Source organism: Amblyomma mixtum, chromosome 9 (genome assembly GCF_055824585.1).
Source record: "Amblyomma mixtum isolate Tamu chromosome 9, ASM5582458v1, whole genome shotgun sequence".
Taxonomy (NCBI): Eukaryota; Metazoa; Arthropoda; class Arachnida; order Ixodida; family Ixodidae; genus Amblyomma; species Amblyomma mixtum.
The window spans coordinates 32,781,868-32,836,413 of record NC_143020.1 but is presented as its reverse complement, the minus strand read 5'-3'; the positions used below and the strand labels follow the sequence as shown (position 1 = coordinate 32,836,413).

General features: G+C 46.7%; 3 protein-coding genes across 3 annotated transcripts; 1 reads left to right on the top strand and 2 right to left on the bottom strand.

Annotated features, from left to right (window-relative positions):
* Positions 1 to 7,993: 7,993 nt before the first annotated feature.
* On the top strand, positions 7,994 to 11,487 carry LOC149328682 (uncharacterized). The gene is made up of 5 exons (XM_089559066.1): positions 7,994 to 8,027; positions 8,328 to 8,637; positions 8,855 to 9,026; positions 10,144 to 10,243; positions 10,574 to 11,487. Exons 1-5 carry the CDS (start codon positions 7,994 to 7,996, stop codon positions 11,479 to 11,481), a joined length of 1,524 nt encoding a protein of 507 aa, XP_089415192.1. The 3' UTR covers positions 11,482 to 11,487.
* A 447-nt stretch (positions 11,488 to 11,934) lies between these two features.
* On the bottom strand, positions 11,935 to 14,359 carry LOC149328681 (uncharacterized). Its single transcript, XM_089561495.1, has 4 exons — positions 14,152 to 14,359; positions 13,955 to 14,068; positions 12,987 to 13,151; positions 11,935 to 12,908 (listed from the first exon to the last, which is right to left on the bottom strand). Exons 1-4 carry the CDS (start codon positions 14,357 to 14,359, stop codon positions 11,935 to 11,937), a joined length of 1,461 nt encoding a protein of 486 aa, XP_089417621.1.
* A 7,069-nt stretch (positions 14,360 to 21,428) lies between these two features.
* On the bottom strand, positions 21,429 to 34,601 carry LOC149328680 (uncharacterized). Its single transcript, XM_089559065.1, has 3 exons — positions 34,421 to 34,601; positions 26,184 to 26,386; positions 21,429 to 21,827 (listed from the first exon to the last, which is right to left on the bottom strand). The coding sequence occupies exons 1-3, from the start codon at positions 34,599 to 34,601 to the stop codon at positions 21,429 to 21,431; spliced, it is 783 nt and encodes a 260-aa protein (XP_089415191.1).
* Positions 34,602 to 54,546: the final 19,945 nt, after the last annotated feature.

Here is a 54,546-nt window from a genome sequence, read left to right as displayed (position 1 = left end):
CCTACCTCTCTTTGAGCGAGCCTCCTCTCCTTCCATTCCCTCCTCGAAATTATTCTCTCCCACTCCTCGTCGAGTAGGCTCGGCAAGGCAAAATCACCCCTTCCTTCTCCGGTGTAAGCCGGAGGCGTGGTGTCTGTGGAGTGCGTCACAGGGCGACGTCATGGCCCCGCCTTCAATAGAATTCTTTTCTTGGTTTTTGCATTTTCTCCGCACACTGAACGATCGAGAGGCGCGATCGGCTCGACCACCTAGACTTGTTAGCGAGCGCATCCTTTCATACATCTGTTTGTCATTCCCAGTTAACGAGCCACCTTTTCATTTTCTTTTACGCCTCCCCACCGTTTCACGAGCGGAGGGGCGGAAGTCGGTTGTGTTCGAAACACACGGCGAAGCGCGGACCCGGCAACCGCCCGTTTGCTTTTCTCCATGCGTGTTTGTGTTCTGTGTGTTTGTGTCTTTTCTCCGCTCCAAAGCATATGTCATTCATTGGAGTCAAGGCGTACGCAAGATGCACGAAAGATAAGCGGTGTGTGTGCGGAGCGGCCAAGTGGGCGAGCGAGGGAAAGGCTCTGCTGCACTACTAATTAAAACCTTGTTTTGGGGGGCTCGCATAGAAGAAAAGAAACTGAGAAGGGAGCGCGCACGCAGAGCGTCTCGTGACGTGATCACGGCGTGGGGGGAGGGGGGGGGGCGAACCAACTCCCTCCGTTTTACTATTTTTTTACTTTTTATGGCTAGGGTTCAAGGCTGCCGCCGCACGCTCCCTCCGCAGTTTTTTTTTTTGTTCCTTCATGCGGGTTTGTGGCATGAGCCAGAACAGAAGGCGCTGCGGAAAGCCTTGTGCAGACGACGCGACGCCAAGGCTACGCCCAACCTTCTCCCGTCAGTCAGAACGATGCACCAATGGAGTGCCTTTAGCGAAAGTAGCCCCCCTTGACGTCAGCGGGGTGCAGAGTAGTGGGCCGGGCCCGTTTTTGAAGGAAGGAAAGAACGAACGGGCTTTGATTTGAATTTTCGCAGCTTTTCGGGGCGCGCATGGCTCTAGTATTTTGCAGAGGTTATCTTCGATGCCTCATCTATGCAGTGGGCTTGTTTTTCAAAAATGTCCGGACCCTGGGCAGTGGCCCTTTAACATCACGACTACCCCCTTTGGGTCTGACCCTCTCGTGTAATAAATCTTGTTTCATTCGCATTGGCAACAGAAGTGGCTTACGGAAAGCAGCACCTTTTACCTTTACGGTAGACAATTCTCCAATTCTTCAAGTTGAAAGTGTGCGTGTTCTAGGTCTTCTACTTCATACATCTGGGACTGGGACTCCGTGGCTAAACGCGACCCGTAAATCGGCTCACGCTACTCTCGGTCTGATTCGACGCATAGCTATGCGCTCTGGCGAAGCGCGTTTTGATACTGCCCGTCAGCTCGTGCGCTCCATCCTTCAGCCGCGGATAGTGTACCAAGCGCAATTTCATCGCCTCACCCGATGACAGTGGGACTCCCTTGAATCAATCAATCGGGAGGCTATGCGCGCCATAACTTATCTTCCGCGTATCACACCCATACCCATTCTGCAAGAGTACGCTCAACTTAATACATTGAGTGAACTTATCGACCAGCGTGAGGCAAACAGAGCACGCAAGATGTCGCTTCAGCTTCATCGTTTACAGACTCTTCCTCCATGCTCATACTGTCAGCTCACAGACAATCGCCCCTCTGCTTCGACGCCGATATCAGCCGCCCATCTCCCTTCAGGGTGCATAATATACACCGATGCATCACACACAGCAGTGCAGGGAGTTACTGCAGTTTACAGTCCCTCACATCCTCATCTCAATTCCCGCGCTACATATAGAACGGATACTTGCTCCCCCCTGGCCTTGGAGCTTCAGGCGATACACAATGCCATTGCTTCCCTTCCACTCGTACCTACTTTCGATATTGTACACATTTACACCGACTCCCTTGCCGCCCTTAAAGGGCCACTGCCCAGGGTCCGGACATTTTTGAAAAACAAGCCCACTGCATAGATGAGGCATCGAAGATAACCTCTGCAAAATACTAGAGCCATGCGCGCCCCGAAAAGCTGCGAAAATTCCAATCAAAGCCCGCTCGTTCTTTCCTTCCTTCAAAAATGGGCCCGGCCCACTACTCTGCACCCCGCTGACGTCAAGGGGGGCTACTTTCGCTAAAGGCACTCCATTGGTGCATCGTTCTGACTGACGGGAGAAGGTTGGGCGTAGCCTTGGCGTCGCGTCGTCTGCACAAGGCTTTCCGCAGTGCCTTCTGTTCTGGCTCATGCCTACAAACCCGCATGAAGGAACAAAAAAAAAACTGCGGAGGGAGCGTGCGGCGACAGCCTTGAACCCTTGCCATAAGAAGTAAAAAATAGTAAAACTGAGGGAGTTGGTTCGCCCCCCCCCCTCCCCCCGCCGTGATCACCTCACGAGACGCTCTGCGTACGCGCTCCCTTCTCAGATTTTTTTCTTCTATGCAAGCCCCCCAAAACAAGGTTTTAATTACTAGTGCAGCAGAGCCTTTCCCTCGCTCGCCCACTTGACCGCTCCGCACACACACCGCTTATCTTTCGTGCATCTTGCGTACGCCTTGACTCCAATGAATGACATATGCTTTGGAGCGGAGAAAAGACACAAACACACAGAACACAAACACGCATGGAGAAAAGCAAATGGGCGGTTGCCGGGTCCGCGCTTCGCCGTGTGTTTCGAACACAACCGACTTCCGCCCCTCCGCTCGTGAAACGGTGGGGAGGCCTAAAAGAAAATGAAAAGGTGGCTCGTTAACTTGGAATGACAAACAGATGTATGAAAGGATGCGCTCGCTAACACGTCTAGGTGGTCGAGCCGATCGCGCTTCTCGATCGTTCAGTGTGCGGAGAAAATGCAAAAACCAAGAAAAGAATTCTTTTGAAGGCGGGGCCATGACGTCGCCCTGTGACGCACTCCACAGACACCACGCCTCCGGCTTACACCGGAGAAGGAAGGGGTGATTTTGCCTTGCCGAGCCTACTCGACGAGAAGCGGGAGAGAAAAATTTCGTGGAGGGAATGGAAGGAGAGGAGGCTCGCTCAAAGTGAGGTAGAGAGTGTCTGCTCCGCTGGGGTGGGCAGTGGCCGTCCCACTCTGACGGTGAGCGGGAACCATTTTTGGTGATATTTGTACGTCGACTGTACCTCGCTCGTTCGCTTCATAAATATGGTTCAGATATCTCCGAAAAGCTACTTTTCTCTGCTTTCAAAAGATGCATTTTGTTTAATGGTAGCTGCAAATTTGTTTCAACTGTAAAAGAAAACGCAAAGATGAAAACTGGCAGTTGAGCTCAACTTGTCTCAGGAAATGCAAAATTGTGAAAAACCTCTTGCACCTAGAGAAATATCTTTCGAGATACTTTGAGATCGGAGGCTAATCAACATATTTAAGCATTTAGAAGTACGTGTATAGATTAGTTTATTAGCCAAGCATGTTTGAAAAGCATAGAAAACAGAACAATGTAATCTGCAATAACTTTTGGGATATGCATTGCACTGCGGCGTCTTTTTGTACAGTTTGAGATCGTCTAATCGCCCTTGCATTCTGAAAATTTCATCCGTCTGCCTTCTTTAGTTTAAAAGTTATTCCTGATCAAAATTAGCGTTTTTTCGAAATAGTTAAAAACGGAATGCAAAATTGTTCAGGTAACCAGCGCGTATCAGTTTTGAGATTTTGCGTGAAGAAACTTAATACTTCGCTCTACGCGGCTAAGCATCGCCTTTACTCTACGGCTTTTGGGGAATGCGCAATGTCTAGTTGATTTTAGCTACCTTTTTTGTTCTCCTCATGAAGGACACAAGCTCTTGAAACGTTCCGCGGCTTCTTTTTTCTGGCAAATATACTCTTAAAATGTCGGTCTCTCATTCCTTTAATCAACTTGTAACAATTGCCAAGAACAAAGTCCACAGAAAACAAACAATAATAGCAATAACGGAGCGACATGCGATAAATGTAGATAAATGTAGTAAGTAGCGCCATCTACACACATGCACGTGTACTAAATAATCACAGTTCAAAAAAATAACGAGTGTGGCGCTGCTAAATATTTACAATCAGGAGGTGTTCACGAGAGGGAACGATACCTCTACGATGTTCGCACGTTTCCCTCGATTTTGCCCTATGTAGAGTGTGTCGAACTTACAAGCAGATTTCCGCCATATTGCTTTGCTGGATTGTTTTGTAGCGTAAAGCTAGTAAAGCCACACTACGCGGGTCAGAGCCGAGTTTTGCGCGAGTGTGCGCCGCCTGTTATGCGCATGCGCGAGAACTGCGTGACGTCACGAGAGGCGCAGGTCCGCCGGTGCGTCGCCTCCTCGCTGCCGGCGCCGCGTGCGCTCCTCTCCGACGCGTGACCTCGTGTTTACGACAGTTGCGCCGCGCGCTACTGCGCATGCGCGAGGAGGGTGCGCGGAGAAATGACGGTCGCGCTCAACATGTAAGCTCTGGTAAGCTAAACAGAGTCGAGCCGCTGCCAAACGGCGCAGAAGACTGGAAAATGTAAATTCTTCCGATCCCGAGGTTGTCGCCTGGCAGTTTGCCGTCGAGCAGCCAAGGCGAAACGTGCGGTCGAAACACCGGATCACTTTACGCTACGTATATCCAGGCATAGCAGAGCTAAGCCACTGCCAATTTTTTTCACCTGACGCTACGAAACGCATTCTGGGCGTCGTATTATTTTTCGAGGACAGCTTTGGCATTGCTAAAGCGACAGGAAAGGGAAGAGACAGGCTTTCGCTTCGTGCTGCCGGTTGTTCGTTGTTCCGGCTAGCGCTGTGGAGGGGAAGTTGGAGAGCGCTCGATTCGCCTGCACTCAGTGCACCAGTTCGGCAAAGTTCTGCGGCAGCGGCGGTGCGGCGGGTGTGTACCGCTAGTTCCGGCACTTTGAGCGCAGTTTCGCACTGTCTGCTTCCAAAACGGATGGTCGAGTGCAGGCCGCTAGCCTTCGCGATGCCAATGAATTGCAGCCAGCTGTTTACAGCCTACATCAGCGGCAGCCAACCTCTCGTATCTCATGAAGAAATGTGCAAACCGCACATCACAATATCATGTTGCCATGAACCAGCCTCGATCCGTTTCTTTGGAGAACTCGAGCAGCGTTCTAGCTTGTCGACGAGTGAAAGTTACTTGAGTCTCCGCCGTTTATCACAACCCGCAAACCATCATCTGCTTCCATGGCGGCTGCAGCTGCACTATTTCAGCACTAACCATGGAGCAGGTGCAGTTTTCCTGAACTAGACTCGCACTTCTTTCAAACGAATGCCGTGGTTCAGAGGGCGCCATGTTCCACCGCTGAAATGAATCCATGTGGTATATAAGTCGGGTACAACTCAAGAACGAAGCAGCACATGCCCATCAAAGGAGACCGCCCAGCCAAGCGCGTCGAGCGAACAGTTTTCTGTTCGGTCTCCACAGGTGCGCCGCGACAGCAGTGGAGACTGAAGCTGCCACGACCGTCTGTTGCCGAATATGACCCCACCTGTAACATTCAGCGCTTTTGCGAAAAAGACGCTCTCGCGCGGATCTATGCGAAAGGTGAGCAGCCCAGCCCTCTCTCCCCCCCCCTCCCCCTTTAGTGGCCAGTGCAGCTGAGACAATAAACGGGGGCACCACACCTACTAGTACCTTCGCCTTTCTCCCTGTCTTTTCCCCTGCTCCTGCTCAGGTGCTCCTAGAGACGATGGCGGATGCCGGGGCAGCAAAATCTCTTCCTTTCTTTTTGCGTTATTATTCTTTTAGCCTTATCCCGAACAAAGGACATCCACCGTCGGCGACACGGGGACAAAGCGCCGACTCCTTCGTTCTCTTTCGCAGACTTGGCTGCATGCACAGCCACACAAGTCGACGTGATTGGCTGGAGAGTTCTGTCTGAGTTGCGTGTGCCGCTTCGTTCTTTTGTTGCAACCGACTATAGTGCTGAGAAGTCCCCTTTTCGGGAACTGGCACAAAGGACCGCCCCCTCCCTTGCTGCGTGCCCCTCCTGCAGGCGGGGTAGACTAGCGCCGCAGGAAAAGGAATTCTCGGAAAATGATTACAAGCACGTTATAAGCGGTGTTTACATGACGGGTTGAGTGGAGGATTTGAGCTGAAAACCGGTTACTGGGTTCATGTAAACGAGTCGGGTCCGGGAGTCGAGGGAGCGAGTCCAGTCAACTCCGCTGCAGGGGGTGGGTTGACTCACTCGACCCCAACAGCAGATAGCACGTAAACCGGTCTGAGTCGGGTTAGTGGAAGGAGGGGTGATAAATGCGAACCTGTTATTCGCTTGCGCCGTAGCGCCTGCGAGGCAGCCGTGCATGCCGCAATCTTCCCGGCTGCCACTGCCCTTTCCCGCTGCGCCGTTCGACGCTTGGTGCCGCTGCTGTTGAACCGGTCGCGACTCGCTAAAATCGAGTTCATGTAAACATGCAGTCAAGTTGGGCTGACCTTGCTCAACTCGATCTCCTGGCTCGACCCGCTGAAGTCGGGTTCATGTAAACGAGGCTATAGTTTCCTGACAATAGACGGTGTGAAAATAGCAGCTGTTCCTACAGTTTCCAGGTACGCGCGCGTGGACACGCACACATACACACACACATACGCGGGCGCACTTTTTCAATCTTTGATCCAACCAAATCGAGGCAAATCGACGCAAGGTTAGAAAGATATACATTTCAGCACGCGATGGAAAATTCTGGAGGGAATAAGCAACCTAATGATGCAAACTGGATACAAGAAAGACGTACGTCTAAAATGAATAAGAGCACGCAGTTGAGGGTCCAAACGAGAGAGGGGAGGGGGTCGCCCTAAGTGCCTACAGAACTATCGCTTTGTAGCCGACCCCTTTTTTTTTGGCAGCATTCCTGCACCCCCCCCCCCCCCCCCCGTTCTTCTTCGTACAATGTCTATAAAATAGTCTCGAGTCCGCCTCGTGAATGGTATGCATCTGTATACTGCATTTTTGTGAGCCTTGGCAAAATTCCGTCGAAGTTGATCGGAATTGGTTGCAAGGTGCCGCCGCATGTACGACGAATATTTGCTTCTGAGGAAAACACATTCCGACACCCTGCGGTGCTAACCCTCTCAATAGCAATTTCACGTCTCTTGCGCAATGTCGATTCATCTCAAGGGTAAACAGAAATTGACAATTGCCCACTTCTCTCTGCCTTTTTCTTTACCAACCATAGTTTATAAGGTTGGACAGGCACACGCTGAGCGTTGACTAAATTGTATAGCTGTCTTTGTTATAGTTTTCTTATCATAGATGCAATATCATTTGATAAAAAAATATATTTTTTTTCAGCGCTATAGTTAGCAGGTTACACTCTAGACCAGGAGTGTTCCGACTACTACTAATATTACTATGCACCAACAGTGACGAAGTGATTGAACGCGCAAAAGACGAGGGCAGAAGGAAGGACACAAGAAAGGCACCGATTTCAACTATAAGGTTCATTGAAAAAAAAAAGCTAGAAATATATACATGGGACATAAACATAATTAATTTTCTTTCACACCTTCCTTATTTTTGGCGTCCGCTTCCTCTTTTCGCTTACTTACTAATTTGCTCTGTGCAATTATGTCTACAATTATCACTAACTCTCCCAAGTTTCCACTGTGTCGACGTTGTGCCTTTTGCGATGCGGGCTGGGCAGCATTATTTTTTTCTTTTTCTTTGCTCCCACTAATATTGGGCGCGAGGACATACCGTGGCGCCACCTCTCGGCTGCTCGCGCCTGACGCACTAAGTGGGATAACGCGCGTTGAACTGCTACTGTGTGACGCTTTCCCAGGTAGGTTGGCTGTGCGCTAATAGTTTATGTATTCATTTAATAAATGCATTTCGGTCTGGACCTGTTTAGGCTCAATTTGAGGCATCAGGCCCACTCACTCGGCAACAACAAAACACGTTACCGTGTGAGCGAGCTGCTGAAGTGGCAGCGATCGTGCAACGACCACCGTTGTTGATGCTATGGAGCGAACTGAAGGTGCCACACCAGTCAGAGGTAAGCGGTCGCTGAATATCGGTAATAAGATTTCTCTGTGACAGGTGCCGAGCGCTTTCAGGCAGCGCCGGCGGAAGCGGCGTCGTTCGACTGCTCCCTAGAACTTTGTACAGCAGTCGGGTTGGGCAGTTGGAGACGACGCGGATAAATATTTAAATTTCAGTGTTCTGCATTTCACGCCGCATGTTTGTTTATACCGCGCAGGGTAATTTTGCTGACTCTTTCCTCATGAGGTCACAGTCTGTAATGTTCTAGTTTGTGCTTATTGGCTTGCTCGGCCATTCGAAATTATCACTCCAGTTGAGGCGCGTGCGTGTTATTTTTTGTCACGCTGCAAAATCTTTTATTTCGTTTCAGTGAAACTTCCATTGTCAAGCATCAATGACTTCATTGAGAAGAAATTTGAGACCTCCCGGCTTTTGATAGAAGGGGAGGCTGTCTATGACGCAAAGCACGTAGTGGTGTGCAGCGTGAAGCTTTGCAAAGACGATGCAGTCACATTTGTTGGGCTTATCCTTCAGACCTCCGCTGTCAACAAAGACCCTCACGAGCTGGAGATAGAAATAAAAGGAAGGACAGTGACTGCTGCATCTTGCACTTGCAAAGCAGGGTATGATACTAACATTGGTTTCATGATTGGAATATAACTGTTGTAGTTTATGTTTTGCTCTGCAGGCACTTTTCTATGAATTAAACTGTACATATTACTACACAAATATTATGAAACATTGTAACATGTAAGCTGCATCTACTGCTGAAACAAGTGAGAACATTATAATATCAGATGTGTTTGGTAAAGCATGATATGCGTTCTTTATTTTTTATAGCCAGCACAAGTGCAAGCACATGGTTGCTCTGCTGCTGCACATTCATCATGCAGAGACTTTCGACTTCATGTCATCTACTGATTTGCCTCAGCAATGGGGAAAAGATCAGAAAGCCGTTGTGAAAGGAAAATATGCACCAAGGAAGATAGTGGACCTACACTGTACCAAAAAGGTAAGTCATGATGCATGTTGCATCAAAATGAAATAAGAGGAGGATAGAGTATCACAAAATATTATTATGTTAGCATATGTATTATGATTAGCAATGACTGCACTTAGACCTGTAGCAATGCTAGGTGTTTGTTGTGGTGCAAGTTTGGTTTTGGTCGAAACATACACGAAATTTGTAGCAGAAAAATAAAGCGCATAGTTTGTCATCCTTATTTTGCTCATGAACTAGGATACAGCGAGGCAGAGTACTTTCAGGTTTATGTACCTTTCATAAGAGAAGACAGTAGTTTGCTGCTGTTTCATTTGATTATGAATACAGTGGCACAGGTGTTTGCACTCGTGTACTTCTATGTGTGAATGCCTCTCCTGCAGCATACTAACTTCGATGCATGCTTCAGTTTAGTCAAAGTTACAAACCTTTTGTGACAGTGACTCTTTTGATGATTTCAAATGCTTGCTCTGTTCATAATACTGGTGTGAGATAAGTGCTGTGAACAATCACTGAGGTCAATGTTCTTTATAGTTTTTGAGTGCACTTTGCACAGAGTGCATCGAGACTAACAAGCCATAGCTGTTATCGAAGTTGTTTGTCCACCACAGCTGGAATATTTAATTTAATACAGCCAAACAATATAATAGATAGTTTTTAATTATTGCTGAGAGGATGCATGTGTTAAGCAAGGAGAAACAGCATCAAAATAAAAAAATTACTTGGAAACATTGCTTGGCATACTCGCAAAAATATTATCTGCATTTTTATGTGAAAAGTTCTCATTTCGAGCATGACTAAGACCACTACAGCCTCTTCCAATGCACCTCGAGAACTTCTGGACTACTGATCAAGTTAAGGCGCACTAAGTTTGTTGAAAGTAGCCGTGCAACAGCATCAGAGCTGTACTAAGTTCAGTTTTCAACATCATAATGAGGATTAAAAAGTGCCATGAAATGGACTGATCAAGTTAAGGCGCACTAAGTTTGTTGAAAGTAGCCGAGCAACAGCATCAGAGCTGTACTAAGTTCAGTTTTCAACATCATAATGAGGATTAAAAAGTGCCATGAAATAAAAATGCTATTAGTGTGCTCAGGAAAGTAGGCTGATTGAACCTTTTGTGTTTCAGGCTAAACGAGACAATATCAAGGTGCCTGATGGCAACATCCTGAAGAGGCTGCTTCAAGAATTGCCATACAACTGCGTAGCACTCCGCCACAGTGAAGACAGTAAGTGGATATATTTTTATAGTTTTATTTGATGTAAACTGCTTTGTGACTTAGCACCTCATTATAGCATGTCAATTGAAAGGTACCAATACCAATAATTACCAAGCTTTTTTACTGCATGTAAACAGTTTCGTATAGTGCACTGCCACTGTTTGTATTTGTTATTTGAACCAGTTGTTTAGTTACTCATAAATAAATAGTTTCAGGAAAACTTAGATGCTACAGTATGCATCTCTGTTTAGAGAGCAACACAACCAAACGCAAAAAATGCACAGAAATTTATTTTTTGTTTCAAAGCACACCAATAAATTTGTATTTCTTTCATTTCAGGAAGTCACTGTGAACTGTCCAGTAAAGGTTTAGGCAGCAAGAATGTGGATCCATCATGCACTGACAAAGCACCACTGGTACCCACACAGACAATCACATCCACTGTTGATAGTGTTACAAGTTCAAGAAGCCCAGGAAATCTCGGTGTGAAAAACCCACCAGCACTTGTTGAAGCTGTCAGGAAGGCCATTGCAGCCGGAGCACACTCAACAGAAGAAATTTACAGCCACCTCCAACAGCAATACACAAACACAGAAATTGACATGGTAAATAATTTAACAAAGACTCAAGCAAATTCTCCACACTGGCTGATGTACAGAAAAGGAATGGTGACAGCGTCAGTTGCCTATTCTGTATACACACGAGTGCACACACTCCGGACAAGGATGGGCCCACATGATGTGCGACCTCTGTTGAAAGTTTTATTGCGAGAAACCTCAGTGCAGACACCTGCAATGACAAGAGGCACTCTGCTAGAAGAAACGGCAAAGATGGCCTATTTAGCTGCAAGTCAGCATCAAAATGTAAATGTTCAACAGTGTGGACTTTTAATTTCAGACCAGCATCCATGCATTGGTGCCAGTCCAGATGGGCTAGTCACATGCGACTGCTGCACTCCAAGAGTGCTTGAAGTGAAGTGCCCCATAAGCTTAGAAAAATTTAAAGCAAAAGAATTAACAAGAGAAGGCGTAAGCTTCTGTCTGAAAAAGACCAGCAAGTACTTCTGTCAAGTGCTGGTACAGATGGGATTGGCAAGGGTGACTAGTGCTGATGTTTTTGTGTTCCAAGACAACGAAAACTTGTTGTTGTTTCCTGTAGAGTTCAACAGTTCTTTTTTCAATGATGTTGTGGAGAGGGGTGTTGACTTTTTCAAGTCCTATGTGTTGCCTTACCTTGCAACTCAATGACAACTGGTGTCTACCATTCATTCATTTTTACTGTGCCAATGGTTGGCAATAAAGAGTGTGTTCATGCATTTCAAACTTTGATGTTACTGAGACTGTGAAAACTCAACTTGCACACTTAGTTTCATGCTGTTTGCCGCATAATTATTTTTTGACAAAGAAGAAAAAAGCATGAACAGAATGAAAACACTAAAAGATTACAGGAAAACATTTCGGTCAAGAGAAGCAAGACACCTAAAGCACATATGTAAAGGAAGTAACAAACTTGAGGTAGATGATGAAAACTGGCGATAAGAACATATAAACAGAAGGGCAAACACAATGTACAACTCACTCAAGAAAATGTAGAAAAATTCCCACCACTTTGTTCAAGCAAACAAAAAAAGGAGCCGTAGGAAACACAATCCAAAGAAGAAACTGTGCTGAAACATATTGCCCATGCACTTTGGTAGTCTTTTACTGTACTAAATACTTGTCACTGCTGAAGATAGGCTTCGAGAGATTAACTATTCCCGCAATGACTTTGATAATGTCATCAATATAAGCAAAAAGCTCGGTGCCCAAGTTCCCCGTCAAAATCTTAAACACTTTCATGCGCTGAATTGCACGTTCAACATGAACCCGAGCTGCTGCGATGCTTTGATTTTTTTCAGCTTCATGCTTTGTAAGTTGGTTTCTCTTGCGTAGGAAAGGTGGACGCACCATTGTGATGTTGTGCTCAAGGCAGAGTTTGTCTATTAAGAACCCTTTATCCACCATAACGCTATCAATTGAAGGTAGAAATCTTTCTAGAATCTTGCTCTCCTTTGTTATATGGGAGTCAGATGCTCGGCCACCATAAGCTTCACTTACGTAACTAATGTGACCTCCCGGTGTCTCACAAACTAAAACCTTAGCTGTGTACACACCCATGTACCAGCTATACGTTAACAGCTGGGACTCCATATCCTTCGGCCTCTGAATCGGTATCTCCGTACAGTCTAGCACAGCTCTGACACTTGAATACTCCTTGAAGTACACCGTCAAGTTATCAACAACAGCTTCCTTGCTCGGCCAAAAGACTGCATTTTTCATTATTGCAGCCAAGACTACCACACTGGCCTTGAAGATCTCTGATGCCGTGGTGCGATGAATGCCAAAAAGCACACCAAGCAGTGCGAATGGCATGTTGTAATGAAGCTTGATGAGGGTTAATAGCACCGCATCTTCGTTTGATAAGCAAAATCGTTTTGCTTGCATCAGCATCCGGCTGTCAGTATAAATATCGCATATGTTATAGAACAGCTGGAAGCAGGGAATCCCAGTTAAGATGTTCAGATCTTTTTCTCCCTGGATGTTTGCCGTGCTCAGTGGTTGTTTTCGTGCAGCATCGAGCGTGTCGACTTGCACGCCAATCTCCTTCTTTATGGCATGAAGCTCGGCAGGGATATCTGAAGCAAATAATGTACATTTATTTTTGTAGTCAGCAAATGCAATGTATATATAGATAATCCTGCTGACAATGATACCTTGATTGCCACCTGGACCGGGATTGATATCTGCGTTGAACCCTGAGTCAGGTGCACTGTCTTCAATTTCTCCTGAGCAAGATGTACTTGCTTCAATTTCTTGTTCGCATACAGGCAACGGTACCAGCTTCTCTTTAGGGAAAATGTTGCTGAACGGCCTATCTTCTGAAAATGAAATATGAGCTTCAGATATGCGTTTCTCCCACAGTGGTACTGCAAACTTCTAGCTGCATAAAAGCAAATAATTAAAACAGTTAGCCACAGCCTTTGCTATGCAAGTAGGTATAAATTCTCCACCCTTGCTGCACGCACTGCAATATCAGCCTTAATTCCACTCTAATGAAATTCTTGACTAACAAATGAAGAAGCTTGCAGTTGATACTTAGGTGATCAGGTGAACAGCACCTGGTCTTTGTATTTTATTAACGTTGGCCGTTTAAAGCTCGGCCTCTGTTTGCATAGCACGTTTGTGGAAACAAATTTTAGCTTAGCAATGATGTACACTGATTTTCAGAACAGATGCATGCTGAAATTTAGCCAAGCCGTTTTAAAATGCGTTCGTACATGCTCGTCCCGCGCGTGCAAGTGGCACAAAATGTAAACAATGATACGAGCACCATTAGCAGATACTGGTTCTAGCACTTGTAAGAAGAGATAACATCAGCAAGCCTACGAGCGCCAAAATAACAAATGAGCTTAATCATGGAAGTTACACGCCACCGGCAAGCATTAGTTCGCTTTTATGAGTCTCGCGGCACAATGAATACATTCATTCATCAAATACACGCCAGTTCAACACCACGTTACCAGAAGCTCCCCGCACAAAGGCGCAGCAAGCAAAAAAAGTATTATTTGAGACACAAAGTAATACCTACTTGCAAACACGTAACTATGCTACGCATGCAGTGCTATGCGCGAAATTAAAACTGCGTAATCGCGCCCGACGCTGCCATGCACATTCAGCTTACCTCCGCCCTGTACCCTGTTTCGGCGACGCCGAGCAGACGGCTGGCGATCCAAAGGCCGAACAGGCAGGTTCTGGGATGGCACTGCTTCGCGTAGAAGCCAACGCCTTTTCCACCCTGTCAACAAACATCCTTCGTTGACTCCACAAGTGATACGTGCGCGGACGCAAATACGCGCCGCAACTTTGGCCGCTACTCACCGAACAGTTTAGCGCCAACTCCATAGACGAAATCTTGTTCGCTGAAATGCTTGCTGCACACACGAGAATGGACACTTGCACCTTTTCCCATTCGCAGCTTGACTAACCAAGCTTCTCGCAGCTTTCTGTCCTTCGGGTAGAAGTGGAAGCGTACGCCTGGTTCCGCCGCGTAAGTCCGGCATTGAGGCACAGAGCAGTAAGCGACCATGGCAAGAGCTTAAATAAACTGTAGCAGTACAAGCGACGACACACGATTAAAGTGCGCAATGCTGGCACTCACTAAAAACGAAAAATGCAGATGACAACACTACTTTTAGCATTTAAAACGCACAAAATTCAGGCAAGCGTCCGCTTCAGCAACAGCAAGAGGAGACCCGTGATCCCACTTGCTACGCAAAAGCGACGCTAGCGCCATTCCCTCCAGTGGTGGCGCTCGCGCCCAATATGTCACGACATTGAAAACAGGAAAGTCTGTAGTCGCGTAAAACTGAAGAACGAAAAAGCACATACCCTCAAAGGAGGCCCTCCAGATAGTAACATCGACGGTACAGCTTTCTGCGGCTATTTAGCCAAGGCTAAACAAGAGAGAGAAGGAAACGGTCCTCTGTTCCCGTTCTGGCATCCTTATCCCGAACAAGGATCACCTCACCTCTGACGCCGTTTGGACAAAGACGGTACCCTCCTTGCCCCGGCTCTCCAACTTTTTCCCTTCACCCTTCCGGAACCATAGACCGAATAAAGGAAGCCCCACTCTCTTTGGCTTTGGCGAGGGACAGGCAGAGAAAGAAGCATGCGGAACCACCCCAGCCAACACCTCCCCCCACGCACGACGGGGACTAGCAGCCGGGCTTGCCATGGTTCGTTTGTAATACTCTGAAGGCAGGCGCAGCAACAAAAGAAAGCCTTCACGCAGCACGGGTGCACGGGTCAAGAAAGGACCGGACACGTATCTCAACATCTCAACCAAAACCAGTCTCGGGTCGCTGGGGGCAAGACGGGTACAGACTTTCTCAGTGATGGATCAGTGTCGTAGCCTGGTGGCAGAATATGAACTACTCGCAAGATGGCGGCAGTAGAACCGCCACCTTAAGGCTGTCAGGCGCACATTCCAAGTTACACAATCCATTCACCAACTTTGCACAAAATACCCCTGTCCTGTGCGTATACACTGGATTCGCGGGCATGCCCAGGATCCGCATAATATTCATGTGGATGCAATGACACACCTTGACACATCCGATATCCCGCCACCTTCCCCTCTTCCCTCAGATCCGTTCCTGTCCCATGTTTTCGAGAAACAGTCTTTGCGTCAGCGAACACGCGCTCTAGTTCCTCCGTGTTCGTACCCTCTCCCCCGGAGTCTCACTCTGGAGGAGGAGGTATCTGTGCGCCGGATTCTGGCAGGAGCGGCTCTGACTCCTTCTGTGCGTCATCGGTGGCGTGACAAACGTTACGAAGTGACAGACAAGTGTCCCCATTGTGGTGCTGCGCCCGACCAGTGTGATGAAAAACACTTGCTGTGGACTTGCCCGGCTACAGCTTCCGTGAGACGACGTTTACTAAGAAAAGTTGGCCTGCGATGGGACGTTGCAGACGACTATACCAAGTGGACTCTAGATAATCGCTATATCCCGAACTTTTGCCGCTTTTTAAGCGAGGCTTGTTTGCACTCCTTTTTATAACTCTCTTTCCTTTTTCATTATGCCTGATGGCAAACAGCTCGAAAAAAAAAGACCGCAGTAGAAGAAACACCGGACGGGCGCCGTAAATACGCATTAATTGCGTATTTACGGAAGTACACTTCAAATACATTCATCATCATCATCATCATCAGCCTGACTACACCCACTGCAGGGCAAAGGCCTCTCCCATGTCTCTCCAATTAACCCTGTCCTTTGTCAGTTGCCGCCACTGTATCCCCGCAAACTTCTTAATCTCATCCGCCCACCTAACTTTCTGCCGTCCCCTGCTACGTTTGCTTTCTCTTGGAATCCACTCCGTTACCCTTAAGGACCAGCGGTTATCTTGCCTTCGCATTACATGCCCTGCCCAAGCCCATTTCTTCTTCTTGATTTCAACTAAGATGTCATTAACCCGCGTTTGTTCCCTCACCCACTCCGCCCTCTTCCGATCTCTTAACGTTACACCTATCATTTTCCTTTCCATAGCTCGCTGCGTTGTTCTTAACTTAAGCTGAACCCTCTTTGTTAGCCTCCACGTTTCTGCCCCATAGGTGAGTACCGGTAGGATACAGCTGTTGTATACTTTTCTCTTCAGGGATATTGGTAAGCTACCATTCATGATCTGAGAGAACCTGCCATATGCGCTCCACCCCATTCTTATTCTTCTAGTTATTTCCCTCTCATGATCCGGATCTGCGGTCACTACCTGCCCTAAGTAGACATATTCTCTTACTACTTCCAGCACCTCGCTACCAATTGCGAACTGCTGTTCCCTTGCTAGGCTGTTGAACATTACTTTGGTTTTCTGCATGTTAATTCTTAGCCCCACCGTTCTGCTCTGCCTGTCTAACTGGTTGATCATGCTTTGCAGTTCTTGTCCTGAGTGGCTTAGCAAGGCAATGTCATCAGCGAATCGCAAATTACTCAGGTATTCTCCATTAACTCTTATCCCCAACTCTTCCCATTCCAGTCCCCGGAATACCTCCTGTAAGCAGGCAGTGAAAAGCATTGGCGAGATCGTGTCTCCCTGCCTGACACCTTTCCGTATTGGAATTTTATTGCTGACTTTATGGAGAACTATACTAGCTGTGCAATCGTTATAAATATTTTCCAATATTTTCACATAACACTCTTCCACACCCTGATTCCGCAATGCCTGCATGACAGCTGAGGTTTCCACTGAGTCAAATGCTTTCTCGTAATCAATGAAGGCTATATATAGGGGTTGGTTATATTCTGCGCATTTCTCTGTCACCTGATTGATAGTGTGAATGTGGTCTATTGACGAGTATCCTTTACGAAAGCCTGCCTGATCATTTGGTTGACTAAAGTCCAAGGTTGTCCTGACTCTATTAGCGATTACCTTAGTAAATACCTTGTAGGCAACGGACAATAAGCTGATTGGTCTGTAATTCTTCAAGTCCTTGACGTCTCCTTTCTTATGAATTAAGATAATGTTAGCGTTCTTCCAAGCTTCTGGTACTCTCGAGGTCACAAGGCATTGCGTATACAGGGTGGCTAGTTTTTGTAGCACAATCTCTCCTCCGTCCTTCAACAAATCTGCTGTTACCTGATCCTCACCAGCTGCTTTCCCTCTTTGCATTGCTCCTAAGGCTTTCTTTACTTCCTCCTTCGTTACTGGCAGGATGTCCCATTGCTGTGCTCGACTGCCTCTCTCAGTAACTTGATGATTACATTCGCTCCTGTATAGATTTGTGTAAAATTCTTCGGCTAATTCAACTATCTTATCCATATTGCTGATGACATTGCCCTGTTTGTCTTTTAGCGCATACATCTGGTTTTTACCTATGCCCAGTTTTCTCCTCACTGATTTTAGGCTACCTCCGTTCCTTAGAGCATGCTCGATTTTCTCCATGTTAAACTTTCTTATGTCGGCTACCTTGCGCTTATTTATTAACTTCGATAGCTCTGCTAGTTCTATCCTGTCTGTGGAGTTAGAAGCCCTCATGCTTTGGCGTTTCTTAATCAGATCTTTAGTCTCCTGAGATAGCTTGCTGGTATCCTGCCGAATCATCCTACCACCTACTTCTGCGGCGCACTCTGTAACGATAGCTGTAAGATTATCATTCATTGTTTCAACATTACGGTCGTCTTCTTCAGTTAAAGCGGAAAATCTGTTTTGCAGCGACTTTCTGAATTCCTCTACCTTCCCTCTTAATGCTAACTCGTTAATAGCCTTTCGCTTCACCAGTTTCCTCCGTTCCCTCTTCAAATCTACGCTAACACGAGACCTTACCATTCTGTGGTCGCTGCAACGGACCTTACCGAGGACCTCCACATCCTCTATGATGCCAGGTTGTGCACACAGTATGAAGTCTATTTCATTTTTAGTCTCACCATTGGGGCTCTTCCACGTCCACTTCCTGTTTGCTCGTTTGCGGAAGAAGGTATTCATAATCCGTAAATTATTTCTATCTGCGAACTCTACTAATACCTCTCCCCTACTGTTCCTAGAACCTATGCCATAGTCACCTACCGCCTTGTCTCCAGCCTGTTTTTTACCTACCTTTGCATTAAAGTCGCCCATCAGTACATTGTACTGTGATTTTACTTTGGTCATTGCCGATTCCACATCCTCATAGAAGCTTTCAACTATTTGGTCATCATGGCTTGATGTAGGCGCGTAGGCCTGCACCACCTTCAATCTGTACCTCTTATTAAGCCTAATTACCATAGCTGCCACTCTCTCGTTAATACTGTAAAACTCCTCGATGTTACCAGCAATATCCTGATTAATGAGGAATCCCACACCTAGTTCTCGCCTATCTGCTAATCCACGATAGCACAGTACATGCCCACCCTTTAGTACTGTATACGCCTCATCTGTCCTCCTAACCTCACTAAGCCCTATGACATCCCATTTAATACCGGCTAATTCCTCCAATAGCACTGCTAAGCTAGCCTCACTTGATAAGGTTCTTGCGTTAAACGTTGCCAGGTTCAGTTTCCAATGGCGGCCTGTCCGGAGCCAGAGATTCTTAGCACCCTCCGCTGCGTCACAGATCTGACCGCCGCCTTGGTCAGTTGCTCCGCAGCCGCTGGGGACTGAGGGCCGAGGGTTAATTGGTTTGTTCATAGAAGGTTGTGGCCAAGTACTACACCAGGGTGGCCAAATCCTGTTCTGGTGAGGAAGTGCGTTGTCGGTTCTGGTCACCGAAATCAGGCCGCACTCCAAGCCTGGTTATGCAATTCCATCACACGCGGAGTTTTTTTTTTTTTTAATCCGGTGGAGAATTGCGCGGCACCGGGATTCGAACCCCGGTCCTCTTGCACGCGAGGCGGATGCTCTACCTCTACGCCATCGCTGCATGGCGTAGAGGTAGAGCAACATACAAATGCCATTTCCCGAAACGCGATTTCGAGCCCTCGACTGTTCAACGACTGCTAGAAGTGTGCTGCAAATACGTTTAAAAGGACTGCGCGTTTGTAAGAATTGAAGTATACTTCGGATGTATTAATTTCATTTCTACGAAAGTACACTTTTATTACATGAACAATATGCTAAAACTGCATACATCTTTTTTCACGTATTTGAAAAGTGCTCGAAGTATGCCATAAGTGAGGTATTTTTGGCATATTTTAAGAATATATTTCGAATACCAAGCATGAAATTTCAGGAACGTATTTCCTACATATTTTTAGTGCATTCATGAATACAAAATAGGTTTAAAATATAATTTAAATAGCCTACCATATATTCCAAACATATTAGTTTTCGCTAAGGATTACATGAACAAAATAATTTTTTAATAGACGGCTTGAAGTATTGTGGCTTGAAGTGGTGCATGGCGTCAACGGGAAGATCATTCGTCTTTTGCAGTCTCGACGAAGAATGAATAAAGATCCGCAGAAATATGGGCAGAAGCCGGTAAACTCAAAAGATCCCGTACCTAGTTCTATTTCTATTTTACTGTTCTATTTTACTGTTCTACTGTTCTATTTTACTGCTGAGCCGAGACCAAGACAACAAGGGAAAGAAAACTAAACTAATGAACAAATCAACAACCGAAGACGAGTTCCATTTGGTCATTAATATTTGGTAATGTCTTATACGTCATTTCCAAAAAAAAAAACGCGCTACGAAAAATTAGCCGCCTATTCCTGCCATCAAGACCGTGCCTTCACACGCTTTATGTACATGGCACGTTTTATTTATTTATTTATTTATTTATTTATTTACAATACTGCCAGTCCCATCAGGAACCATAGCAGGTGGGCGAACAAAAATGACAAACATGATAAAAATTTGAGCAGTGCACTCTGGAATTCAAAAAAAAGTGAATACAAATCAAACACAGGTGAACAGAAAGGAACAAGCAAAATAAAGGAAAAGGTAAACATTAGCAAGGAAAAAGAAAAATACATATCTAGGAGTCGGGTGGAGCATTGCCATAAGGAATTCAATTAGAGCACATGGGAACACAGCAGCGGAAAAAATAAGAGAGACTTTCTTCACGATTAATTAACAATCTAATGAAGTGATGAGAGGCGGTTGACTATGTCAGTGAAACTTCTTTATTCATTAATTGATAAGGATTCTATCCGTGACGTGAACTGAGATAATGTGGTTGCAGTTATGATTGAGGGATCAAGGCGATTCCATTCTCTGATCACGAGGGGAAAGTACGAATACATGAACGTGTCGTTATGGCATGAGTATTCTGTTATCGCGCGCGCGTGTTGATGCCTCGACGGGCGTGATTGCGAGAAAGATATGTATTTTGATACGTCTATCTTGTAGTAGTTGTGCATCAGGTGAAATAAAAATTTTAGCCGTGCTTGTTGCGCTCTTGATGATAGCGTCGCTAAACCCGAAATAGCCGCGAGGTTAGTAGGTGAATCTGTGCGCTTATATTTGTTGTGTATAAACCGCAATGCTTTACGCTGTACTTTTTCTAGTTTTGTTACAGTAGTCACTGAATGGCGGAACCAAACTGTAATAGCGTATTCTAAAACTGGTCGAACGAAAGTAGTATATGCGAGAAGCTTTGTCGATGTGGGTGCAAGGCGCAGACATCTTCGAAGAAAAATGCTTTCGTAATGCTTTCGAGGTTATGCTAGCAATGTGCGCGTTCGATCTGAGGTCATAAGTTAGTGTGATGCCTAAGTACTTATGATGGCGAACTTTCGTCAGTATTCTGCCATTAACAAAGTACGAAAAATCATAAGGTTGCCTTTTTCTTTTTACCGTCATGCAAACAGATTTAGTCGTGTTTACCGTCATTTGCCATGTTTTGCACCATTCGGTTATTTTGGTCAATGAATCGCTGAGTGAAACGTGGCCTTCGTAGCTGTTGATTGTTTTATAGATAATGCAGTCATCGGCGCAGAGTTTGATGTTAGAATCGATATTCTTGGTTATGTCGTTGATGAAAACTAAAAATAACAGTGGCCCCAACACGGATCCTTGAGGTACACCTGATATGACGGGTACTGTCGCAGATTACAGTGTAGCGTAGGCGGTGCGGTGACGTAAATATATCGTAGAATGACTTACACCAAAATTATGATTGATTCCCTGCATTAGTTTCTGCAGAAAATGTTACGTACACAAGCAAGGAGAAGAAAAGTGTTTTATTTACTCGGGTTTCCGTGCCACTCCTCAAGGTGTCGCTCAATCACACCAAGTATCTCGGCCTGGCACCTGACTAGTTTTCTGGGGCTCAGGGACTTAAGCAACGCCGTCACAGTTTTCCCGAAGTGCGTCGCAGCATCGTTGTAGTCGGCAGTATACAAGACAGGTCGCACTGCTTTAGGGTCAGGCTGGCTTCCCGTGCCCAACACGACCGGTTCCACTGGGGCGGCATCGGGCTCTCTCGGATGTTTGGGGCTGACCTCAGGCTGGGTCTGGCACACATCAGGAGAAGGCCATGTTCCGCCTGCCATTGAGCTGGTGCTGACTATGCGCGGCTGTAGGTTCTCCTCGCACGGATCTTTAGGCAGCGGGACCTCATCGAAGGATTCCGGAGGTGGCTACAGAATAGAGATAACAAGAACGCATAACGTCCTGTAAACCAAACGCAGAAAAAAAGGATGTGCAATAGGGGACATTCAAAATTCCGCAAGTGCGCTTTCCAACATAACTATGTTGCCGAAAACAAGATGGCCGACTTCGCCATAAAGAAACTACGTGGGCTACAGGACAGGCGACAAAGGTGTGGATAGAATGTAAGAAACGTATTTTGGAAGAATCAAACAAAAAAAAACTAGTCTTTCTTGCTTTGTTTCAGCTGGAAACGCATGGTCCGCCATCTTGTTTTGGGCAGCATTGTTATGCAGGAAAGCGCACTTGCGGAATTTTGAATATCCCCTATTGTGAAACCACTCAACGCCAGCGACAGACGTGCCGGTATCGTCGATATCATCAAAATGGCCCTCAACTAACTGGGTGCACTATGTATGGAGCTGAAAGTGAGTTAGGCAGAGTTGATTATCACCTTCAGCGGGGTACGTCCCCTGAAAACCAAAAATGCCGGATGATTTAGCGTTGTTAGGCCTAATGAGATTTAGGGGCGCTAGCACTTCAGTTACAGTTCGAGGCACGGTTTTCAGGGTCGCGCAGGCTAAAGACAACGATCGGCGAATTCGGAGATAGGCATGGCCTTAAAGGTGTGATGCGAAATAGTTAATGGTTAATGCCCATGTATGCCGAATTACTTGTTCTCCACTTTGCATTCACAGATGGCTGGAAGTCCTCATACCACTCGTGGCTAAGCGGTGCGGCGATTAAGCGACGCGCCACTGCCCTGCAATGGCAGGTCCTGCCACTGCTGAGCCTTTTGAGACCGAGATGGCACTTCTCGAGCAACCTCAAAGTCACGGGAAGAATCTTGGGATAGACAAACATCGGCGAAATGTCGGATGGGAGGTTTCAGAGCTAGCGCACGAAAATATGAGGTGTGTCCAACGTATCAGTAGCCCTGTCCTGGGCCCGCGGTTCCCCGCTATCCTCGCCAGTTACTCATTCTAATCTCCTTGCTAGGTACTCTCCGGTGCCGCGATGCATCGGCCTTCTCTTATGATATAGTCAGCTACCTGAGCGACAGCCATACTGCGGCGAGCACATGCTCACTTCCGTGCTGGCCCGTTCGGATCGAGGAAGTGGGACGACATCGGCTGTCGCGACACATACCGCTGCAGCATCCCCACAGACGCATTGATGGGGAACAGCCAAGAAAGTACTGATGGCATAGGCTGAGGATCGTCGACGAGAACTTGTCCGCGCTGCCTGGCCTGCGTCAAAACAACTGGGTCCATTTAGTTTATATATCCAGTCGCTTTGCGTGCCTTCAACACTTGTCGACCTCACGTCTGCAGTTATGCCACCAGCATAACTGCATGCAGGCTGATACGATAAGCAGCCCATGGGCTTAATTAGAAAAATAAACACCCAAAATTGGGTATAAATTAGTTCTGCGCTGGTAATTTGCAGCTCAACGCTATAAATTGAATTATAAACTATTTCACCATTTATGAGGGAAAGACCACGAAAAAAAACTCGCCTCACAGGTGCCTAAAATGCGTTGTAGGCTCCTAAGCATCACATTGTTTGACCTAAACATTTAAAACAGAGGTGTGGGGTAGATTCTAAATAAAGAAAAAAGGTCGTAAAAATTTAACGGAAACAATGGGACTCGGACTAGCATATTCACAGTCGTAAACGAGGAATAAATAGCCTACTCCATAGAATTTTTTCTATTCCTGCTTGGGCATCAAGCACAGCGACACTGAAAGCATGTCAGGCAGGCTTCAGCTGACGCAGATATGTTAAAATTATTTCCTTACACAAAGTCACCGAGAATGGTGATCCTCTGAAACTTTGTGCCCGACACATTTTGCAGGAGAAACTGCATACCTACTTCCGATCAAATTTTGTCTGGCAAGTCGTACATTCACATTCCATGACGCGAGAGCTAACGACTGTTCTGATAGCGTGAATACTCACCGTCTTGAAGTGGCTACAATTCGCCGCTAAATGGCTGCGCCACCACGGACTGTGTCGGGGGGCAAATCAGCAATTATCGGTTAAGAAAAAGGTTAAATGCGAGGTCTGTTAGAAAAGTATCCGACCTTTGGCTGAAGAAAAAAAAATGCCATAACTGGAGCGTTGGAAACCTAATTACCTTCAAAGTGGTCTCCTTGGGACTCAACACACTTCTCCCAGATGTGCTGCCACTGTTGGAAGCATTCCGAAAAGGCCTTTTTCGAAATGGAGTTTAGCTCAGCTGTCGTTGCAGCCATAGTGTCCTCTCTTGTCTGAAATCGCGCTCCTTTCAATGACCTCTTGATTTTGGGAAACAACCAGAAGTCGCAGGGGGCCATATCAAGAGAGTAAGAAGTCTTTTGAACTACAGGGTAAAAAGTCTTAATCAAGTGCGAAGAATGTTCAGGAGCATTGTCGTGATGGATGCGCCAATTTCCTGTTGACCACAACTCCGGTCTCTTGCGCCGCACAGCATCACGTAGGCGACGGAGGACATTCCTGTTGTACTCTTTGGTCAGTGTTTGATCCTCTGGCGTGCGTACTCGTCGTGTGCCACACAGCGAGAGTCCAAGAAAGCAGTCAGCATCACTTTGACGTTGCTGAGCATTTGGCAGGCCTTCTTCGGTTTTGGGGACGTGGAATGCTTCAACTGTGACGACTGGGATTTGGTTTCCGGGTAGTACCCGTACACCCAAGACTCGTCACCAGTGATTATGGTGTTGATGAAGTCGTGGTCACTGTTTGTGGAATCCAGCGTGTCCTGTGAGACTTCAACACGAAGTTGCTTTTGCTCCACCGTGAGCAGCTTCGACGCGAATTTCGCCGCAACTCTCTTCATGGCCAAATCTTCGGTGATAATGGAATGTGCAGAGAAACTACTGATGTCCACCTCTTCCTCAATTTCTCGGATAGTCACACGACGGTCCCGCATCACCAGGGCGTTCACTTCGGCAATGACCTGGCCATTTCGGCATGTTGATGGCCGACCGGAGCGTGGCTCGCTCTCCACCAAAGTGCGGCCATCTTTAAACCAGTTGTACTATTGCTTAATTTGTGTGCTGCTCTAAGCATCGTCACCGAAAACCGTCTAAATATTCCGAATGGTTTCCACTTGGCTGTCGCCCCGTTCCTGGCAAAATTTGATGCATTAGCGCTGCTCCTGTCGCACCGCCATTTTGCTTGCACTGAAAAACCGACGAGAGCACTGCGCACTGCCTCACTCAAATGCTGCCTTTCAGCGACTGACGCTATCGGCAGGCGGGAAAAAATTTGTGCATGCGCACGACGGTTCAAGGTCTGCTGGTGCAAGCGCGCTTGTTTCATATTCATCAGGTGTTCGCAAAAAAAATAAGGTCACATACTTTTCTAACAGACCTCGTATAGAGAGAGGGCTCTGTTGAAAAAAATAAGGGGTACTGAAGAAATCGGCACTGAGAACATACTGAATGCTTATGCAGGAAATCACCGAAGAAAATATCTACGATAATTGTAGGGGAGGCTCCTTGTCGTTCGATGCCAGGACAGGAGTTCTGCGGACTGAGACATATCGAGTGAAGTACTACGAGATGGGCACGTTGGGAGGTGCGTGTGGAGAGGAAGAGGAAACGGCTGAACACTTGATACATTTCTGTAAAGGGCTGCACTCTACAGCTGAAAGCAGTGGGGCTGATTTATTCAAAGCATTGGGGTTCAAGGACAGTGAAAGAGTAATGAATTTTAAGCGGATAGAAGTAACCAAGCGAAGGTTATCTGATTGATGGCTAAAATCAAGACAAGAGTGAAATTTCACGAGTAATGGCTAGGTGGGTTGAGCCACAGCCCGATTTAAAGGGTTCAGCCCTATCCATCTATCCATCCAATACCATCCATTATTCCAATCCCATCCATTCAATCCCATTCATCCAATCCCATCCATCTAATTCCATCCATCTATCCAATACCATCCATCCCTCCATCCAATCCTATCCAATCCCATCCAATCCCATTCATCCCTCCATCCAATCCCATAACGCCATCCATTCCCATCCCTCCACCCAATCCCATTCATCCATCTAATCCCATCCATCCAACCAATCCCATCCATCCATCTAATCCCATCCATCCAAACCATCAATCCAATACCATCCATTCAATCCCATCAATCCATCCAATCCCATCTATCCATACGATGCATCCCTCCATAGAATCCCATCCATCTCTCCATACAATCCCATCCATCCAATCCCGTCAATCCATCCATCCATCGTTCACGCTGGAGTTCGCAAACTGGCGTAAAAGGAAAAGTGGGTGCGTGACTGCCGTACCCGAGCGTGTGGAACGCTGGATGCGCAGACACAAATGATTACCGTTTTCCTTTGCGGGACCTCCTCGACAGCCGTCCAGCTGGGACCCCGGTTCTTCAGGACCGGCTCCAAAAAGGACATCGACCGGAAGTAGCGCCATTTTCCGGTGTACACGTTGACCGACTTCTCGCTGCTCTTGGGTTGGATTTTCTGTCTCTCTGCCCGGTAACCACGCCGCTTGCTTCTGAACAGTGACCGCAAAGTGGCTGCGGCAGTGATAGACACACGGTGCCATATAACGCTAAATCATGAAAACACAATAAGAAATATATATATATATATATATATATATATATATATATATATATATATATATATATATATATATATATAATATATATATACACACTCTTAGAAAAAAGGACTAACAGGAGCCAAGAGGTAAGTTTTTTTGGGGACTAACTGACCGGCCTCTGGCATTCCTCCTTTTCGGGACTAAGTGCAAAGGGTGTAACTGTTGGTCCCCTTGGAAAGGGTGCAACAGTTAGTCCCCGGGAGCAGACGTTTAATAAAAAAAAAGAAAACGACCCATGATTTCCAGCGTAATTAAGAGGGGAAGAGTTTCCGACAGAGCTTGACACACATAACTGCGATAAAGGAAACAGAAACAAACATACATACAAACACCAGGACCCGAACCGACAACCTTAGCATTATGAGCCGAGCGCGGCTATGACTAGACCACCACAACAGACTGTCCGTAGCTGAAAATAAAAACCTTATATGTGAAACACACATATTGTCTGTCTTTACCGCTGAAATTGTTATCAAACGTGTTGCTGTTTTGAGCACAGTATGGTGATTTTTTTGTCATATGCTTTTGCAACAACCTGCGGTAAGCCTTAATGCGCCCGCACAATGGTCCAAATCACGTTTTGGCCAAAAAAGAGGTGGCGAACTGTTCGTAAATTACGGCCGGTACTTCACAACCACAACAGTTGTTTTCTTTTCGTTTCTTTTTTTGCTTATAAGATGGTCTTATTTCTTGCAATTCGCAGGTTCACATTACAGCCTTTTGAAAACAAATATAGAAGGCGATGGTTCACTTCGTTTTTTGTTACTGGCGGACAGCGGTGACAGCGAATTGACTGCTTGCCACTCTCCGGTTCGCTAAGTGTCGCCGATACTCGCGCAGCATCACATAAGCTCGTAAACAAACGGCAACGATATGAAACTACGTGTACTTGCTTAACCCTAACCTTTACAACTTACATTCGACACGTATTGAAGCTCATAGTATCTGTTTATGCACTTGCACAGCTGCCAGCCGTTTCGGTTGCATGAAGCCTTTTTCTCGCGCAAAAGGGTATCGGCTTCGCCACAGGCAGCGGCGATGCTCTCACTGGCGTTAGATCACGTCCTGCGCTTCAAAAATCGAGTACTATTGCAGTCGGGGTCTTCTCGCGCGATTTTCGCGTGCTGCTATGCTGTGGTTCGCGCCCGGTTAGTCTCTTTCTCGTCAGTTAGTCCGTTGAGTTTGCGCACGGCGCGCATTTGTGGTAAGAAGAGTGGCGTGTACAAATTTAGGGACTAACGAGCCGTTTTGAGGACTAAAGTATTCGTTACTCCCCTCTGGGGCGGCTTTTTTCTTAGAGTGTGTATATATATATATATATATATATATATATATACACACCACAAAACCTTATCTGATTTTTACTCGTCACCAAATTCAATTATCACCCAAACACACGTCACAGACGGATCCGCAGGAATACCCACATTTTACATTTCACCTCACCGACTATTCCTTTTCAGTGACCGGTCCCATCCCCATTTCCCTGCTCCCTGCACAGGGGATTTTATGATTATCATCAGTAGGCTGACTACGCCCACTGCAAGGCAGAGGCCTGTCCAATATCTCTCCAATTAACCCTGTCCTTAGCCAGCTGCGCCCACCGTATCCCCGCAAACTTCTCAGTCTCATCCGCCCATCTAAATTTCTGCCGCCCTCTGCTACTGTTGCCTTCTCTTGGAATCCACTCCGTTACCCTTAAGCACCAGCGGTTTTCTGCCTTCGCATTATATGCCCTGCCCAAGCCCATTTCTTCCTCTTGATTTCGACTAAGATACCATTAACCCAGGTTTGTTCCCTCACCCACTGTGCCCACCTCCGGTTTCTTAACGTTATACTTATCATTTTTCTTGCCTTAGGACGCTGCCTTGCCCTCAACTTAAGCTGAACCCTTTTCGTTAGCCTCCACGTGTCTGCCCCGTAGGTGAGTACCGGTAAGATATAGCTGTTGTATACTGTTCTCTTGAGGGCGACTGGTTAACTGCCATTCATTATCTGAGAGAACCTGCCATTAGCGCTCCTCGCCATTTTTATTCTTTTAGTTATTGGGCACCACCATACTGCGGATTCTACGTATTTTATCGTTGCAGTTTTATTGATACCCTTGTTTTTTTCTAGATTGTATATTTATAATATTTACCTGATACACTGCTTCCGATTTGTGCGTCATTGCACCACTTTCTTTGTTCTATCAGGCCCCCGACAGCCTTCTGCTACGGGACGTCCTTCTGTATTATTTATGTAGTGAATATAATGTATTTGTATTCAACATTGATGTGGAGATTAATGAATAAATGTTGATGAGTTAATGAATGAGTTGGTATCTAGTTACTGTTCCGGACATGGCCGCCACTTCGGCCTAGCCGGTCGGCCGCAGCTGCGTATAGCAGCACCAGCAGTAATAGTCGCTTGCTGCGCTGTGCAGTTGTGTTTTTTAACTGCGTTTTAATGCGAAAGCATTTCTTGACTCATTAGTGGCCCTCGTCCGACAAGACAGATCCATAGCCAATCCAACACTAGCCACATAACAATCCATAAACAGTTCATAACTATCGAAACAATGGACAATCCTTTTCGAAAATGCATAATGCAATGTAGTAAATCGAGAAAAGTCCATGATCCAATCATAAGTCTATAACCCAACCGACTCCAGAGGAAGCCATAGCTAGCCACACTTAGGCACCGCTGATCCCAACCCGACTGACTGACAACTGACGAAACTGACTGACAGCTTCCGGTAGGAGTGGTGACGTCACATCTGTCGGCTGTTACCCAGCGGCGACAGCCGCCGTTGCGCCAGTCAATGCTTTCGCACTGACGCATGTACGGTGTCGTGAGTGCCTCGCTAATATTTTTATTCTGAGTAGTGCCTTTTTTTATCATTGCTCTAAGAGGGCTCTTGCAGCTGCGCCTGTGATTAACTGCGCTGTCGCTGTCACCTGCGTGTGCGAACACCAATTCTTGGTCGGACAACCAATAATAAATAAATAACGCCGCTTGAAAGCAGATGTTTGGAGTGTTGAAAGAACAGACATTGTAATGCTGCGCCAACTACATCTAACTTGAAAAGCTTTGAATGCGGGATAAAGTATACAACTCAGCATTAAGAAAAACAAGCTAAGAATGTTGTCTGTATGCTTGAAAGTGTACTTGTGCTTAATGCTTCTCTCCCAGGTTTAATCAGCCCACAACTAGTTCCTAACATAATTCATTTTTTTCCCTTCCTAATGCTGCTTACGCAAATACACATGGGAAAACGAAGGAACTCCTGGTGTCATACACTGCTCAAATTTACAGGATTCAAATCTGCTGATCACTTTCTAGAACTCCCCTGCTGAAGGCATGTACTACAGCTTGTATTCTCTCTGTACAAATGAAGAATCACTTTGTGCTGCGTCGAGAAGGATATGTTCTGTGTAAAAGCGGCATGAAAACAGTATGTATTCCAAAATGCCGTTGCTTGAGACATGTTAACTAGATAGAAAAGTCCATGGACTGTATAGAGGACTTGATACCTGTCTCCTTTACTTGTCTTTTTTTGTGCTGGTGGATATACCTCAAACATCAACTCAATAACTAGCTCATCTCAACACAGCCTTTGGTGTTTTCCTGAGAAAAGTTTCTAATTCAGCTTCTGAAGAAGAAATGCTATAGGACATAAGTGACTAATGCTTGGCAGCAATGGTTAAAGTTTAATGACAAATTTTGATGCTAGCTGGAAGGTCACTGGCTAAGGAAGGAGGTGTGGAGAGCTCAGTGTGTGGACCTCATTACATTAACAGCAAAACCTGGTAGAGAAAGTGAGAAGAAAATACGAAAGCATGTGTACTCATTGAGACCCAAAAGCGAAGAAGAATCCCCTGGCAACGAAACCGCCAGTAACTGTGAAGAAATAATAGGCAGGAAACTAGATTATTAGAGTCGTTCAATGACTGTATCAGATGTAAAGGGTGCACAACCACTGGTATATGACAATACTTGTATAAAAGGCCCCCGTCATTAATCAGAAACATCATGCAAATAGTGTACACTGGGATGTAAAACATTGACAGTAATCTGAACAGCACTGGTGTAGCTCATGGTTCGATGTCCAGTCTTCCTCTGGTCGACCCAGAAGCCATGCAAGTATTCTAGCATGACAACATTTCCTTGCAGACACATCTGCGCGGTTTTTGGCTTCACGGTTCTAAAAAATGAAGTTGAAAGGAAGCTCCTTAGGTTTTGAATGGCAGCATAAGTGCAGAACGCCCCACTGCAATGTGGCGCCGCTTCATCAGCGGATTGACCGTTGACGCGCGAAGCGAAATTTCTAGTGCTGCTTTTTCACCTCTCCCATTGTTGCTCTTCCATATGTTCTCCTCAAGGTTGTGGGCAGCCAAAACATCAGAACCATTCTGTGAAAACTAGGTTTCCTCAAACGCCACATACGCCATGCACCAAAAGACTTAAAATTACTAGCATATCAGTCACTGATAAGATATAAACTTCAATACGCATCAGCCATCTGGGATCCCCATCCAAATTATCTGAAGGCTAACCTTGAACAAGTTGAAAATCGCGCTGTTAGATTCATTCATTCTGCATACTCATACGACATCAGTGTATCGTCTTTAAAAGCTGAAATTAACTTGTCACTTCTTTCCCATCGCCGGCGCATTGCTAGTCTCTGCCTTTCTCACAAATTCTTCAACAGTTCATTGCACGAAGCACCCTACATCGTACGCCGCATGCACATATCCCAGCGCACTGGTCATCCGCTTCAAGTTGTTCGTCCACGCTCCCGTACCACTGCATTCTCAGCCTCATTTTTTGCCCGAGCAACATCCGACTGGAATGGCTTTTCCCACCAAGTCGCATCCATTACCTGTCCATCAAGATTCGACGAAGAGTTAACGCAGCTGATAGATTAAACCAAACCTCATGTTATATCTGTAGCCCCACCCCTTACGTAATACCCCTGAATAGGGGTCTTTAAGGAAATAAACTGAAATTAACTGAAAAAATGGCACATGCGCCTTTACATCAAACACCCAGAGAAGACGGCAAAAGCCATTGCTGATGCGCTGAACGGTGACCGTACCTGAACACGGCGCAAGCAGCTAAAAGCTACTTCGCCATGTGCAGCTTTTACTGCAGATGGAAGCGCTATGCAGCGGTTTCATTAACGAAGAAAAATCGCAAAACTTCACTGGTACCACTGTTCGTGCAACACGCACCATTCAAACCTTCCGAAGACAAGAAAACCGAGCACAACGTACCACTACCCTGGCAGCAACAGACACCAATTCGTGGCTTTCCTCTTGAGCTTGCTCATTATTATCTTCCGCGTCGTGTATCGACATCCGCCTCGGAATTTTTCGCGCTGCGTATGTCACCACAAGCGATGCCCTGTGGCTAGAGGTGGCTCCGGCAACTGATGTGCTTTGCACGTAATACAACCCTTCCTGTGCGCTACATTGCCAAACCTGCTGAATTCCCATAGCAACTTCGCCGGTTAGCTGGTTTTGCGCAGAGGGTCAAGCCAAGCCTTGTTGCTACCTGTCTTTTCTTTTTTTACTATCACGTCACAAGAAGACACGACGTCAAAGCCTTTGCCGTAAAGAAGGCGAGTGCAATGAATCTCTTCGGCTAACGTAACAGTAATAGCGGTAACCAGACGTGCTATGGAATCCCTCCCCAAGCAAGGGCAATTGAGCGCACATCACGCCCATCAAGCCTTCTAGCGGCGACGCTAGTCCCAATTTCGTTCCGGCGGAAGTCACCGAAGGTGGAGGGATGGTTCCCTCAGTCGGTACGATCTCCGTCTGTCCGCAACTTGTGGTGGCACTTCGCCTTCTTTGGCATGTGTGGGGTGGTGTCCGCTGCAGCCGTTTTGTGCTTGTCTGCTGCGAGTGCTATTTTTTTTGCTTCTTTTATCCCTCATCTCCTTTCGGACATCTATTCAGTTTTTCCCTCTTGTCTTTTGTTATTTTTGCCTGCGCTGTACTCATAGTGGCCCAGCCCACCTCTTTCAGCCTGGCAGTAGCCCTTCTATCCCCTCTCTCTTTTAGACCCTTACCGCTCTGCCTCTGCTGCCCGGTCTTTTTGTAGAGACAGCTACAGTACACCAGCTCTTCGAGCCTTCAGCGTGGCACCTCTTGAGCTCCGTGACCTTGAACCGGTTGGTCACGTGGTGCAGAGCTGCTGCTGCTGCCGGCAGTGCTGCGCGCCGGCGAAACCGAGCTGCAACAGCTGTGCGCACCCGCCGTGTTGAGTGGGGGGTGGGTGGAGTTCGGCAGGGCCTCCGGTGCCAAGTTGGAGAGTGAAGGGGAGGACGGGAGATGTAGCTCTCGCATCACTCCAGCTTTAAGCAGAGCTAAACCACAGCCAATTTTTTCTCGTCAGCATCTGCCGCTAAAAAAAAATGCGTGGGGAGATAGCAAACAAACGAAGGCTTCTCGTGGTGCGAGATTGCCCCCGCTTGGAGAACGATTCATTCCCCGTTCTAATACCGCTTGGCATAATCGGCGCCCTCTGCGGGCAGGAGCGGGGTATCTTTCGCGTTGTGCAGGCGCCCATGGCGGCCTCACCCGTTTTGGATGTCGGTTCGTACGGTAATAGTTGTCCCGCTCGGCTACCGGCTGCCCGAGCGAATCCGGTGCGAGGTGGGCAGTGCTGCCGGCCAGCGGCATTTGTGCGACTTCCTGCACATTCCTCTGCTCTGGAGTCTTCCGTATGAACACCTCTTGAACTTCAAGTAGGGCTCGCAGCGGTTAATAAAGAAATATTTAAGAAATCTGCTCACTGATCAACAGCTTAGAACTAATGGAACGAATCGCAGGATATATGGAATTTGCGTTAGACTAGACTATCTGCAAGTAGTGCAAAATAAAAATTAGGAACAAAGTTGGCGATTTAAGTTGTTTACATGACCTCTCAAGAAAGGTGACATCTTGGTATCACGAATGCCGAAATCACGAAAATGAAGAACACAATGTTCAAAAGGAGAGTTGAAGTTAAAGGAACAGAACAAGGCACTCCTGAGAGCCGCAGCGAAGTCAGTAGGGGTAATCAAATAAGCCACACCACGTTCTGGACAAGTACGGATTTATGGGAGCAGAGAATGAGTTTGGGTTGACTGGCGACGTCATACATCCCCCTCTCCCCTTCCTCGAATACTACTGCTGATTTGTTGTAATGGTTAAGTTATACATAGGATAGCACGTTGTATTCGCCTACAGCCGCTGAATAATTTATAGTCGAATTTCTTTTCTCATCTGTTACGGTTCTGGTTTCAACTGCCGAATTATGACTATGACGTCAAACGTCAGCGGGAACGGAAGGCATGAAAAGAGAGCGATATAATCTTTGCTTCATCGTTTCGCTTCCTACAACGCTAAAGCCAGCCTGTCTGAAGAGCCGGAATCAAAACGAGCGGAGAACGAGGAATTCATTGCACATTTTCATTCCTCGCGCGAACTATACTGACCTTTTACGCCTTAGTCATCGCTTGGCTGTCGAAACCGAACCAGGCGAGAGAAGGAATTCGATCAAAAATTTAGTGGTCATAGGCGAACTCCACGTAGTGGTCCACGTATAGTAATGCCTTGCGCATCATTACAATGAAGAAAATCTGAAACCGAAATTTGGATAGTCCTTGAAGGCGGTGCCATCGATTGAGCGTTCAAGCGGGAAAAACGTCGAAGATTAATCACCAAACATGGCCATTCCTTCCTTTCACGCGAGGACATAGACCAAGCTTATGATCGGCGAATAATAGGCTAATAGCACCGATTCGCACACACGAATGCCATCAATATGCCAAGTAGTGCATGCAAAATGTTTCAGAACGTGTTCGCAAAATCAATACGTCGCCACCCTCCCTTATTCTTTCCATACCAGGCACAAGGCTCCAGAGAGCACATTGATCGATTAAAAAAAAAAAAAAACAGAGGAAGACACCTACCGGCTGAGTAGGGACCATACTCAGGCCATTTCTTTTTCATCTCCTCCACCACGTCCTTCCAGAGGAGCTCCGTGACGACGCGCTTCATGTAATCCCGGCTAGCAACATCCCAGATGGCTGTCCGCTCCCTGATAAGGTCGATGAAGTATTCGTTCGCCTCGTAGGGTAAGATTAACGCCATCGCCATCGAAGTAGTAGGAGCAGTTTCAGGCACACCCGTACGTCTTAGTCCTGGCTGCGTCAACGTCCGGGTTAGTCTATGATGCACTACTGGCTTACGAGGATCGCAGGCAACAAGCACGGTGACTGGAATAAGGTTCGCTGTGCCGCCCTGTCTATATCGAAGCGTACGAGCGCGTAAGTGCAGTGAACGCTGATGTTCGAAGGCTGTGCGAGGTGTACCTGTTCCGTTCTCGCTTCGGGAGCTGCGCCAGCACTGGTACTGGGGGCACTGCTTGGCTTGGAACGGGGAAGGGGGTGGGGATGTGGAGGGGGGGGGGGGGGGGGAGGGGGGTTCGCTTGCGACGCCCACGCACTGGACGTGGTCACCAGGTGTCCGGGGATCTTGCCTCAGGCCGCAGCAGTCCTGTCACTGGCTCCATGACAGGTGGGCCGGTCTTGGGTGGACCCTGTGCAGCTGCCACCGGGGGGGGGGGGGGGGGGATATTGATGAGGAGGGAAAAAGCTACAGCACTGACAGACTGACGGAAACGACGGCGCCAAACAAGAAGGCTGTTCCCGTCCTCCACGACACTGGTCCCCTCCGCCCACCCGGCTTTCTCCCTCTCCCGCCAAGTGGTCCCCCTCGCCAAGCGTTGGCCAAGCCCGCCCAGGTGCGTCGACTGGCTACCGCCACACTTTCTCCCGCGGACCGCGGGGAAGTTCCCCGCGAAATCTCGCCAAGCCTGCCCGCGGAGCTGACGCGTCGGCTTGGTAGGTAAAAAAACGAGGAGCGTCCATACAGTCCACTTTTTGCTCGTTACCGAGCGTTAGCTGCTCGGTAGCGCCATGATCATGACGTTATCGGTTAGTTAACTATAAGCAATTCAATATAAGCATAACCATAACTTAATAACTTCATGAGTTAATTTTGGTGTCTAACTAGTTTTACACATATAGAGGATTTCAAATATCTTGATTTTTTTATGATGCGTCATTAGCCACTCAGTTAAAAGCGATTAAAGAGTCACGTGACTAGTTAGCTATGACGTCATAAAATCAGTGACGCCACAAGTCATCAGTTGGGTTGCTATATCGATTTACTATGATGGCCGCGATCTTCAATTCCTCGGACTTGAAAATTTCACGCCGAGGGGAGGTGGTAGCAGACTCGCAAGAAACTGAGAAACGTGATGAATAAAAGATAACGCTCTTAAAAATATGGCTTTTTCGGCATAGTATTACCAGTGTTTGCGGAAAGCGGAAAGCCGATGAATTGCCTCAAGTAGTAAGCTGGATTACTAATTATTAATAATTAACTTTTTATCTAATCGAGTTGGGCGTCTGGTTGCAATTAGAGATTTGCAGCCGGTCGTCAGTAATAGCGATGTCAGTTTTTAGAATTTTGGAAACGCTATTACCCCCGCCGCTGTGGCTCGACAAAATTTGGCTTTTCGACTAGTTACGTGCCTTGGAGGGGACGGTTGCCTGGATGTTTTAAAATGCACGCGTATTTTCGCACCATGCAGCCAGATTTTGCCGAGGTACAGGAACGAGGGTAATTGCGTATTCGCAATTCTAAAAGCTGATGCGGCGATTACTAACGATCGGCTACAAACCGCTAACTGCAAACAGCTGCCTGTCTGTTACAGTTAAAGTTAGTTATCAGAAATTATTTAACCAGCTTACTACTTAAGACAATTCACCGGCTTTCCGGTGTCCACCAACAGTGGTAATGCAACACCGCAAAATGCATATTTTCAGCCCGAAGAGCGTATTTTTGGAAACTTTTGAAAGTATTCCCTAAAACACCTGGTATATCCTTGGCATTGGTCGCTGGATTGCATGGTCAAAGTACTCACCACTATAGTTATTAACTATCACTCATAAGTTCAAGTAAAAGTACCGTTTCTTCGCTCGTCGTTAGACACAGTCGTCTATTTGCAGCAGAAAGAATGCGTCTTGTTTTTCAGCAGCTGTGCTCTAATCTGCCCTGAGCAGTACGACGCCTTTTGCTTCGTCCCTGCACACGTCGCAATATGCAAAACCAGCTGTCATAACATTGCAAACAAGACTTTCGTGCAGTGCTAGGCACTCGACGATACAAGTCGCTGTATGTAAAAGGATCTTCTCCGCTTTTTCCAATCTAACTCGTCCATGTCAAAGTGAAAATCCTCCTCGGTACCTGCTTGCGAAAAGTCACATACCAATGGCGTCATCAGATTCGTCACACTCGTAGCCTGTTTCTTTTCTCTTCCCAAAAAGATCGAACGGCCGCTTGTTTTTTTCTTCTTACAAAGGCACAACCGTGCAAGCTACACAGGGACAATAAAGTAAACGAGACACACACAGCGCTGTTTACAACTGAAGGTTTATTTTTCAGATACTCAGGTAAATACTCAGCAGCATCAAGAAAATAAGAGCAACCAAGTCTGATAAACAGTCATCGCCAATAAAAAATACGCAAGAGAACTCAGATCATCCAGCTACCGATAAGAACCGCAATTCTTTATCTATAGGGGCTATGGAGAGGGTGCTGACACAACTCTTTTGAAGATGAGCGATTTTTACTGCTTCAATGGCATTTCTTACAACTTACTTCTTTTAAGAGGGCTCACCAGCTAGAAGGCAACTCAGATTTGAACTTTTTCTGTCGATAGATGGCAGCACCTGAGTTCCCCAAAAAGGAGGGAAGTTCTATTGCCCCTCCAGGTGTGTAAACTACACCGCGACACGAAAGTATTCGTTCTTCGGCATACAAAAAGTAGAGCCCAGAACTTTCTGTAGGTAGTAGAACTTTTTGACGGGTTAGTTGGTACAATCGCGAGCAAAAAAATATTAGCACAGATCATTGGCGATTAGAATTCGTATATCTCACCACGCGGCGCTGCGGTACGCAGACCTGCCTAACGGGCCGTTTCCATGTTTGCAGCGTAGGGGGAGACGGCATGAAGTAAGCTTTATCAAGCGTGCACCCCCCGAGCGTTCAAGTTCCGACCCTACGTGATTGTGCTTGCGGCATTTATTTTGGCTCGGTTATCACGAGCAAATACGGCCTCTTTTTATTACTGTTTTTTTTTATGTCCGCGTTGGTTTGTCAAAAGGAACTCGCGGGAACAACAGATGATAGCGCTGCTTTTAGACCGTAATTTTGCTGTCCGTAGCAGTCCGCTGAACCCCCCCAATATTGTAAAATGGGAACGGCCCGGCACTCTCGTTATCAGCCTCTTCGCCACCCGCAGCGCCACGCTTTGTCATTCCGGCGATCTGGCGTTCCGTCATGTGTGCTAATCTTTTTTACCCGCGACTGTACATTGTCTTGAAAGAATGTCGTAGGCGCCTCTTCCTGTTCTGTGTTTTTCCTTCCTGTTTCGTCCTTTTTTGGCCTAGGACATTCTTTCAAGTTTCTGTAGGTATGCGGCCAAGATTCCGGGGACCGAACCACAAAAAAGTTAACCCCTCTCAAGCCATTGAGCACAGAAGGATGTGGGGGTCATACAATGGACCATTTCCTGTGAACCCACCAATTTAGCGTTTCCGGTTTGGGTTGCCTAAGCTTCCTTGAGTCTTTTCTGCGAAAATTCTTTTACAATGGTAGGGTGGGGTCACTGGTTTCGCCTGAGCAAACAGGTGTGGTCGTTTAAAATGGGGGAAGCGAGGCTTGGTGCATCCCCAGGACATTACCCGGAAAAGGTTCCATTGTGTTGAACACCTATGTAGTCAGTCGCTAAATAAAAGGAAAGAAAGGAGCTCCTAGCAGAATGCCATATGACTGGTTTTCCTCCCCTTCCCGCGTAGCCTTCCTTACATAGCTACAGAAGCATGTCCTCGGTTGTAGTGCCAGCCTGTAGCTTACTTTGCCTAGTCTCGTACGAGCCTTCCCAGCGCAGAACACCCATCTTCCGCTTCTCAGCACCAACAAGGCACCAAGCAAATCAAAGTTCGATGAAACTTAAAAGGACGAGAAGTGTGGTTTGCAAAAGCACCGAGAGCGTCCTGTAGCTATGCATGGTGACTGAAAACAAACTTTGGCATTGGATAAGCGAGTTCTTGCTTAGCTCTGGTTACATGAACCAATAACGCCAGGCTGAGTCGGGCTGAGCGAAGTCAACCCAACTCGACCAACGCGTATTTACATGAACTCGATTTTAGCTAGTCGAGACCGGTTCATCACAGCGACACCAAGCGTCGAGCACCTTATTGCGAGCGAGCAGTGGTAGCATCCAAGATTGAGGCACACCACCGCTGCTTCGAAGGCGCGACGGCGCAAGTGAAAAACAATTTTGCATTTATCCTCTCCCCTCCGTTTTTTCGGCCCTGCAGCGTTTACAAGCACATCGGGGCAGGTTGGAGGAGTTGAGCCAACCTACCCACCACCCCGCCCCTTGCGGCGAAGTTTACTGGCCCCGACCCCTTGACTACCTTGACTTGACTCGGCGCGTTTACATGAACCCAGTAACCAGTAAGTTTTTGACCAGATAACTCGACTCACGTGTGCTTTGGTGCGAACAATGCCTTACTGTGTGTGCTGCCGGGGGGGGGGGGGGGGGGGGGGAGGGAGTTGCTTTTGGGTGTGGCCATGCATCCGGCTTCCTTTTCGCACCACAAGCCCGAGAAAAAAAGAAAAGAAAAAATCCTTTCGAAATACAGCCCAAGCAGGAAAAGTAGGAAAGAAAGAATTTAAGTTCGTCCAGGTTCTAAGAAAAAAGTATGCGCACGAACATAGACAAGCAAGAAGTTGGTGGTAGATTGTAGTAGCGACGAAATGTTTGTCGCCAGGTGGAGCCACGTCGCACTAGTAAAATTTTAGCGCGAAATTCAAATCCCTGCAGAAAATACATACACAACTTTCAGAGCCTGTAAAACGCAAACACTAGCTTCGATATGGATAAAAATTGCAGCTTAACAATCAAGAAAGAAAAAGGGAGGAAATGTTCCGGACGAAATTTTGATATTTGGCTTAGTTTTTTCCCGAGATGCCATGAAAGTTCGACATATCTAAAAGCACCATTTTTCTGGAACTTTGCGTCTAATTGGTAAAAAAATGAAACTTAAACAATAAAATCTGTCCGCAACATTTCCTCTATTCACTAAAGAAGAAAACGCTGCCACAAACCTCATGAAAATTGAGCCATGTTTAGACACGTTATAGCTTCTGAAAGTTCTCATGTATTTCCTACGGACACTGCCACTGGTGAACCCTCTTAAAGGGGTGGAGACACCAAATTTGTGGTTCGCGCGTTCTTAGTTGCAAACGTTTCTTATGGCTCCAGGAAGCATGATACACACTCAGAGATTCATATATTCACAGTGAATAATTTATTATAGCATTTTTAGGTGAACGATTTTCGGTTTCGGAACGCCGAGTTGTACAGTGACGTCACAGAGGGGGAAGATCAACTGCTTCGCTTGGTCACGTGGGCCCACAAAAGTTGTGACGCACCTACTGCTGCATCGTCTGCTTTCCCTCACACGTGCTGACCAGTGCATGAAAACAAACAACTGCACGTCTAGTCCCAGCAGCTCGGATTCTGACAGATCTGATTCGACTTTTTTTTTGTTCGCACGCTAATATCGCCTTTGCGGGTTCGCGTGAGGATGCGAAACACTGCAAAATGCCAGTAAGCATCGCTGCGCCGCTCTACCCAAGCTGCGCCCACAACCGCCCACAACCGGTGTCACACTTCGCTGCCGTGCAGCAGTACCTGAGCGCTGCTTGGGATGGTGTACGAATATCACAAGAAAAGACAAGATCGCCTTGTTATTAGAACTGCCAGCTATACTCGAGCAGCGACAAAGCATGTCTGCTTATGTTGGGAGCTTTCGGCAACGGCACCGCTCGCGGGCGGTCCAGGCGACGAGCTCTGCTGCTGCCTGGCTGCCGTGGTCGTCGCTAGGCCTATAGCCTGTTTAGCAAGCGGTCGGCGCTTCGGAAGTCGCCTGCGCTATAATAAAAGGCCTACTTTTCACAAATAGCTGTAGTGTTAACAGAATCATCTCACAATAAAATAATAGTATGGTCAATCTCCTCGACGCCTTCGGCAGCGGAGCTAGCGGGCGCCAGGCGAGCCGGAACCCAACGTCGCGCCAGCGGCAGCTGCTAGGCGCGGTTGTGAGAAATTTGCTCATATCACAGTTGTTACCTCTACTAGCAGCTCAGTATTGGTCAGCGATCCTCAAAAATGACACTTTTTTCACATTTATTGTCCTATGGTTTATTATTTACGGCAAGAACACTCTTTATCTCGCTTTTATGACGTCGGCAGACGGTATCTAGGCTGACCTACCGGCCGGCAGACTCGGCGTACTTCACGTTCGCACAAGAAAATACAAAACAGCCATGCTACCAGAAAGGATGCTTTCTAGATTCGAGATACGACAGCATGACTGTGCTAAATGTGGATCTTTCGGCAGCGACACTGCCTGCGGCAATGCCGGCCGACGACCTGCGCGCTGGTCCCAGACTGCCCTAGTCGTCGCTAGGCCTAGCTGCTTTCGCATATCGACTCCGCAGCTGAGGGCGCTTCGGGACTGGCCAGCGCTCAGAAACGTGCTCCGCTCGGCACCCCTTTACTGTGAACTCGTCTCATAATAAAAGATATGTTCGATTTCCACAACGTCTTGAGTAACAGAGCTAGCAGACGGCAGGCGAACCGCACCAGGTAGCAGCAGCACAAAACCGGCTGATGAAATTTGCTTGCATCGCAGTCATCACTTCTACCAGGAACTCGGTATTTGCCAACGATCGTCAGAAACGATGCATTTTTGATATTCATATATCCCAGGGTTTGCTATGAACGTGAACAAACAATACTATCGCGTTCTTCAGACGCCGGCGTTCGGCACGAAGACTGGCGCAGACCGCCCGGCTCCAAGGAGTGCGCCCTATGTCATCATGACGCTGCCGCTCTCCGCGCTCGCATTTGGCTGCCGCTTCCCGTCGTTGTTGCCGCGAGCGGCCCGCCGTTGACATCTAGCAGGCCGGACGCAGGCAACGAGCTGCAATCGGACGTTGCGACGCTGTTCGCAACGGCGCGCCGCAAACCGAGCGAGTGGCGGTTAGCAGCAAACGCGGCTCGCTGGTGCGTCGACTGCACTCACGCGGCTGTGCCCCGCTCATCGTACGTCACTGTATTTTGGTATGACGTCACTAAAACTTTAATTTTTCTACACCCCTTGTGACGTCATGGTTGATGGCGCTAGCGATGGGTCTAGATCGTGAGAGTGAGCATTTAGGTAATCTTTGGAACCGAATTAAAATATTTTTTAAACGTTTGTTGCGTCCAACACCTGGCTGTGAGTGCCCTTGCATACATAGGAATCCCATAGCAGGCTTTTTATAGCTTCAAAATTTGGTGTCTCCACCCCTTTAAGGCTTTTCTTACAAGTTACCCGTGTCGTCATCATCCTTTATACGTTGGCGCGTTTCTTCCAAATTGCTGGAAATCTGACCTACAGCAAGATGTCTTCCAGTCAAAAACCCTCGTTTGCAGTAGTAGTAGTAGTGGTTTTTATTTTGCGTTGAATATGGAAGGCAAAAGAATTTTTCTCTACCCCGGCATCTGCTATCGCTGCTGGAAGCACCTGAGCTGGGGAAGCGGAAACAAAGGATAGCAGGCAGAGTGTAGAAGTGAAATGAAAGAGGTGAGGGGATAGTGGAAAGGACAGGGGGAGAGGTACGCTGGCAATAAATCTGTTTACATATATACATGACAAATATAAATATATACAGGTCGCACGCGCGTGAAGGCCTGGTAGAACACAGTACAAACACACGCGCACGACACGAAGCACAAAACAACTGGAGTGGGGGCGTCCAGCTGTTCATCGTTCAACTACCTGGTGGAGAACACGCGGGACGTCAAGCCCGTCTGTTCGGCGTTCGCAGACGCGTTTTCATTTCCGGCTCTGCTGACTGAAAGGTTTTACGCGAGGGGAGATGAGTGAGACCCGCGCCACTGTGTACCCTTCGCTGCACCCCAAATCTGCGTGAACTTGAAGCCCCGCTGGTTACCACCAGCTCTCGAGCGTAAAGGGAAGTTGTCAAAAGGTTACAATGATGCATTCCCGTGACGAGTACCTGTCTCTACCCGCACCTGGCATTCGCGTCCCTGCTCTATTGCGTCCTTTCGGCGGCAACTTCCCTGTCATACAGATAAACGGACATCTCTCCCCTCCCTATTCGATGAATGCAAGATTGCCGTCTGCGAAAGAGGTTGTTTGGTTGGATAATTGTAAAGGGTGCTAATTTTTCTGCAAGTTAATTTTTCTGCAAGAATTACTCGTCCTGTCAGCTAGCGACAAGAGCAAGCAATCCTTTATTAAGTGTCACGTGATTGCACATGCAAAGGAGAAAAGGAGAAAGCACGACCTACAAACACTGTAGCATGACCCGAAGAGGCCAAGGACTCCCGTGTGGAGAGGGTGTCGTGTATGTTTTTTTTTGCGTTAATTCTTTTTCATTTTATCCAAGCGGGTTCGAAGTTGTGCCCAACCTTCAGGGGATGTCTACTTCGTGTTAAAACTTGATTGGTGAAGTGAAGTATAGGGCGGGCCTCGAAACACGGCCACCCCAACTTGACTTCTTTATTTGTGGGAAATTGTTTATTTTTCATTTTAGCCAAGCCCTGGGTTCGAAGTTGTGCCCAACCTTCAGGGGCGGTGTCTACTTCGTGTTAAAACTTCATTGGCTAAGTGAAGTATAGGACTGGCCTCGAAACACGGACGCCCTAACTTATTTATTTGTGGGACCCTTAAAATAGGGGTCAAAAACTTTAGACATCAGTGTAGTTAGAGGCTCCGTGCTTAGCAGGTACTTCTATCTGGGCTTTAAGCAAGACCTTCGGTCGATAAGTAAAGTGTTGGAGTGCTATTTCTTTGTGTGGGATCAGTTTCTTTAAATTAATTTGCTCAATTCCTCTGTACAACTTTGCTTATCTAACTTTAAGTTTTAGCTGTTGTAAATTCTGCAAATGTTTCTTCGTATCATGATTTCTATCATCTATCGCCTCCTTCATCACCGCCGAACTATTATGCTTGGAGCCTCCGCAGAAAGGGAAAGAACCGATCTTTAAATTTAACTGGGCCTGCTAGTCTTTGCCTTTAATCATCTCCCACGCACAGAAGCTCGTAGCGTTGATCTTTACCTGGACTGTAATTTCGGCCTAATTATTTTATCTTCTTTACTCGGCTAATTTTCTTCTATTTCAGGCAATGGCCTATTTTCGTGCTTTGCTTTTCGATATGCCCTAGATGTTGCTTGGCGGCTTGATATTGCGCCTTTAAGTTAACATACGTGTACCAGTAACATTTTGGCTGCTTTTTGGTTCTCCTCTAGCTTTTCTTTGGTACTGAAAACATCTATGATTGAATTGCCTCGCGAACACCATCATAGGTCCATGAGCCTTATGGGGCTTTCTCCATATATTTTTCGACTCCATGTGATATGGCTATGAAACGACGGTCACTCATGAACCGAACTCAGTGCTGCATGCTACGATGATAACTGAGGCAATGAAATAACCGACCATGCCTTGCTATTCTACCTGTTTTAACGAATTCCTTTCGCCAAGCAACATTTTCTAGTTTTGTGTTCTAAGTGGCACCTACTGTCAACGTTTCAATATCACCAAAATCAATTAGTGTTCAAAAAGTGCGCGTACATGCACAAAAGATTTCGTCATTGCTGTTTACAAATGCTGTATCCGGGCTCTGCACTACTATTTGAAATTAATAATTACACTGAGAAATTGGTTCATTGTACACTCCACACACGTTTGGAGGTCCCGTTCATGAGAAAAGGTGGCGTCCATGACATGGTGGGCAAGTGGCGGTGAAATAAATCCAAATAAATTCAATGCAATGGCCACCTGCCTACCACGGAAGTGCGCATCAACTCACCGTTCCAGACAAAGACAGCCTCGTGATGAAGTCTGTCCAAAAATGAGCTGTACGGCAGATCGGAAAGAGCAGCCTGTGTCTCACAAGCCCCACCGGTAAATGTGTTTGGTACAGCCACCCGCCGAAGCAGTGGGCATCCGATAACCACTGCGTCAACAGCGGTATCAGAATACAGGAATCTGAATGAGAAGGCGTACTTGCACGGGAGAGATCTCCAGTGCTATCGCATTGTACTCTTAGGGGTATGTTAAGCGCGGTCAAAATTTTTTTGAAGCCTGCAGTGCCTATGAAGCTTTGTTGGAGCCTTTTTACTCTGATTCAGTTCACTTTATCCATAAATCTTGCCAACTTAGTACGCATGTATGTTTGGAAAGTACACAGTGTAATATGATCAGCACTCTTTACCCTACATAGTGCTCTCCAAATTGGCATATGCTTTAACGTAGCCCAAATTAATATAGAAGATCACAAGCTCTGCTTGCTAAAAACGATAGGCATCATCAAAACACAGGTGGTCGAGTTGCATGCTCTTAAGAAGCCTTGTATTAATCAGAAAATGCTTTAATTGTTACTGAATAATGATGAACTGTATGATCACACTTCATTTTGTATTTAATGTGACCAAGAACACCCACGGGTGGCAAAAAAGGCAATGCTGCAAGAATTACTTCTGCCTGCCAAGCCAAACCAAGCACAGGATGTACAGAGACATATGGATGAATTAGATTAGTGTTGGTGTACTATGTGACTTGCATGGCTTAGACGAGACGAAAAATCAAGATCAGAGCCAGGTTTAGACACTTATTCAGGAAATTAAAACATTTCTCATACTTTTTTATTCCCCTACTATAGCCTGGTTTCACTGATATCTTCTCCAACCAAGCAGCTATATTTCATTAACGCTCAACCTACCTGAAGAATGTCGCTCACACACTGGTGCCCTGTCGTCATGTTTGAGACGTCCATTACTTGCTGAGTATTTGTCTACCATGCCTATTTTCACTGCCCTTTAGATTACATGTGCAATTTTACAGGATTTAATTAGAACACTTTCAATAGACGTGGACATGAAGTTCTTTTGAGCATCAAAATTTTAGGTAATGAAGTGTTAACGCGGAAGTGCCGAGCTTAAATTCAGCCACATATAGGTGGTCGCTGTTTTACTCCGCGGCCATTCTAACCCCATCGCGGTGTAGCGACATCAAAACTTAGCCGCCAAGGTGAGGTTAAAACTTGAGGCTTTAACAGTGGCAGAGACGGCGGGTGCGTTGCAGGCGGGCGCACCGATCACGCAAGTATACTAGTTAGAAGGTATCTTGATGTATCCCGAAAGTCCAAAGCTGGCCCACATTTGTTATCGATCTTGCCTGTCCAGCGCTCGCGCTTTTTTGTAGCGAAAGCTAATATATTGGCCACGAACTTGCGATTTCGCTGTGGCGGTGCTCCGAGGAGGCACAGTGACCCAGTGACCGACCTTGAGCCGTTGCCTGGCAACCGTCGCAGCTGGCGGACGCTGCGCGCTCGCCGCGCCATCTGGCCTGACGTCACACCGCGCGTCTCGCCACGGAGCTGCCGCCGCCGTTTGGGATGACGTCACACCGCTTGCCTCGCCGTTGCGCTCGCCTCCGCTTTCGCTACGTATATCCTGGCATAGCCGAGATGTGAGACAATTACTGCGCGATTTATTTTCCTCAAAAATTAGTTTTAATTTTTTTATGTTGATCACAGCTAAACGTGGCGTTCCTAACGGCGATGAAAACATTCACAGGCGCCATGTCCCTGTTTTATACACAGCATTTTATCATAGCAGGCTGCACTGGCTGATATCATTCGTGCTGCGCGTGTATACACCGTTCCCATTTTATGCGCAGCTCTAAAAATTATCGCTCAGACTTCAATTTAAAAAGAAGGTCGGCACCGTCATTGGTTTTCGCATCGGCAGTCTCGCCAAGGCAAGTATACAAATACCGCTGAACGCACGGCTTTGCGCACCGCCGGACGTAAACAAAGCGCGTATGTATGCGGTTCGCGCAAATTGCCTTCGTGCTTTGTCGGTGAACTGGCGCGAAGAAATCATTCGAGTTATGAAACGTGTGACGAACACATCAAAATTTAAAACGCGTCATGATACATTAACCAACCTCGAAATGGCACATTCACCTGACAAGACGATTCATATACCTTGTGCATACTCTATACACACACGATGTGGTTTCAGTGTGAAGCATGACATGTATCCGGCATGATTTGCAGGACCGCTGTTAGAATATAATACCAGTAACCTTCATACGCTCACCGTGAGTACTAGTTATGTAGTGGTTAGAGAGTTCGCTTTAGGTTCAGAGTACTTGGTTGATTGGTTTATGGGGTTTAACGTCCGAAAGCGACTAAGGCTATGAGAGACGCCGTAGTGGAGGGCTCCGGAAATTTCGACAACCTGGGGTTCTTTAACGTGCACTGACATCGCACAGTACACGGGCCTCGAATTTCTCCTCTAAAGAAATTCAACCGCCGCGGCCGGAATCGAACCCGCGTCTTTCGAGTCAGCAGCCGAGCACCATAACCAATGAGCCACCGCGGCGGCCAGAGTACTTGGGTTCAAACCTCGCTTGTGTCATTGTTCCTGTGCCTGTGTGCGTGTTTCCGTGCTAAAATTTTTGTGTGCAGCTCGAATTGATACAATGTGGCATTAAAAAATCATCCGCAAGCTAAAATGAAAACAATCCTGAAGAAAAAAACGATTCTGAGAAAAAGTATTTTTTCAGAGGCCATATAAACGGTGGGCCACTAACCCGCGCACCATTTAGTAAGCAGGAAGATTTTTACATCTTGCACCACATACGGCTTGGATACGGGCCGCTTGAACGCTGTGCCGCCTAAATGAAAGGCCGCTTCCACTGTGGGTCGTTGAGACGAAATGTTTGTAGGAGTCGAAAATTTGTCCCGAAGCCCGGGAGCGCTAGCGCGCTATATGCGTGACTTGACCAAGAGTGTACCAGCCGCGACTATGCGCACTCTGGTCTCAGCTAAATACCCACCATGACTGAATTAAACTGAGGCGTACAGACGCATCCAAAAAAGCGGCTGTGGCTCAAATAACCTGAGTCGGGATATACAGAGCGAATGCTTTGTTAAGCATGGTTAGATACGGTTTAGCTTTGGTTCACCTTTAATTTTTTGAAGACCTCAGCGATAGCAAATAACGCGGTGCATGCATGACGTGCCGCAAGTGCAAGAGCGAGCGTCCAGAGCGGTGGACGTGACTGCCAAGCGCAAGAGAATAACGTGACACATCACATGCCAGAACTGGCGAGAAGCCGTAGCGCAGAGATGGAGGTGACTACCAAGAACGCAGCTATGGCGTCGCTGAAGAAGGTCGATACATTTTCCACGTGCTATTTTATATATGCAGCGCGCCTCCCTTAGAGGTCAAATCTAGGAGCCAGTTGACCTTCAGGTTCAGCATGGGAGGAGTAGAGCTTCTCGCTCTGAGTCTTGTGCGTAGTTCTTGTGCGCAGCTGTTTTTACCGTGGTTAATAATTGTCATAAGCCTTAACATAAACTCTCAAGACCATGCAGTTGTTGAAAGGTGCCACGCACGTACAGTTCAGCAGTAATGTCTTAATTGTCATTGCACCTGCTGCTTTGGCAAGTCTGTGATGCAAAATGAAGTATGAAAACTTGCTCGAAGGTTTTCTTTTTCGTGCTTATTACCACAAATTTACAAAGGCGCATATTTGTTCCGAAATTAATACCTTTCAAGTCTGACGGAGGAAAGCAAATTCCCAAAGCACGCGACAACCATTATCCCCAAAACAGTCATTTTTAGCAGTGTGGCAAGTGGCAGCACCTTGCTCTGCGACAAAGCTATTCTTCCTTTGTGCAGCTTTTTCAGTCAAATCAGAAGCAATCAAAGCAGTGGACTGCATACTGCGCACAAGGAAAATGTCCTTGGTCTTTCCTTGAAGTCAAGCATGCTTTCTTGGCAGATTGGAATGTCTCTAAGATTTCTCAGGTTGGTCGCCTGGAACAAACGAAAATTACTCTGAGCGCGATTGCTTGCAATACTTTGAAGTGAGAGCTGCGATAGTGGGAACTGCGCCGGGATCTGTAACGCTGCAATCGAAAAGCATGATGAAGGCAGTGAATTAAGCATCTTCCATTATTCACCGGGATGGCAACGCAGCTGCATAAGTCGTGTGTGGTTATACTGCAGTGAAGGCAGGCTCTAACCCTGCAGATTAAGATGGTTTGATTTTCAACAGCACTTGATGCATCAGAACACAAACAAAAGAGCCACACAAATTAGTGGGTTAATGTGCTCCACAGGGCCCTGGATCAGGCGAATTGTCATCTGCTAAAATATAACAGCGATGACAATGGGCAATGCTGACCAGCTGCGTAAACCTTCATTTCAATGAAGACGTCACTGAGTTGTACTTTCACACATTCCCCAATGCCGATTCTTGCCGTCTTCAGCTATATCCAAACTTCAAGCGGAACTGAAAGTGTGCGAGAAGCAGTTACGTTTAGCGCTGCTGGCGTTGACTTAACGACAGGAAAGACAGCTGAACTTTGTAACAGAAAAGCTGAATAAGCAAGGCTGAGGCTTGGCTTTTGAAATTATACTCGTGAGACTCAGAGTTTGCCACTATCAAGAAAGCACGCCTTGCAGATGACGTACTTGCTTGACCAAACCAATAATATGACCGAAAACTGCCCGACCAGTGTTGCCAGATCTCAGAGCAGTTTGGAAAATGTTTTATTACAATGAATAAACAACATGAAGTGTCAAGTGAAATGAGTCGATAAAAAATTGTTAACAAAATGAGTATGTATCAGCCTTTCCCAGTGGAGGTGCTGCGCAGAAGGGCTCTGCCAAAAACATCGCTTTAAAAATATCAAACGTAATGTATTGTATCGAGGTTTTAGTTTCGGTGAACGCAAGTTGCACAACTACGCGCAATGTTGACGCAAAGCACATAGTTCCTAGAAAACGTCACCCAAAATGTCACCACACTGCATTCTACACCAGCAAAGGTTTCGGCGAAGTGAAGAGCGGCTGATTTTGGTTTCAGATCATTTCCTCCAGAGGCCCGCGACACGCACGTTCATGAAGGTAAGATCAATATCACAGAAGTTGAGGCACTGACAGGTTTCGCTGTACAAGAATACTTATAGAATAGAGTCTCTTTCATCACAACCATTGTGGGTCCACAATCTGGAACTCTTCCCACTGATATGAGCAGGTTATGTTGATGCAGCGAAGGCTTAGCTTGGCAACCTTCGTACATTCTCTCCCATCTTCATTTCGGGGCAGCATCAAGGGAAGCGGACTGTCTTTGACTCGATATACGCAGAGAACTAAATGGCAAGAAGGCACTGCAAAGTGAAGCAAATAAAAACAAGAATTCATTCATTGCAGAAGGTATCGCTCAATCATGCCGAGGATCTCAGCCTGGCACCTGACCAGTTTTCTGGGGCTCAACGACCGAAGAAATGCCGCCACAGTCTTCCCAAAGTACATCGCAGCATCGTCGCAGTCGGCTGTCTCTGCGACAGTACGCGCTGTTTTAGGGGTAGGCTGGCTTTCCGTGTCCAACTCGAACGGTTCCGTTGAGGCGGCATCGGGCTCTCTCGGACGTTTGGAGCTGCTCTAAGGCAGGGACTGATCAACCTCAGGAGAAGTTGACCTTGCGCTTGAGACTTAAGTGGCACTGATTATGCGAAACTGTAGGTCGTTGTCGCAGTCATCGTCCAGCAGCAAGACCTCGTCGAATGACTCCGGGGGTGGCTGCACAATAGCGGCAAGAAGAATCCATAATGGCACGTAAACCAAACTTACAAGTATTTGCAGAAGCGAAAAGCGTCAGTATCGTTAACAGGATAAAAAAAAAGCCATCGGATACCTGGTGGAACTGTGCATGAACCTCAAAGAAAAGTCCGTGCACAATTCGTTATCATCAGCAATCGCAGCAATGTGCACTACAGCAGAGAATGGATCTCCAAGTAGCTCTGTCCTGTGCACACTTTGGTCATCCAGTCCTCGCTAATGCATTTCCCATATTTACATTAAAGACTGCTTTCGGGCTATTCATTATCATCATCAGCCTGAATACTCCCGCTGCAGGGCAAAGGCCTCTCCCATATCTCTCCCAATTAACCCTGTCCTTTTCCAGCTGTGCCCACCGTGTCCCAGCAAACTTCTTAATCTCATCAGCCCGCCTAACTATTTGCCGCCCAATGCTACTCTTGCCTTCTTTTGGAATCCACTCCGTTACCCTTAAAGGTGCACTGAAGAGGAATCTGAACTCGTCTTTTTGCTGCGGTAACTCAATCTACACGTTCCGAGCATTCTTAGAAACCGTGACTTATTGCCCTGTGTGGCCGATTTCCCTAATTAAATCGCATTAACGTCCGGCTCCTGCCTTTATTTTTTTAATTCTCCCCGTACGGTGGGCGGAGTCGACCAACGCGTGGAGTGCCTTTCAGCCAGCTCCGTGGAGGCTGCTTTCGCTTTATTTTGTTTTTTAGGTTTCCGTGAATAAACAATTTCATTCGCAGATAATATAGCCACAAAATAAGCCTGCAGAAATAAAAATACGCGCGGACTATTTGGTTCTACAGATTACTACGTATTACTCCGCCGATGGCAGAGCGGCAAGCCGCCACGGGACTGGGTAAAAGGCACTCCACGCGTTGGTGAGACTCCGCCCACAATACGGGGAGCATTAAAAAAAAAGGCGGGAGCCGGACGTTAATTCGATTTATTAGGAAAATCGGCTACACAGGGCAATAAATTGCAGTTTCTAAGAATGCTCGGCTCGGAACGTGCAGGTGTTCCCGCGGCAAAAAGACGAGATCAAATTCCTCTTCACTGCACCTTTAAGGACCAGCGGTTATTCTGCCTTCGCATTACATGCCTTGCCCACACCCATTTCTTCATCTTGATTTCGACTAGGATGTCATTAACCAGAGTTTGTTCCCTGACCCACCCTGCCAGCTTCCGGTCTCTTAACGTTACGCCTATAATTCTCCTTTCAATAGGCCGCTGCAATTAAGTTCACCTCTTTCATTACCTCATCTTATCTCCACACTAGAATCTCTGCCAAACAGAGCTACATTTGCCTCCTCCTGAAACTGTCCGCTATGGAAGCGATATTCACAGAGGAGTCAACATAAACGCTTGCTGGCCCTGCCCCCCGTCGGATCAATCCGGCAGCAATTGGCGAATAAGCGCCCAAGCCGGCAGTTAGACACGTTCTCGTAAACGTGCGCCGAAGCTTTGTCATCTCAACACCGCCGGGCTCTCCGTCACCCGTGCGTTTGCGGGACGGGCCACGAGGTTCACAGAGGCTCGGTACACGTTGACGAGAATGTGCGTGTGCTGTCAGCATTCAGCCCAGTGCTTCAAGTTTTAAAAATCCAGATTCGCCATGAGTGGAGGTCAAAGAAATCCATGTGGCCGGATTAGTATCAACCCGATTGATAACAGTGCGCTTAGAATAAACTAAAGATTCGTAAATTCACAGAGGAATTTTTTAACCTGGCTAATCATATTACTGGCTTTATTAACACCGGCGGTTTCAGAGCTGCATCGAAGTATCGACGGGAGAGTACCAAGTATTTGTATTGGAAATGAATTTCATTTCTGTGTCTGGTATGGAAAATACAACTTTTGAGGGCGTCAGCATGCAAGAGACTTTGGGAATTATCGTATGCAGCCCTCACTTTAAGTCATCAAGCATAGCGATCCTCTTTGGCAGTTCACTTGGCACCCTGCACGCACCTTTGAGAAATAAAACACTTCTAATAAAATTGTCACTGGCTCCTGGCACATTCCCACCTACATACAGGGTGTTTCACGTAACATGAACCAATGATTTAAAAAAGTGGCTCACCGGAGCTGGACGAAACCGACGACACATTGTTTCTCGTCATGTGGGGCTCCTCAGAGTTCTTTTAAAATTCCGCTAAATAAGCTAAAATTAATTATGTAAATTTTATATTATTGAATTTATGGTCAAATGCCTTGCCTTATGTTGTAGAGGGGATTAAGAAAGAACCGATGCATTTTTTTTTGCAGCAACATACTTGCTACGTGGTCCTTTTTTTCATAATTTTAAGAAAGCTCGCGAAATATGAAGAGAAACCACGTGGCTGCGCTCGTGCTCCCAACCGTGTTTTGAACGAACGATACGTGCACGCTGACCGTGCGCAAGGGAGCGGCCGCCTCGCAGTTCGACGGGCTGCTAAATGATAAAAAAAAAAAAAAACGGAGGCTATCTTAAAATATTCGACTTCACTGCTTTCCTTTCGTTTTTGTTTCGCCTATGCGATGGCTGAATTGAAGCTCCGTTCTAATTGGCTGTCGATGGCTTGCTTATCACATATCGCAGATCGTGGCGGGTGCTTTCCATGTCAGGAAAAATGTGCTGACGGACTTTCAAGACTATGCTGAGAGCGGCGTCGGCCGCACGCTTTTAGACGGTGAGCGCGCACGCTTCGTTCACTGAGGACACGCTAGGCAGAGCTACGTTACTGTAGTGCAATCGCGCAATTACGTGTTTTTTTTTTTCATATTTCGCGGGATTTCTTTAAAAGCTGAAAAAAAAAGGACTACGTAGGAGATATGTTGATGCAAAAAACTGCATCTTTCCTTTCTTAGCCCCCTCTACAACTTAAGGCATGCTACCCTAAAGTGAATAATAGAAAATTTGCATAATTAATCTTAGCTAATTAAGCATAATTTTAAAAATACTCTGAGAAGCATCACACGGCGAGCAACAATATGTCGTTGGTTTCTTCTAGCTCCGGTGCGGCACTCTTTTTTAATCCTTGCTTCAAGTTAAGGGAAACACCCTGTATAGATGGCATCAAATACCGACGCTATTTCCTGAGGAGTTAATATACCCATTCTTTCAGCGCCTACAGCCTACCGCTGGCGCAAACAGGCGTCTAGAGAAAGCTGAGCTCGTGACAACTTTTCACAAGAGTCTGGAAACCTGCATACACAAGCGAACAAGTGGATTACCGTCTCTCGGTCCATGGTCTCCTCGTCAGCAGCCCCACTGAGGCCCCGCGTCTGCGCCATGGGCTCCAAAAAGGACATGGACTGGAAGAAGCGCCATTTTCCGACGTAGACCCCGACGGAGCCCTGGTCACCCTTCGTTTGGATTTTCTTCCTTTCGTTCCGGTATGTCCGCCGCTTGTTGCTGAACAGAGTGCGCAAAGAGGCTGCGACAGTGACGGAGACAATTGGCGTCATTTCAGGATGAACATAAAACACATTAAGGAAGCACTATAAATAACTCAAAACCTGATGTTAAAGGAAGCACTAGAAATAACTAACAAATAACAAAGGACAAACACTGAGGCGCCATCTAATGACAAAAGCTAGAAGCACATGGTCGATGATGTGAAGGGAGCGCTGGTTTTCACTGAAGGGCGAACTGGAGAGAGCTTAAACAATAGTCGAACCTCGTTGCAATGAAACAGTTAAAGAAATAATGGATATAACGAAGCTACGCCTATAACGAAGTAATCGCCATTCCCATTCAACTTGATTATAACGAGGTTCAACCGTAATGAAATTTGACTAACGCGACTGAAGGAAAAAAGAAACACTGAGTACTTCAAAAAAAGGATCAGCGATACTTTACCGAGATGTCACGCGCTGGAATACACCGATAATGGCTGGATTCCTTGAACAATATTAATGATCTACCTGGTTCTAAAAATTTTCGGACATGTTAGCGATTTTTTTTCTTTTTGTTTATTTGCAGCCAAGATACTTTTTAAACTGCCGGACTACCTCATTTTGGCAATTTTTAATTGTTGCTCTACTAGCTTTAATTTTACCCTTGCACTTCCTCAACATGTGACTGCAGTTTTTCGATATTCGTTTGTTTTTTAAGCTTCTGAGCATGAGTAGTGGGCATATCTGCCATGCACTAAGAAGTATCTGCTCCCTTTTGGCTCAGCTCATTCAAAGCTATTTAAGAGAGGGATAACTATGTCCTGCCTTCCTGCAGCACTCCTGAAATCGTGTCACCACAATACTAAAG

What these genes read in the sequence shown, in the direction of transcription:
- LOC149328682 (XM_089559066.1), top strand. Translation starts at nt 7,994, where the DNA reads ATGGAGCGAACTGAAGGTGCCACACCAGTCAGAG. An exon ending in ACCTACACTGTACCAAAAAG is followed by an intron (nt 9,027 to 10,143) that starts GTAAGTCATGAT and finishes TTTGTGTTTCAG; the next exon opens with GCTAAACGAGACAATATCAA. An exon ending in ACTCCGCCACAGTGAAGACA is followed by an intron (nt 10,244 to 10,573) that starts GTAAGTGGATAT and finishes CTTTCATTTCAG; the next exon opens with GAAGTCACTGTGAACTGTCC.
- LOC149328681 (XM_089561495.1), bottom strand. Translation starts at nt 14,359, where the DNA reads ATGGTCGCTTACTGCTCTGTGCCTCAATGCCGGACTTACGCGGCGGAA. An exon ending in AGTTGGCGCTAAACTGTTCG is followed by an intron (nt 14,069 to 14,151) that starts GTGAGTAGCGGC and finishes GTTTGTTGACAG; the next exon opens with GGTGGAAAAGGCGTTGGCTT. An exon ending in CGGTCCAGGTGGCAATCAAG is followed by an intron (nt 12,909 to 12,986) that starts GTATCATTGTCA and finishes TATTTGCTTCAG; the next exon opens with ATATCCCTGCCGAGCTTCAT.
- LOC149328680 (XM_089559065.1), bottom strand. Translation starts at nt 34,601, where the DNA reads ATGGCGTTAATCTTACCCTACGAGGCGAACGAATACTTCATCGACCTT. An exon ending in GTATGGTCCCTACTCAGCCG is followed by an intron (nt 26,387 to 34,420) that starts GTAGGTGTCTTC and finishes TCACTGCCGCAG; the next exon opens with CCACTTTGCGGTCACTGTTC. An exon ending in AGGTCCCGCAAAGGAAAACG is followed by an intron (nt 21,828 to 26,183) that starts GTAATCATTTGT and finishes TCTATTCTGTAG; the next exon opens with CCACCTCCGGAATCCTTCGA.